At 42.6% G+C, this 68,684-nt stretch overlaps 2 protein-coding genes across 4 annotated transcripts in view; both read left to right on the top strand.

The window, feature by feature from the left end:
• The window catches only part of LOC138770461 (embryonic protein UVS.2-like), an 18,141-nt gene extending 2,353 nt beyond the window's left edge, over positions 1–15,788 (top strand). Inside the window, exons 2-13 of the mRNA XM_069949564.1 lie at positions 3,144–3,171; positions 5,453–5,512; positions 6,678–6,815; positions 6,961–7,078; positions 7,301–7,479; positions 8,312–8,393; positions 8,523–8,650; positions 8,733–8,848; positions 9,250–9,475; positions 10,485–10,603; positions 10,999–11,208; positions 15,079–15,788. Of these exons, the coding sequence (XP_069805665.1) occupies positions 3,144–3,171; positions 5,453–5,512; positions 6,678–6,815; positions 6,961–7,078; positions 7,301–7,479; positions 8,312–8,393; positions 8,523–8,650; positions 8,733–8,848; positions 9,250–9,475; positions 10,485–10,603; positions 10,999–11,208; positions 15,079–15,087 (1,413 nt within the window). The 3' untranslated portion in view covers positions 15,088–15,788. The remainder of the gene's footprint in view (positions 1–3,143; positions 3,172–5,452; positions 5,513–6,677; positions 6,816–6,960; positions 7,079–7,300; positions 7,480–8,311; positions 8,394–8,522; positions 8,651–8,732; positions 8,849–9,249; positions 9,476–10,484; positions 10,604–10,998; positions 11,209–15,078) is intronic.
• An 18,041-nt stretch (positions 15,789–33,829) lies between these two features.
• LOC138770277 (embryonic protein UVS.2-like) lies at positions 33,830–46,469 on the top strand. Of its 3 annotated transcripts, none has more exons than XM_069949240.1 (8): positions 33,830–33,917; positions 34,413–34,440; positions 35,089–35,216; positions 36,627–36,837; positions 36,945–37,010; positions 37,530–37,648; positions 42,480–42,690; positions 46,094–46,469. In XM_069949240.1, the coding sequence occupies exons 3-8, from the start codon at positions 35,175–35,177 to the stop codon at positions 46,096–46,098; spliced, it is 654 nt and encodes a 217-aa protein (XP_069805341.1). In that variant the 5' UTR covers positions 33,830–33,917; positions 34,413–34,440; positions 35,089–35,174; the 3' UTR covers positions 46,099–46,469. The 3 variants fall into 3 exon arrangements, with proteins under 3 accessions (XP_069805341.1, XP_069805339.1, XP_069805340.1); XM_069949238.1 differs by having other exon boundaries at positions 33,867–33,977; XM_069949239.1 differs by lacking the exon at positions 33,830–33,917 and adding an exon at positions 33,992–34,042.
• Positions 46,470–68,684: the final 22,215 nt, after the last annotated feature.

Raw genomic sequence — 68,684 nt, 5'->3', positions numbered from 1 at the left:
ACCCCAGATTGCCCGTAATCATGCCAGATTACATGTAACCCCCCAGATTGCACGCAACCACCGCAGGTTGCCTCTGACCACCGCACCTTGCCTCTGACCACCGCACGTCGCCTCTGACCACCGCACGTCGCCTCTGACCACCGCACGTCGCCTCTGACCACCGCACCTTGCCTCTGACCACCGCACGTCGCCTATGACCACCGCACATCGCCTATGACCACCGCACCTTGCATCTGACCACCGCACCTTGCCTCTGAACACTGCACCTTGCCTCTAACCACCCCAAATTGCCAGTGACCCCCTCTAGATTGCCCGTAACCACGCCAGATTACAGGTACCCACCTCAGATTACCTATTAGCACTTCAGTTTATCCGTAACCACAGCAGGTTGCCTGTAACCACCCCAGATTATCCGCAACCACCCCAGATTGTCCGTAACCACAGCAGGTTGCCTGTAACCATACCAGATTGTCTGTAACCACAGCAGGTTGTCCGTATTCACCCCACGTTGCCCATAACCACCCCAGGTTGCCTCTAACCACCCCAGGTTGCCTCTAACCACCCCAGGTTGCCTCTAACCACACCAGGTTGCTTGTAACCACCCCAGGTTGCCGTAACCACAGCAGGTTGCCTGTGACCACCCCATGTTGACCGTATCCACCCCAGACTGCCCGTAACCACCCCAGACAGCCCGTAACCACTTCAGACTGCCTGTAACCACCTCAGACTGCCCGTAACCACCTCTAGAATACCCGGAACCACCCCAGACTGTCTGTAACCACCCCACATTACCTGTAATCTAATTTTTTTTATTGTATTTTAGTAACTGCGCTATTCTAATAACTGTTACTAGCTGCGGTTTTGCTCCAGCAAATTGGCGCTCCTTTCCTTCTGAGCCCTGCTGTGTGCCCATACAGTGGTTTATGCCCACATATGGGGTACCGTTGTACTCAGGAGAACCTGTTCCTTGTGAAATTTTGAAATTTCAAACTAAACCAACATATTATTGGAAAAATTCAAGTTTTTCATTTTTACTGGCCAATTTTGAATACTTTCCTCTAATACCTGTGGGGCCAAAATGCTCATCCTACCCCAAGATGAATTCTTTGAGGGGTGTACTTTCCGAAATGGGGTGACTTTTGGGGGATTCTATTCTGTAGACACTACAGGGGCTCTGCAAACGCACCTGGTGCTCAGAAACTTCTTCAGAAAAATCTGCAGAGAAAATGCTAATTGGCGCTCCTTCCATTCTGAGCCCGGCTGTGTGCCCATACAGTGGTTTATGCCCACATATGGGGTACCGTTCTACTCAGGAGAACCTGCGTTACAGATTTTGGGGTGAATTTTCTCTCCTGTTCCTCGTGAAATTGAGAAATTTCAAACTAAAGGAACATATTATTGGAAAAATTCGAGTTTTTCATTTTTACTGTCTACTTTTGAATACTTTCCTCTAATACCTGTGGGGTCAAAATGCTCACCACACACCAAGATTAATTCTTTGAGGGGTGCACTTTCCAAAATGGGGTGACTTATGGCGAAATTTTACTCCGCTGGCACTACAGGGGCACTGCAAACCCACCTGGCGCTCAGAAACTTCTTCAGCAAAATCTGCATTGAAAAAGCTAATTGGCGCTCCTTCCCTTCTGAGCCCTGATGTGTGCCCATACAGTGGTTTATACCGACATATGAGGTACCTTTTTACTCAGGAGAACCTGCGTTACAAATTTTGGGGTACTTTTTTTCTCTTGTTCCTCGTGAAATTGAGAAATTTCAAACTAAACGAACATATTTTTGGAAAAATTCGAGTTTTTCATTTTTACTGTCTACTTTTGAATACTTTCCTCTAATACCTGTGGGGTCAAAATGCTCACCACACCCCAAAATGAATTCTTTGAGGGGTGCACTTTCCAAAATGGGGTGACTTATGGCGAGATTTTACTCCGCTGGCACTACAGGGGCTCTGCAAACACACCTGACGCTCAGAAACTTCTTCAGCAAAATCTGCATTGAAAAAGCTAATTGGCACTCCTTCCCTTCTGAGCCCCGCTGTGTGCCCATGCAGTGGTTTATGCTCACATATGAGGTACCGTTATACTCATGAGAACCTGCGTTACAAATTTTGGGGTACTTTTTTTTCTCTTGTTCCTCGTGAAATTGAAAAATTTCAAACTAAAGGAACATATTATTGGAAAAAATTTGAGTTTTTCATTTTTACTGTCTAATTTTGAATACTTTCCTCTAACACCTGTGGGGTCAAATTGCTCATCCTACCCCAAGATGAATTCTTTGAGGGGTGTACTTTCCAAAATGGGGTGACTTATGGGGTTTTTTTTCTCTGCTGACACTACAGGGGCACTGCAAATGCACCTGGTGCTCGGAAACTTCTTCAGCAAAATATGCAAAGGAAAAGCTTATTGGCGCTCCTTCCCTTCTGAGCCCCGCTGTGTGCCCATGCAGTGGTTTACACCCACATATGGGGTACCGTAGTACTCAAGAGAACATGTGTTACAAATTTTGGGGTGCTTTTTCTCTCATGTTCCTTTTGAAAATGAGAAACTTTAATCTAAATGTATATATTATTGGAAAATTTTTATTTTTCATTTTTTTACGGCCTAATGGTGAATACTTTCCTCCAGCCCCTGTAGGGTTAAAATGCTCATTATACCCCTAGATTAATTCTTTAAGGTGTCTAGTTTCCAAAATGGGGTCACTTATGGGGGTTTCCAGTATACAAACCTCCTAAATCAACTTAAAATAAGAACTGGTCCCTAAAAAAATCAGTTTTGGAAACTTTCACGAAAATGTGGTAATTTGCTGATACATTTCTAACCCCCGTAACACCCTAAAAAAGTAAAATATGTTTATGAAATAAAGCCAGAATAAAGAGGACATATTGGTAATGTGACTTAGTAACTAATTTATGTAATACAACTTTCTTTTTTTAGAAGCAGAGAATTTCAAAGTTCATAAAATGCTAATTTTTTAGCTTAAAGCATCACTGAGCTATAAGCGCATAAAGTGATACAGGTCAGATTTTGAAAAATGAGCCTGGTCAATATACAACATATTTTACATGTATACATCTGCTTCTTTTTTTACATTTACTGTAGTGTTAATATTGATTATCAATGTCTTTTCCACAGCGTTCTATGACTGGCTTAAAGGAATATGGTAAGATCTTCATATAAATATTTGGGCCACTCTTTGGTGGTTGTTACTCTTTTTTTTATTGATTTTTTGAGGCAGGACTCGGGCTGTCTCTACCTTCCTCACAGAACAGGAAGACAGCGGGTGTCAAATGTCGATGGTTCAGCCCGGTTCGCTCATTTCTAATAATAAATAAAAACTGTCTATGAACCTGAACCTTGGCTCAGTTTGCTCATCTCTATTTATCACACCCATAGTGTTATCACACATACAAAGGAAGATACACTGTAAAGCCATGACCAATAATATGTTTTTTTGTCCAGATTTTTGTCCTAGCAATGCTTGTAAATAGCATCATTTAAAGCTAAATCATAGCAGTAGAATCACATGTAGGCTGCCCAAGAGCCACATGAGGCCTTACAGCCTCTGGTAGAGGAGCACAGCCCCAGTTTATAATCACAGTATAGGTTATGTAATCCTAAAGAGGATGTACCATCAGGTACATCCTCTTTAATTTGACCCACCGATAGAACGCCGCCATCACAAGGAAGCCGGTGCTGTGGTCCGTTTTTCGATCCGCGGCCCGGCTCCCGTGTACGGCGCCGTTCTATGCATGTGGGAGGGAATTCCCTCCCCTCTATGACATCGCACCATTAGAATCAATGGAGCCGCGTCATAGAGGAGAGGGAATTCCCTCCCACCGGGGGCGGGCCGGCCGGCCTCGAGTGCTTGAGCACCAGCCCAGTACCCATGCATAGAACGGCGCCGCACACGGGAACCGGGCCGTGGATCAAAAAACAGACCGCGGCACCGTCTTCCCTGTGATGGCGCTGTTCTATTGGTGGGTCAAATTAAAGAGGATGTTCATGATGGTACATCCTCTTTAAGGAATAACATCTTTAGCATACAAATCTAGCTGGTCCATTATACTACAACATAGTTTGACCAAAGGAGTCTTTGCATACAACATAAGGCTATGTTCACTCAAGGTATATTTTTGTAAAACCTCGGCCGTTGTACAACGGCCTTGATTATTACGAAAATATACTGTTTGTTACCTTCCCATCTATGGGATCCCGGCCGGAGCGTATTCACATAGTATACGCTCCGGCCGGGATCCCTAGCGGCGCCGCAAACAACTGACATGTCAGTTTTCTGCGGCCGCTATTCAGTCAATAGCGGTTGCTAAAATTCATGTCAGTGTACACTGTGGAGTGAGCAGCTGCGGCCGCAAGCTCCATAGTGTGCTGTGGGGAGTTCTGATATGGGCGCGCACGGATGTGCTCGCATCAGAACTCTGCGGGGCTAAAGATCATCCGTTCAGAGAACGGCCGGTCTCTTACAGCATCTGCACATGGCCTAACATATTAAGCATACTCAGTCAGAGCTTTCTCTATAAATCCTTGAAATTGAATGTTTTCTTCTTTTCTTTACTCAACCAGAAAATGTGATAAACAAGATCAAGAAAATTAGCTCAGGGAAGGGTAAACCATGTCTAATGTAGAAGAATATTATATACTGTAATGGCTGTGAGAAAGTCAAGACTCATGATATAGAGCATATTAAAGAGGCTTTACAATTAATTATTTTTTTTTAATCTGATTAAATGTCTTCCAGCTGATAAGTACTTTAAAAATATTTGTAATAGAAGTAAATTACAAATCTCTGTCACTTTCTGGCGCCAGTTGATTTGAAAGAATTTTTGTGAACTACCCCTTTTAGTGAATATATAAAAATGATTTGGATAAACATACATGTATCATGATAAAATAGGTAAATGAATAAATATTATAAGGGCAAACTAGTTGTACCATGTGGTCTTTTTCTACAATAATCATCTAAGTTTTTTCTAACGATGTTCCTATTCTGGGTAATATATAGTAAACAGTTGACGACACAGGGCGAGCACTTTTTTTTAAAAAGTTTTAACTTTTTTTTAACCCTTTCACGACTTGGGGTCATTGATTCCTCAATGCCCAGGTCGTTTTAGGACATCAGCATGGGCTCCTCCTGCGCCTCATTTATCATGATTCAAATCATTTATCATGATCCAAATTTAGTACGCCGGGCTCAGGTAGGCAGGCACCTGGACGGCCGGATTCACTGAGAGGCACGCGCCTCTTAGTGAATCCTGCCGGGGAAAGGGGTGTATGGCCTAATATAAGACCGGCGTACTTGTACACCTGTCTTCATAAATCCCCCCTATGTGTTTATTATATAATTTGTGACAGAAATAATAACAGTAATAGTAGTACTAAACCTCTAAAAACAACAAAGATACATGATTTCTTAATTTAAGTTTCAGATATTAAGAATGCAGAAGAACCTCAAGGAATCTTAAGCAGGATAATCAAGGTCAACAAAGGTAGGAGATTATTATACCGGTACATAGAATTCATACATTACAATACATGACAAAATGAGTCTACTTCAGTTTATTCACAAAAATAAATAGTTTATTACATGAATTATTTTGTGATGATTCTTTGTAGTTACAGCCTTTATTATAGTCCAGAGAAATCATGACTCTGCTAGGTAATGTGGAAGTACTGTATGTAGTCAGATATACTGTTCAGGCTATATTTATACTTGGTATGTTTGTTTATGTCAGTATTTTGGTCAGTATTTGTAGCCAGTGTTACTAGTCTTCTATAAAATAGGGGAACTGATCCACTTTCACATTGCTGTGCTGTGTCTAGTGTCACAACCACAACCAGACCTTAAAGGGAATCTGCCCTCAGATTTATGTTGCCTTAAATGAGGGAAGAATGAACTAGTAAAATAAATGCTGAACATTGTGTATTACTTACACAATTCTGTTCAGCTGTTCCCCTAATATGCAGGAGAATAGGATTCTTGCTACATCCCTCCGCCCTGCCATCCAGCTACTGATTGACAGTTGACTGCCTATACACAGCATGGATAGATAACTGCCAATCAGCAGCTGGTGGGTGGAGTTTTCTGCATCTCATGAATATCTAGGACCACTGGACTCACGCACATAATGAAGAGAACAACTTGTCCATGCTATTTAGGAGGATATCTGCTAATTAGCTGCACAGAAAAATTTCAGTGATACATCATTCTGTTCAGCTACCCTGTTCTCTGTGTATGCTACCCTTAGCTAGGGCATAAACCTACTGTCTCTCTTTAACCACCAATAAATTATTACATAGACAATAAGCTGACAATGTTGGGAGCTTTCAGCTCTGAAGCCTGAACATTTCTAAATAAGGCTATGTTCACGCAACAATTTTCAATGGACGTTATTTGATACTCAAAATAAAGCTAGTTGTATATTTTCCCATGTACCGGCAATTGGAAAAAGACCAAGCCGTTGCCGATAGTGGGAATTGGGTGGAATTTCAAAGAGAGGACCGCACCACCAGCATCCCCACATTCGCTTTATGTAACAAAGTAGAGAACATATTACTACACCTGAAGACTGAAAACTTTTTGTAGAAACTCTCTGTATGAAGTTGCTTTTATTATATGTGAAGAACATTTAATAAATAACTATCTTTATGCAGAAAAAAAGCTGGCCCTACTTCAAGGTGACATATTGATTAAACCTGGACGCAGTGCTGTGAAATGTAACGGTTCATGCTTCTGGCCCAAGTCTGCAGATGGGATGGTCCTTCTTCCTTACTCTTTTGGCTCAAAGTATAGTAAGTTCTTATTGCTTAGTTGAATTTGATGGACAAGGGTATGCTCTCTCTCTTTCTCTCTCTGTCTCTCTCCCTCTGTATATGTAATGTAAAAAAAAAAAAAAACTGTTCCGCATTTATTATAAACATATTTTTTCATGACCAGATAATCAGGAAAACAACTTGTTTAAAACTTCCATGGACGAATATGAAGCACTTACCTGTGTGAGACTGGTACCTCGGACTACAGAAAAAGACTACCTCAATATTGTGTCTTCAAAGGGGTAGGTTGTACTATAAAAGGTGTACTCTGGTGAAAAAAATATTTTCAAATCAACTGATGTCATTTATAAAATTTGTAAATGACTTTGATTAAAAAAATCGCAATCTTTCAAGTAGTTTTGTAAAATTGTCATTTATCTGTAGAGGTTGCTATATGTTACTCAAATGGAGAAGATTTAAACTCCAACTGAAGCACTATTATAAAGTTGAAACTCTCTTTTTAGGTGTGTAGCATATGTGGGGCGATTAGGTGAAGGTCAGATGCTTGGAGTAGACTCTAATGGTTGTATGTATAGAGGAATTATACAACATGAAATAAACCATGCCCTGGGCTTCTACCATGAACACATGAGGAGTGACCGGGACGACTATGTCACAATTAGGTACCAGTATATTTCAGCAGGTAATACTCTCAACATGAACATATACTTAGTGTTTTTTTCTTTCCAAATTTTTTTTAATTTAATGTGTAAATACATAAAAATAAAAAATATTACAGAATCAGATAGAACAGTGCCAGAAGAGACTAGGGGGGACATTTATCAAAGTTAAATGGGGCTTACCCCAGGGAGAAGGCGCAGATTCCCCCCTTCCCCCTGGCATATGCCTGTCGTATCCCCCGCTCTCCCGATGGATGGGGTGGGGTCTTGGTGGGCAGGGCAAGGTGGGGAGGAGGCGCCGCCCATGTGCAGTGTTCAGACAAGTGATGAATAGGAGAAATCTTCCTGGGGGCATTCCTAGTGATAAGCAGGGCTGGGAGGAGGAACAGAGGGGTGGTACAGGCCTTAGGCACAGACACTTTGACGGTACAAGCGGTTTGCAGGGAAGCAGATTCTGGGTACAGAGCCGTTTTAAAAGCAATACAATTGAACAATTGCTTTCTCCTAATAACAGGCCCGGGATAGAAAAGTGTGAGGGGAGATAGATGGGGCAACAGCGGTCTAGTCCAAAGTATGAGAGATAGTAATGGTGAATTGTCTAAGTTTGGCCCAAGGGGACCATATTCATAAGACATATGTATGTGATCTATTTTTCCAGTAAACTCGTTCTTCACATCTATTAATCTGGTTAATTATTGGCTTACAAGTTTGAAGTCTAATTTCCAGTTTGTGACCAGAATTAACCATATACTGCAACTTTTAATGGTCTGAGAAGTTCATTGGGTAAAATGTTGTCCTACACATTTGATATTGTAGTTACATTATTTGGTCTATTAAAGCTGCCTTCTCTTATAGCTGACCGTGGAAACTTTAACAAAGCAGATAGCAATAATCTTGGTCTGGAGTATGACTACGGATCCGTGATGCATTATGACAAGTACGTTTTTTTGTGTTGTGAAAATCTAATGTGTGGTTACTATGGAAACCTCAAATATTCCTAAATTTTGAAACTATTGTCTTCTCACAATCTCATTTTCACCTTGTTTTTATCTTCTGTATCTGACAGGTACGAATTCACCAACACTACTGGACAACCCACCATTATGCCCAAACCTAACCCAAATGTTCCCATTGGACAAAGAGTTGGAATCAGCCCTCTAGATGTGGCTAAGATCAACCGTTTGTATCAATGTGGTAAGTTTGCGTAGATTTATCGGTTTCAAGAGCTTTTATCTAAGATTATAACATCTATACAATGATATAATTTTCCTTTTAGATGTCTGTGCAACTTTACTTAATGAAAAAAGCGGAATTCTGAAATCAGCCAACTACCCATCTGCCTACCCACATAATGCCAACTGTGTTTGGCTTATAAGAACACCATCAAATCAGGTAAAGCAACAAAGAAGCAGAATTACTGAGAAAGGAACTCTTGTCTTTAGTTCAGTTGTGGTTTGCAGCTAGGCTCCATTCACTTCAATGGATCTAAAGCCGCTATTACACGATCAGCTGAGATTGTACATGTCGGCTGATCGTTGTCTTCTAGTACACAAAATGATTATTGGCCACAATGGTCAGTATCGGCCGAATGCGGACGATAATCGCTTTATGTAGTAGGGCCTTAAGTTGCAAAATATACACCCAAAGTGGAAACAAGACTTCAGCTGTCTCTGAAAGAAAGTGGCCATCAGGTCATTGTAGCCTCTCTATATTTATCTAATAGAGTTGAAAACCTCTGGTGGACCATTCAACTGATTTTACATCTATTTGTTTTTTTTTTTAATGATTTCTAGGTTTCATTGAACTTTATTGCCTTTGACGTCCAGTCATCTCCTAATTGTACATCTGACTATATTAGGATTTATGATGGCCCCACTAAAAATTATCAAATGTTGTTGGACAGAACCTGTGGGACTGGGCTGATTCCTCCTATTATTGCATCTACTAACCAACTACTGGTTGAGTTTTCAAGTGATAGCAAGGATGCTGGTCTTGGTTTCAGAGCCTTATATGGCTCAGGTAAAGTATTACTTTTTATTTCCTCTATTATGTTTTAGTATATTGTTATACTGATAGTTTCAAATTTTTGTAATTGAACAGATTTTAAGAAATTATACTGATGACAAATCCTTGGTGGTTACTGTATATAGTTCTTTGATAAGTGTTATTTCGTACAGGACAGAGTTTTAAAGGGTAATGCTAGTTAAGGAAGATATAATCCTGTTCAATCCTCACCCATCTATTGCTTGTCATAGGTTTCTATTACATGAATTGTGCCATTTGTCTGCAGCACATCCCCACTCACACTTGCTGAAAATCCTCACTTCCTGGTTCAATTTGTCTTGACTCCTCTGTCCTCCCCCTCCCTTCTGAGACAAAGGTCACATGATCTGTGTCTATTCTGTTGCCAGCCAAGCTGTATCACCACATATATACCCCTTCCCACTACTGACATCACACAGTCATTACCTAGCCAAGGGCAAGGAAACAACAGCCCCTCCTGAGTAGTATAGGGGAAAGGACACACTGTTGTTTGATCAAAGTCTCTCTTTTTCTAATCTTTGTAAATAAATAGTTAAATAGTTACTGTATTTACTGTGCACAGCAGAAGCAGATTAAGCCAGTGGTGGGCTGAAACTACAAGACAGGGGCAGGTACCCGGCAGTTGGTTAAAAGGTGCAATGCATGTTGAGAGATGTAGTTTCCCGGCCGAGTGCCAAGATGTAAAATTGGTATCATTTATAAAGGTTTAAATCTGGGGCTAGGAGCCTGGTAAACATGCAGAAAAGGTGTCAAACAATCGGCGGGGGATCGGTGAGTGCACCTTTATACTTTTTGTGCTTTTTATTTTGGGGGGATAGCTTGAGTTCCCCTTTAAGGGTTTTAAGAGTGCTCCATGCACACATTTTATTGTACTAAAACTACTCTTACTAGATTTTATATTAGTTAGACCAAGACATACACAAAATAAACAATTGCAAGAGTTTTTTTTGTACTGTTTTCACTACATTAAAGATATCTCCTACAGTGAAATGTGGAGGAACATTCTATGCATCTAGAGCAACGTTTACTTCCCCTGGTTATCCCAATGCCTATGGGCCGAATTTGAATTGCGTCTACGAAATCAAAGCTCCTGCTGAAAAGAAGGTATGTTTTTTTTTTTTTTTAGTTTGTCAGTGTTTTAACTTAAAAATATACATTGTAGGACAATGCATCTATATATGGTATTTATTACACAGGAATTGTTCTGCAGTGTGTATTTTTTAGTACAAAACATCAGAGTTAAAACAGTGACAAACTTTAAAAACAGACTTTAAAAAAATAAAAATTAGAACAGAATTTTTTTAGGTTAACCAGGCACCCTCCCTGCTGAACAGGGGAGCTCCTGGTTAAATGCTTGAATCTCCTATTGATTTCAATGGGGTTTGTTACTCAAGGGAGCTCAAGATTCGCTCATCTCTACTCATTATTATTTGATATGTTACAAAGTAATGATATATACTGTATTATGATTTCTCTATCAATACTATGTGTTTTCACAGATTACCATGACCTTTAGTGATTTTAGTACAGAGGATGCTCCCTCCTGCTCATATGACTATGTAAAGATCCTGGATGGATCTACCACAATAGGTCAATTTTGTGGTGAATCCAAAATCGCTGATATTACCTCGACCACCAACAACGTGAAGCTGACTTTTGTTAGTGATGAATTATTTGAGAAGAAAGGGTTCAAGGCCTCGTATACATTCGTAAGTACACACCCGTCTATATATTCTTTACATATATAGCAATATATCAGACATAGCATTATAGGTGGACTGTGACAGAGCAATTAGTTTATAATTGTATTATGCAATACAAAGCATAACATCTGCTGTGACTAAAGATAAGCAAACATAAAAAAAAAAAAGAAAAAAGTTTGACTAGTTCACTGAACTTTTGTTTAGATAAAACTAATTCAGCCCAAATATGAACTTCACCATCACCAAGTACCACTAAAACTTAGTTCAACCACTAAAAGCCCGGTTCAACACTGTTAGGCCACAGAGGAGTCTACTTAAGTACTTTGGAGCTGTTTTGAGATAAATGGATGAGACCCGAAGGTAACGAACAGCTGTTTAACCCTGTCACGACCATGTGTCATTGATGCCTCAGTGCCCAAGTAGTTTTTTTTACTTCAGCTTATGGGATCATAAGCCCGAGGCTTCCAGTGTCCTTGGATACCATTGGGAATTTGCTAGCCCAGATGTTTACCAGACAGAGAAATCTCCCTTTGTAGAGGGAGATTCCCCTGTCTGAAGGCCTATAGATGCTGCGGTCGTGCTGACCGCAGTATCTATAGGGTTAACTGTCAGCACCGAAGCATGGCTCGGGTGCTGACAGTTGCGGCGGGTTCCCGGCTATCACTCACAGCCGGGACCCGCCACAGATGACACAGGCACAGCTTCTGTGCCTGTGTCATCCAGGGAACATTTAATTAGCATCACTGAAGCCTCGAGCATAGACTGCAGTGATTTTAATTTACTGTGCAGCGGTGGGAGGGAGTTATAGTATAGCATATTTCTTTTATATAATTACAGAAAGGGTCAAAAACACTTCCCTTTTGGTGGCAGATGCAATGTGTATAAAGCAATGTTTTTTTGTTTTTTTTAATGAATGGTCCAAAAAGTATTTGTTTTTGAGAATAGCGACCGGTTTTGTGCCTGGAAAGTGAAGTAGTAGTAGCAGCAGTGGTGGTGGTGGATTTATCTGTTATTCACTGCTCACTGGTCCTCTCAGAGATATTCTTCTAACTATTCTTCTAACACCTTTTATCTCTAAAATGGCTGCTGAAGCTATGTTTATGTGCTTGTATAGCATCGTATAAGCTATCTTCTGGTTTTCCAGAGGAGCTGTTTGCAAGGCATTATGGGTTACCCTTATACGTAATTATTAGAGATGAGCGAACCTTGATCATGCTCGAGTCCATCCGAACCCGAACATTCGGTATTTGATTAGCTGTGGCTGCTGAAGTTGGATAAAGCTCTAAGGTTGTCTGGAAAACATGGATACAGCCAATTACTATATCCATGATTTCCACATAGCCTTAGGGCTTTATCCAAGTTCAGCAGCCACCGCTAATCAAATGCCGAAAGCTCGGGTTTGGATGGACTCGAGCATGATCGAGGTTCGCTAATCTCTAGTAATTATGCTTATTTCTTCCCCTTGCTGCCATGAGGCAAACATAATTTCATTAGTTTTGAGTTTGCTCCAAGCCAATGCTTTAGCAGAGTTCATACCGTACCAAGTTAAGTTTGCTCATCTCTAGTTGTGATCTACTGCTAGGACCTCCAGCGATTACTAGTTATCTGGGAGATAATACAGCAATGTGTTTTCTCTTTCCTAACTTCCTTGAATTGGTTCTGTCATTTGCAATAAATATCAATTGTAGTAAATCTTACAGACATGTCAGAAGTTACGTATGTACTAAGTCTCACATTTAAGACCTGCTGCGATCGCGAATTATAGGTAAGTGTGTGGCTGTACTTTTACTCTCTGGTCAGCCACTTAATCTAACTGATAGCAGCATAAGGGAGCCTGATTCCTGCTATAACTTGGATCAGGCACTCAGCTATAACCTCCCTTGGCTATAACTCATACTCTCAGCAGCTCTCTAAACATATTGAAGGTTTCTAAAAATGACAATGTGGCTTTAAAGCGTAACTGTCATTTCAGGGTAATTTTTCTGAAAACATTAAATATCAATAGTACAAGAGATTTTAAGAAACTCTGTAATAGGTTTTATGTACTAAAAGAGTTTCCTTCTGTACTGAAAAAGCAATCTCCCAGCCTCCCCCCTCACATCAAATGAAGCAGGATTTCTGTCTCCATTATGTGGCTATGGAGAGGGGAGGGGATGTTAGGAGTGACTGAGCACTGAGCAGCCCTGCACAGCACAACCCTGCAATCTTCTCTCAGTAAGTTCATAGATAAGCACTGACCTTTCTGACACCTGAATTTAGCGTTTTAGGTGCCCAGAGAGTCTACAAACAGCTGACCTTCATGTCACCTCTTCCTGCTCCCTCATCTCCGTCGGCCCCTCCCCCCTCCATAGGCTTACAATGGAGAGAGCAGAGCCAGTCTTCACTGGCTTCTCTGTAATGAAGACGTGTTTGCCTGATAATGCACAGATAAGAAGTCAGGGGGGAGGCTGGGAGATTGCTTCTTGAGTACAGAAGGAGGCTTTTTTGGCTGATGAAACCTATTACAGAGTTTCTTAAAATCGCTTATACTACTGATTTCTGCAATAAAAAAAAAATCATGACGGTTACTCTTTAAGGACAAAGGCTGTTTCAATTTTTCATTCTTACCATCTAAGGGCAATAACTTTTTATTTAAATTTTTCTGCCAACATAGCCTTTAGTTGCTGTCATTTTTGCTATGTTTTATTGCTTCTTCTATCACCATATTCTGATACCCATAACTTTTTATTATTCAATATATGTAGCTGTGCTTCTTACTTTGCAGGATGAGTTGTATTTTTTTTTTTTTATCGGTACTCAGTTGGTGTGAATACAAGTTTTTGATCATTTTTTAGTCCCTGTTTTTTTGGATGATATAAAATCAGATAATCTGCTTTAGTTATTTTGACTTTTTTTTTTTAATTAATATACTAATGTTTATTATATTGAATGACTAACATTCTGTATTAATAACTCATAGTACCAGACAATTTTACATGGATTCATTCCTACTTGAAATGGTTTAAAAGACATGTATTACTAGTAGATCTGAGGCACAGCATTAGAGATGAGCAAATTTACAGTAACAAATCACTTTATTCCTATCTGCCTGCGGGTTTGAAGTCTGCTCCACTCTGCTTATTGACGTCCCTTCCTGGGTGCTGGGAAAAAAGATGGATCCAGTCGTGGGAAAATTCTCCCAGTTTCCCAGGACTGGATCTATGCTTACACAGCACCCAGGAAGGAACGTCAGGGAGCAGAGGAAGCAGACTTCAAAGCTCGCAGCCTGATGAGTAGACTGCAGATAGGAACGAAGAGATTTCTTTAGTCCCTACTGTAAATTCGCACATCTCTACACGCCAGTCATCACATTTTTTTTGACAGCTGACTTACTGCCTTTGTGGATGGAAAACCTACTTCTGAAAATGGTAAGTGTTGTTGAAAACCAATGGGGACACATTTAACAGTTGCAGCATGATTTCCATACCCCTTGGACTTATAGAAGGACAGAAAAGTGGGACCAAGCAAAAGTCTTGCAAGAAATTCATGCAATTTGTATTAAATATGAAAGCGAAAAACAAATGGTAGTAGACATGAGATGTCAATGGCCAATAGAAATAGACTTGTAGTAAGTAGCACAGGATGAATCAGACACAGCACCACCCACTGGCAACTTTTTGAACCAACATTTTCTTTAATAAATGGCAAGTACATCATCTTAAGGGACATTGTCCGATTTGTATCCCATTTGGAAAAGCAGTACACCCTTCAGTGCACGCTAAGTTAGGGAAGTTTAATTTTGTTGATCTTGTATATAGTTGATTGGGGCCTTATTGCATTTCCATAGAATTAGATATTTTTGGTTTTCTAATTGATTTTTCTGTCTCTTTCTTACAGCATAACTGAAGATCTGTACCCACAAGAAACAACTATAGTCTAAAGACTCATTCAGAAAAAAAACTTAGGTGCTGAAGATGAATTTATGCAATGTTTTGACCTTCTTATATTTTTTAGACCTTCAATCGGTTTCTTGGTTGGTTTCAATGAAATTGCATCATCTTTTATTATGTTATTAATTATTTAATTTAATAAATAAATAAATTGATTAATTTATTTAAATGCATAAATATGTGTGTGTCAATACATGCATGCAATACATGTCCGCCTGCATAGTTTCCTATAAAAGTTCAATTAAATCATTGTTTTATAGTGTGCATAATGCCTCGACTTTCTATCTCACTCTGAGAGCTGAAGTGTCCTACAATAATGCTGTCCTGTCTCGTTGTATGTGGTAATAGCTCTGTGATGCTTGAACTTATTCAAGTGATTCTGAAATAGTTTTTCATGACATATTGTACTTTATCATAGTGGTAAATTTTGAGTCTTTTATTGTAAAAATAAATCCACATTTTCATGAAAAATTTGAAAAATGTTCATTTATCAAAATTCAAAATTGCCTGTAGAACAAGAGAGTCATGCTACACAATTTATGAAAAATTCCCATTTACAATTTGTCTACTTAACCCCTTTAGGATCAGGCCTATTTTCGTTTTTGCGTTTTCGTTTTTTCCTCCTCATGTTTAAAAGCCCATAGCGTACAATACACCAAAAAATGTAATAAGAAACATATTTTCCTTATGGAAATCCATTCCCTCTACTCCACCACTCCTTTAAATTACTGGGGGGGGGGGGGGGGGGTAATGTATGTTATACAAGTGTCCATTTTATGAAATTGTTTAACCCTTAGAGGACCGGGCCAATTTCAATTATTGTGTTTTTGTTTTTTCCTCCTTGTGTTTAAAAGCCCATAGCAGTTGCATTTTTTCACCTACAGACCCACATGAGCCCTTATTTTTTGCGCCACTAATTGTACTTTACAATGACAGACTTAATTATTCCATAAAGTATGCTGTGAAACAGTGAAATTGAAAAAAAAAAAAAAAAAGGAATTTGTTTTCATTTTGGGGGGTTTCGTGTTTATGCCATTCGCCCCAAGTTAAAACTGATATGTTATATATGTTCCTAAAGTTGGTATGTTTACAACAATATGCAACTTAAATGACTGAAATAAAAAAATAAATAAATGTGTTTAAAATTGCTCTATTCCCAGAATATATCCTATTGTCAATGGGGCAACATGATCGGTTCTTTGTATCGGTACCTTGACTGCGTAAATGCAACTTTTTGATCACTTTTTATTACCAATTTATCTGGATCTGATGTGACAAAAAAAGGCGCAATTTTACACTTTGGCTGGTTTTTGCGCTTACGCCGTTTACCGTGTGAGATCAGCAATGTGATAATTGAATAGATCGGGCGATTACGCGCGCGGCGATACCAAATAAGTTTCTTTCTTTTTTTATTTTTAAAATGGAAAAAGGTGTGTGATTCAGACTTTTATTGGGGGGGGGGGAGGATATTTTTTAATTAATAAAAACACTCCCCCCCCCCCCTGTACACTGTAACTTTTATTCCCTCTGGGGGACTTTAAGTATTACTGCAGTGATCTCCCATAGAGATCACTGCAATATACCTCATACAGCAATGCTCGATCAGATCATTGCTGTATTAGTCTCGTCTGCAGCAGACCAGACACATTGATTGTTAAGCCGGAATCAGCGTCAGTGCAACTCACTGATGCAGAAGGGATCTCCCCTCTGGGATCGCATTGCGGGGGGGGGAGATCCCCCTACTAGACACCAGGGAAAGGGGGAAGCAATACATTTAAATGCAGCTGTCGGTTTTGACAGCTGCATTTAAATGTGTAATTACATAATTACAGATAGCACCTGGGATCGCAGCGGTTCAGAGAGGGGTCGCCGTGCGACCCCTCTCTGAACGCCCCCACCCACATCAGGATGTAGAGTTATGAGCTGATGTGAAAAGGGGGTTAATGTTGTTATTATTTGATAAATATCTTTTTACTTTTGTAGGATGTCAGAAGTCATAGATGTTTAGTAGCAAAAAATATAATTTTCCGGAAAATTTCCCAAATCAGTTTTATTAGGGACCAATTCAGTTTTAAAATGGATCTAAAAAGATGGGTTTAGATGGGTTACAGAAACAAATGCGAAGTGTAAAAGTTGCAATTATTTTGTTGCAATTTTTTTTATTATGATCCATTTTTTTCTGTAACAAAGTAGGTTATAACTGAAAAAAAATCAGTTTTTAGTAATATCCTATAAGTGGCTCTTGTGCTTTCTGTATCGCATGTAGGCCTCAGAAGTAAAAAAACAAACAAACAAAAAAAAAACCTTCTTGGATTTGGGGGCTTGCTTTTATTACAGTGTTTTTGAAGCACCATGTTTGATCTGCAACAGAGGTGTCAATATATAAAAAAAACACCCCTCTAAAGACCGCACTTTTGAAACTATAACCCTCAAGGAATCCATCTATTGATATCATGAGCCTTTAGACCCCCCAAGTGTTTAAGGAAAGTGTTTAGCATTATTCCAAGAAAATGGAATACGTAACTTTATTTAAAAATTTCACCCATTCACACGGGACAAAGGGATATATGTACCCCAAAATGTATAAAATAAAATACTGTTTAGATGCATGGAAGGGCTCAGAAGGAAAGGAGCGTCATTTATCTTTTATAGCACAGATTTTGCTGGAGGGTTTTTTTGTGCCATGCCGCAGGTGCAGAGCCCCCGTGGTACCAGCACAATGCAAACCGCCAGGACATGATGCCATTTTAGAAATCTTATTCATCTAGGCCATTATTAAGCATGGTTAGCCCACAGGTGCTTGGGTTTTTAGCACTGGGCCACATAAATGAAAAATATATTATTTTCCCCTAATGATACATAATAGCTCAAAATAAAAAAAAATAAAAAAAATTATGAGAATATGCACAAAACATTTGTTTAGTGATTAGTGAGGGTCTCATCCCCAAGACCCCATTAGTCAGACCTCCCCCCACACACACATGTATGACAGTATGATATGTCAGAAGGGACAGTTACCCTTTCAAAAGAAAACAAATATCTATCTATCTATCTATCTATATATATTTGTGTCACATTTTCATAAGTGACATCTTTTGGGTACCTAAAAAGTAAACTGGAAACTGCACTACAAAGCCGACATATCAGACCATACACCAAAGAAGCTACAAAGCATATGTCATAATGCAAAGGCACACCAAAAAAGAATAAACAAAATGTTTTATTAGAAAAATAATTATTAACCCTTTAAGCTTTTTACGTCAATGGCTCAGAATAGTGCAGCAGCGCCGGTAAGGCCTGCAGCCCCGTTCTCTGGGCTACCGGAGGACGTCTTGGAAGGGAACCTACAATAAGGCCCAATGACCCCCACACAGTGAGTGCTGGTGCTAGTCAAATAGTTACCAAAGTAAGTACTCTCAAACATGTACAAAAAATGCACATATATAAAAAAAATCTAAATGAAATGAGAGGCAAAGGCAATCAATTGTGGTCCTTGTGTCCTACACATGCCGTCTTGTCACAAAGATGTACACCTTGCTACTGTTATGTCGCAAACAATAGGGAGCCTATAGTCCAACTAGTAGATGCAACTCGGCACTACAGCTCCTGTGTCTGTAGTTACTACATAGACACACTAAATAAACGTCTGTGTGGTGCTCTATGATAAACAGGTTCTGTCCAAAATACTTATAGTGAGAAAAAGATCAGGCACTCACCCATCAACGTGTCAGTTTTCTTCTTTATTGTTCATAGAAAAATCATTAAAACGCAGGGAGAGGGCGCATGGCAAGCAGGTCTCAGCGACGCACGTTTCGTGTCAAACAAACACTTCCTCTAGCTGATGATTGACAGCATCAAGCTGCATCCCCTGTGGTATATACCCCACCCCTCCGTGACGTAAAAACACACAGTGAATACAACATACAACATTATAAAACCATTAAAGGAAGACGTGTAGCTCATTTTTATCATTTAGGCCAAGAGGACCTAAAGCTTCAAAGTAAGAAATCAGGTAGGCTTCTCTTTGTATCAATTTCTGATGCCTTTCCCCGCCGTCACTATTGACAGTAATTCTTTCCAAACCTGCAAAGCGCAACAGGTTACGATTGCCCTGATGCGCTTCTCTCATATGCGCTATCATTCTTGCAGACCCTTTACCTGTAACTAATGAGTGATAATAACTAATAAGGAGCCTATGCTTACTTGTCTTTGCCGTCTTCTCCGTTGTCCTCCTGCGGTGTCGCCAGTGTCCCCCATTGATCGCAGCACCTCCCCTTTTAAGACAAGCTGGTCTTGGGAGTGACAACCCGCTCAGCCAATCACTGGCTACAACACTGTCTCAGTCAGTGATTGGCTGGGCGGGCTGTAACGTCCAAGACAAGTTCATCTCGAAAGTGGAGGCACTAGCAACACCGAAGGAGGACGCCGGGGTAGGTAGGCATAGGCTCGTTATTGTTTCCTACATAACAGCAACAAGATATTAAAAGTTGCTTATGGCTATGTTCACACAACGTCAAAAATAAAGAAAAGGCATCCGATTTTCATATAAAAAAAAAACGTCAGTTTTTGCCGCGGTTTAACTGACTGCAATGGCAATGCATTGAAGTCAATGGGAAGACAGACGTGCAATGCACACAATGCATCGAATAACGGACGTCTTTGCCACGGGGGTCAAAATAATGAACATGATCATTATTTGCGGACGTCTTTTGCAAACTGTTTTTATTAGTAGTTCACGCAGTTATTCTTTTTCCACCATTCTTTCTCCGTTTTTACTGTTGGACTTTTCAATTAAGCCGCATCCAAAGGCCAATTAGTAAACCCAAACTAAAATAATGTGCAAACACCAGTCATTGCACTAAAGGGAGCACAGGCTGCTAAAAACATCCGTTTTAAACGGAGCTGAAAAACGTTGTGTGAACATAGCCTAATGCCGGACAACCTTTTTAAAAGTAATTGGTGTCTTGGAGAGCAGCTACATTTAGTAAAATGAAAAACCTGAACAGATTTGGCTAGCTTAGACATAAAGATTCGGATAATGTTAGTTCTGCTATGACCATTTTTTTTATGGGTGGGAGGGATGAAATGAACCCTTTCAGAACCAGGCTAATTTTCACCTTAAAGAGGAACTCCGGGTAGAGGTAAAAAAAAAATGAAACATCTGCAGAAGCATATAACAATACTTACCTATCTATCCCAGTTTTGAAACTACCAAAAATCCATTTGTTTTGGGGGGTTTTGTTCTGTTTTGTGTTTCTATATTTCCTGGTTGAGCAGATGTACTCAGTACTACAGGTTCCAGAATGCAATGCTTTCCCTCAGCTGTTCCATCACAGTCCCCCACCCTGCCTATTCCCGCCCAAAGCTGTTGCAGAACATCTAGGCTGTGTTCACACATTGCAGTTTCATTGTGTTACTGAATTATTTGCAGTACTTTATCATTTCATTGTGGTCCCACCCGCACAGCACGCTGTATTCTCTACCTGTACTGCTGATATTGGGATAAAGCAAAGAACTTTTTAAATAATTATTTTTTTCTTTTCCTTCCACGCACATATTATGATCAAGCATCTTTTATCTTTGAAGTCGATTCCCACAATAAGGACTTTATCCGATATTATCTTACATGGGATATACTGTTTATGCCTTGTTTTTTGTGCAGGTGGGATTGGCAGTGCCGGCTCTTATCCTCTCTGCTGTTTAGCATTATCTTATTGTGTTACTGCATCATTTTTGTGCAGATACTGCAGTACTGCAATGACACTCCAACATGTATGAACACAGCCCTAATTTCTCTGTAGACTTTTGCACAATCAGTTTTGCGAAACTGAAACACCTGCTTCTGGCCGGTCAGAGATGGTGAATCATGCCCTGCCCCCTCTCTGCATTATCAGCCTGTGCCTGGCAAACACACACAGTGTGAGACAGAGGCATGGAACATTTGTCTCCTAAGGGGGGAGAGCAGAAGGAGCCATATTTTTTCACTTCCTGGATTTCTATCAGCTACCAGTGTGGCAGAACCATACAGATACAGTAATACATTGTATAGACACATCTATATAACTTTTAAGGTACTTGTAATAGAAAACAAGTTTTTCTTATCAAGAGTTCCCCTTTAAGCACCAGGGTCCGTTTTTTTTAAATCGGACCCTCCTCACTTTATGTGGTTACAGCTCTGGGATGCTTTAACCTATCCAATTGATTCTGAAACTCTTTAGATATTAGTAACTGGCTGTAAAAGTTCAGTGATTTTTTTTCCCACATTTGACACACATGGAAGACCATGAAACTGATTGGGCATGTCGAATGAATTGTAGACCATCTCCATGGCTGTGCACATATACATTGGTAATAGGCATATCCCTGCCCCTGGCTCTGCTCTTAACCATTACAGTCATCTTTATTTCTACTTTGTGATTGGATAGATTTGTATGCTTTACTTGTATATATAGCTTACCTGACATGAAGTTTTGCGTTCATCAAGGGAAGAAGCAAATTCTTCCATCATTGCAGAGAAATCTCAACAACAAGTGTGAGAAGATGCACCTCCTGTTTGTTGCTTTAGGACATTTAGCCTCTGTTCCCATTACTGCGGATAAGATGGCAGACATGTGTCCACTTTAGATTGTTACAAAATCTTCTTGATTTGTTTTCATGTATTCTCTAAAATGCTAGTTTGGCGTGAGAGTGGCTAATATTTAACTCCTAGACGACCTAGGACGTACCGCTACGTCTTGGAAGTCTGTCCCCAGACGACCCTGGACGTACCAGTACGTCCTGAGCTGTGAAGCGCGCTCCGCAGCGGAGCGCGCTTCATAGCAGGTGGGGGCTGGCTGCAATCAGCAGCCGGCACCTCACCGTTAATGACATGCTGCAGCGATCGCGCTGCAGCGTGACATTAACTCCTTAAACGCCGCGGCATTTAAGTGTAAGTGACAGGGGTAGTCCCCTGTCACTTACCGATCGAGACCCCCACAGTCACCCTCGCAGTCACTGTTAAAACGGACCGCGGAAGGTCTCTCACCTGCGGTCCGATCGGCGCTCTGGTCACTGAGCCTGCACAGACAGGCTCAAAGAGCAGAGTGCCAATAACACTGATCAATGCTATGCCTATGGCATAGCAATGATCAGTGTGAGTAATAAAAGTAATGAATATACAAGTCCCCCAAAGGGACTTAAAATGTATAAAAAAAAAAAGTTAAAATCATTTACACACTACCCCAAAACCCCTCCCCCAATAAAAGTTGAAATCACCCCCATTTCCCATATATAAATAAAACATATAAAAGTAAATAAATAAACATATAATATACCGTAGGGTGCGTATTTGTCCGATCTATAAAAATATAACAAGCATCACTGCGAGCGGTGAATGGCGTAGACGAAAAGAGGGAAAAAAGCGTGCCGATTACCCATTTTATGTTACATTATATATAAAAAAAATAATAAAAAGTGATCAAAACGTCCGATCTTCACAAATATGGTATTATTAAAAACTTGAGTTCATGTCGGAAAAAAATGACACCCCATACAGCCCCATAGGTAAAAAAAAATAAAACCGTTATAAGCGTCGCAATAGGCCCATTTTATTAATATTCAATTGCCAAAAAAAGGATTTCATAAAAAAATATATATAACATTAGAGAATCTGTGTAACCTGCATATGGTTGTATTCAGGCTGACCTATAGAATAATAGTATCATGTCGCTGTTACCATATAGTGCATTACGTAGACACAGGAGCCCCCCAAACGTTACCATATTGCATTCTTTTTTACGATTTCACCAATTTATATCTTCATAAATAATATTTGTGGGATTCCATCATACATGTTATGGTAAAATGAAAGATGCCATTACAAAGTACAACTATTCCTTTAACAAACAAGCACTTACATGGCCTTGTAGATAGAAAACTGAAAGTGCTAGAGCTCTTAGAAGGGGAGGAGGAAAAAACTGGGTCATTTTGGGCCTGGTCCTCAAAGGGTTAAAGTGTCACTGTCGTTTTAATTTTTTTGCAGAAATCAATAGTACAGGTGATTTTAAGAAACTTTGTAATTGGGTTTATTAGCTGAAAAATGCATTTTTATCATGAAAAAGCAGTTTGATGCTATCCCCCCTGTCTTCATGTTTTTTATGGAAAGGGGAAGGGTGGAGGGAAATGAGGCACTAAACAGGACATCTAAGAGTTAATTTACAGCTACATCACCGAGCTATCTCCTCTGAAATCAGCACTGACCTCTCTGACCTCTGAATACCGGCTTTCACACAGCTCCTGCTGTGTAGTCCTTTGTTCTGTGCTCTCTTCTGGCTACTAATCCCCCTCCTCCCCCCTCCCCTCTCCGTAGAACAGACAGGACTCGACTGATGTATAAGAGTCAAGATTTACTGATAATGAGCAGTGAATGAGAGACAGGAGGTGGGGGGGGGGGGAGCTGGAAAAAAAGTCTTTTTGAATGCAGACAATGACATACTTGCCTAATAAACCCAATAAACCCAAAGTTTCTTAAAATCGCCTGAACTATTGATTTCTGGAAAAAAAAAATAATTACAGTGACAGTTTAAATTTAAATAAAATATACGTGAGGGCAGGTGACCTACAGATGGATATCACTTCAAACGTGCATAGCATGTACCTGTGCAGCCATGCAGCCATGCAAACATACAAGGTCTACATGCTATGCACGTTTGAAGTGATATCCATCTAGTGGTCACTTAGGTTCACATATGTGCCAAAGGGAAATCCTTGTATTGATCTGATCCACGGCAATTCTCCTGTACAGATCCTTTACACAACAGACACCCAACAGGCACAGGACACCCAAAACCGCAGCAAAAAAGAAGAGGCCCCCTTATTACCTAGAATTTAGAGGCTAAGGGAAAGCTCTCTTTCCTCCAATTTCCTCCAATTTGGTAAAGCCGTCCAGCGCGGCACAGGCTCTGCACAAGAAATCTGCAGGCTTCCAGCCGGTGTAGATCTGTACCATGATTTATGCCTGTGAGCGGGTGTAAATCATGGAAAATCAGGTGCAAGAGGAGGCCACGCTTTCCGCCTTGCTGCGGGGACTACACATGAAGTAGTGTTTGAATGTGGGGGTACACTGAATTGTCGGTATTAAATAATTAGATCTTTCAGAATAAGAGTAAGATCCCCTGTGGATAGGGGAAAAGTTATTTTTATTGCTGTAGAGATTAGGAAATGATTTGATATCTCAGTCTTTACTATACTTGCTTGTTGGCAAATAAAAGTAATTGTAATAAAGTTTCTCATTGCATCATATACCATACTGTGCTTGAATGTATGTGAAAAGGCATGAAAGTATGTGAATGATAAGTGATAATGTGAAGGTGTGTGGTAATTAGAGATGAGCGGAGCGGACACGTGTCCACGCTCTTCCAGTGTCTTCAGCCACCTCCAGTTCGCTCAGGAAATCACTGAGAGACAGCTCTGTGGCATGTGATTGCCTGAGAGCACTATAATTCTCGAGACACAAGAGTGACTGCCCGGTCAGCCAATGACTGTCAGCAGCACTGTTCCTTCTCAGTCAGTGATTGGCTGAGCAGAGAGTGATAGCCCACTTAGCCAATCACTGGCCGTGGCACTATCCCTCAGTCAGTGATTGTCTAAGCAGCCTTAGACCATATAAAGTACATCAGGGAAGCGCAGAAAGGTAAGTATAGATCTTTTAAAGTGACTCTGTACCCACAATCTGTCCCCCCAAACCACTTGTACCTTCAGATAGCTGCTTTCAATCCAAGATCTGTCCTGTGGTCCGTTCGTCAGGGGATGCAGTTATTGTCATAAAAACAACTTTTAATCCAGCAGCGCTGTGTCTAACGGCCGGGGCTTACATTTGTATATGCATTAGGCTGGCACCACCTCTCCATTCTTCCTCCCCACCCTCCTCATCATTAGGAATGATCCAGGAACATTTACTGCTGTTTGAGCTTTGCACAGGTGTATTAACGATCCAGCCCATGTTCATTATACACACAGGTGGGGAATAGGAAGCAATCTGCCTGGATCATTCCTAATCATGAGGAGAGTGGGGAGGAAGGACGGAGAGGTGGTGCCAGCCTAATGCATATACAAATGTAAGCCCCGGCCGTTAGACACAGCGCTGCAGGATTAAAAGTTGTTTTTAGCACAATAACTACATCCCCTGCCGAACGGACCCCAGGACAGATCTTGGATTAAAAGCAGCTATCCGAAGGTACAAGTGGTTTGGGGGGTCAGATTGTGGGTACAGAATCACTTTAAGGTTTGGTTTGCGAAGTTTGTGAATTCTGCATTAAAATTTGCTCATCTCTAGTGGTAATGTTTGACATGTGAGAGTATGTGCACACTAAGGAATTCTCACGGATAACTTGTAGCGGATTCCGCTGCTTGCCCCTGCACGCTTCCACTTCACTCTCCGCCCATCCCATATGATTCTGCTGAAAATAATCCTAACATTTTGCACAGACTGGGTGAGTCTCCCGAAACATGTTAACCATGTGCTTTTTATAATAAACTAATCTAATTTTATCTAATTATACATTGAAGAATTGGATTCTGTCAGAGGCAGTGTTGGGTTTTTTATGCCTCCAACTTTTTGTTTTTACCTTTTATTATTGTGCTATATACAGGCCCCTCCAGGGATCTTCAGCTTTTGCAGCCCCTGACCACTTGCATGTTTCTCCAGTCAGGAACCTAACCAGGACTCATATCCCAGTAGGGTTGATATGCAACTAACCCAAGAGGCCTTAAGGTGAGCATACTATGTTTCACTCTAGTATATCCAACCCTACGGTATCACACAAGGCGCCAATGCCCTTGTTTTCTCTCCTCTCCTTTCCCTAGGATGTCCCTTGTACAAATTGTACATCTTACTACTTACTACAGCTATTTCCGGTTGTGAGACCAGAAATCAATGAGTTACACTGCCTGTCACGCTGCTTAGTCATACAAATAAATAAGGTCACGCTAAGACTGCAATACAGACCCCTTAGTCACAGAAAATCCATCCTGGATGGATTTTCTGTGAGAGTGGCTTACCCCCAGCCTTAGGTAAGTATGACTTTACTGAAACTATAAAGGGTCAGTGATGTGTTTTTTTTCACATTTAACACACCTGTAATTAATATTTTGAAATTATGTCAGTGCACTGTACTGAAGTTAACAATCCCTACGGTTGGGCAGAAAATGGACCCTGTATTAGATTACTCTAGGTTTAGTAATATGTTAATTGTTTCATACCTAATACAATAACCTAGGTCGCCCCGGATCATCACGCAAGGAACCAATAGTAAATAACACGATTATAACCTTAACTGCTGTGAGAATCCAAAATTATTAAAACTTAACTTTTATTTACATATTTAAGAGTGTGAATATTAAGTGATTAAAATATCACTAGAGGTGTAAAGGGAATTCTAAGTTCGGAAATAATTATTTATTTAATGCTGCAGCGCGGGACTGTTCTGCTAATACAACCTCGCTATTATATTAGTCGGCCAATAAGTGGCACCGAGAGTCAGTGTAACTCAGAGAATCATAATTCCTCTGATCAGAATGTCAGCCAAGATAGCAATGTCTATATTATTGGCTGACTATCTCAGGTAAGGAGGGATCAGAACAGACACATGGATTGATGAATGCCGCTTTCAAAATGGATGATCCAGAGCGTATTTAAACCTCTTAGTAGATCAAGCTCATGCGGCCATCAGTCCCTGTCTGTACATCCTATGTTTATTCAAAACCCTGGAAAATGGGATATAGTTTATGCCGATATCCGAGAATTCGCACTAGGCAATATAATATACCCGGATTCGGACTATTATCCCTATCCAGTGGTAAATCAAGAGGGTCACAAGTAGCGGATCATCTGCCAACAACCTGACACCAGGTGCCTTCAGGGCACAGACAGCCCGTATATGTTATGTCAGGAGTGGCTCCGCAAATCAGTGTGAACCTTCTATACACCTCCTAATTAGGTAAATATTCGATTGTAGTTATTGTTCAGAGGAAGCTAGAGATGTTATAATCTAGCGATCAGTGACTGTCATCATTAAATCTAAATTTTTGACATCAGTCATTCAGCTATTCTAGTCCGAGTCACTCTCGCTCTCATCACAATACTATAATGGTTGCATAGCATTAACTGACTGTCTCCTAAATGTTTCAGCTCTTAGTGGCAGCAATTAGCAACGAAATGTTGCCCGGCGGGGCCAGCGGGGCTCCGCCGAGTTGCAAAATTCCGAACCACAGTGAATACTATTCGTTAGCCCTAATAAACACCTCTAGTAAATTAAAACAAACACCCAGATCCCACCACCAATTGTTTCATACCTCCCATTTTTTGCTGGGAGGAAAGAGGGACAGTCACGGCAATGTGCCACGCCTCTATCGCCACGCCCTCATAGCCGCATCACCTATTACCATTATATGAGAAACAAATATTATCACCACATCTTCACCACATAGTGACATATACCCCCATACCATTACTACACAAAATCCACTATACCAAGAGCAATACTCTCCCTCAGCGTTGACCATATAGCAGTAGATTATGGGGACGTCTTCTCTTGTTGGATACTTTCGGGTTTCTTTGCCATCATGCACGGCCATCTTGAAAACCTCTCCGGCCATCTCTAAGACAAACATTTTAGGCTCCTCTCCCCAGTATCATCCTCATCTGCTTCCCAGTAACTCTCTGTGCCCCATATGGTACAGATCCCTCAGTGCCTCCATATCTCATAGTAGTAACCCCCTCCCCCTAGTTTATCCCACTGTAGTACCCCCCTTCCCATAGGTCCCACTGTAGTAGACCCCCATCTCCCTACAGTAGATCCCACTGTAGTAACCCCAATCTTGCTATACCAGGTCCCACTGTAGTAACCACTCCTTATCATAGGTCCCACTGTAGTAACCCCCATCTCACTATAGAAGGGCCCACTGTAGTAACCCCCCATCATAGGTCCCACTGTAGTAGCCCCCATCTCCCTTTTAGAAGGTCCCACTGTAGTAGCCCCCATCTCCCTATAGTAGGTCCCACTGTAGTTGCCCTCATCTCCCTATAGTAGGTCCCACTGTAGTAGCCCCCATCTTCCTATGGTAGGTCCCACTGTAATAGCCCCCATCTCCTTATAGTAGGTCCCACTGTAGTAGCCCCCATCTCCCTATAGTAGGTCCCACTGTAGTAGCCCCCATCTCCCTATGGTAGGTCCCACTGTAGTAGCCCCCATCTCCCTATAGTAGGTCCCACTGTAGTAGCCCCAATCTCCCTATAGTCGGTCCCACTGTAGTAGCCCCCATCTCCCTATGGTAGGTCTCACTGTAATAGCCCCCATCTCCCTATAGCAGGTCCCACTGTAGTAGCCCCCATTTCTCTATAGTAGGTCCCACTGTAGTAGCCCCAAACTCCCTATAGTAGGTCTACTGTAGTAGCCTCCATCTCCCTATAGTAGATCCCACTGTAGTAGCCCCCATCTCCCTATAGTAGGTCCCACTGTAGTAGCCCCCATCTCCTCTCCTGTAGGCAAGTCAGCATACAGTCACCATGGCTCCAGCTGGCTGTTTATTTTCTCCAGGCTGCTGCTGAGGTCACAGTTCAGGGAAAAGGAAGAGAGGAGCAGGCAGTCAGACACACAGCTCAGCTCCCTGCCCCCGAAGCTCTCTGCTCCAGCCCCGGCGCCTGCTTTCATCTTCGCTCCTGCCTGTTCCTGACCTGTGACATCACCAGCAGCAAAGAGGGAGGGAGAAAATGGGTGCAGCCTAGTGGCAGCCCATACATGACTGGGTGGGCAGTAAGGGGTTAACTTGTACAAGGGGAGTAGGAGATAAGGTCACTGGGAGTTCAAAGGATGGTGGTTTAGTGTGAGGTAAGCAATAGGTGAGGTAAGTATAGCTTGGGGGAGGGGATTATCTAGGACAAGTTTTACTCAGGAAGGGGAGGGATTACCTCATTCTTCACTGTGACAGGACCTGAGACGCCCGCCCTAATGATACATGGTCGGTGGGTGTTTGGCTCTGACTGAGGTGGTTATCGGAGGGCCCTGTGAAGGAATGGGGAACCCCCGTATGTATCTGGCAATTATTTGGGGTACGGAATGTGGATACCGCTTAGGCGGGGTGATGTGGGGAGTGGCAGTACGTGACAGATTTGTCAGCCCTGAGTTGTTGCGGAGCGACTGGGGATTATGGATACGGGTTATTATTGTTAATTATTTTATATATTTTATATGTAATATGTTTATTACAGAGTTGGTATATATTTGATATCCCTGTTATTTAATAAAGAGGCTGCTATGGTCATTATTTCCAATGTTACATAGTGTTTGGTGTTTCATTACAAGGGGATTGGTATGGGGGGAGGGGAAGGTTGGTTGGGTTATTATTCCCTTGCCCCGTAATCTGCAATACCCGGGTCATGTAGACAAGCAGGAGAGATGAGACAGAGTGCAGGTACCACGGGGCTGGAGCAGGGAGCTTCCGGGGCAGGAAGCTGAGGCAGTCGCAGTTGTAGTGTGAACGGGGCCTTACTTACTATTATTGACCATAGAGAAAGCCTGATCCACTTCACTCTACTAGGTACTGTACTACCAGACCCAGATACCCTGTAAGACTCCCATTACACTGGATAGTGGTTCACTACGAGTATTACAAAGGGAGACTCCATAAATTTCACTAATCTCCATTGTAACAGCAGGGACCCATCTCTGGACGTCAGCCATTTTAAGAGATCTTCAGTATAAAGGGACAGTTTAAGTTAAAGGGGTTGTCCACTGAAAATCTTTTTCTTTCAAATCAACTGGTGTGAGAAAGTTATTTAGATTTGTAATTTATTTCTATAAAAAAATCTCACGTCTTCCCATATTTGTTAGCTGCTGCATGTCATGCTGGAAATGTTGTTTTATTTTCAATCTGAAACGCTGCTCTCTGCTGACATCTCTGGTTGAGACAGGAACTGTCCAGAGCAGGAGAGGTTTTCTATGTGCATTCATAAAAAACCGAGACAGAGTTCCTGTCTCGGCCACAGATGTCAGCAGAGAGCACTGTGTCAGACTGAAAATAAAACATTTCCTGCAGGACATACAGCAGCTAATAAATATGGGAAGACTGGAGATTTTTTATTAGAAGTAAATTACAAATCTATATAACTTTCTGACACCAGTTGATTTGAAAGAAAAAGATTTTCGCTGGATAACCCCATTGAATAGTGGCCGCAGAGAACCTGTCAGTTCACACAATGGAGCGCACAACAGCAAATTGGGATGCGGGCGCGCAAGGATGTGCCCACATCCAGGGCCGTATTTACCACTAGGCACCCGTGGTCCGGTGCCTAGGGCAGCATCTTGCAGGGGGGCAGCACCAGGGAGCAGGGGGACAGAAAAAACTAATTTTTTTGTTTTTATTTTTTTAGTTTCCCTCCTCCCGTTCAGACTTACCAGTAAATCTGGTGTCTTTTCCAGGGGGGTGGGGAGTATGGTGGTATTGGTCAGGTCTGGTATCGCCAATAGGTGCGTGAAGATGGGGCGTCTTCAGGTTTAGTGCCTAGGGCAGCAGCAGCTGTTAATACAACCCTGCCCACATCCCAATTCATCGGAAGTGAAGATCATCCGGCCGGTACTGCAGTGTGACTGCGGGTCAAAGAACAGCCAGCGTCTTATGAAGTGGGAACATGGCCTTAGTAAGTGTACTCACTGTATATACTAACAGCAGCTCCCTGTGTACCTCATAGAGCTAAAATCAGTCTCCCCTCCTCCAGGCTATGCTGCCCTGCTCTAGTGAGTCTGTCCATAAGATGGCCGACATGGAGGAGCATGTGACTATGTCACACCTGTCAGTGTCCCCCACTAAGCCTGTATTTGCTACTGGAGAATACTGGAGCTGTGGAATGGTCAATGCTCCTCCATGTCAGCCATCATTAGGACAGACTCACCACAGAGCAGGACAGCACAGCCTGAAGGGGGTAGGGGAGTCTGATATTAGCTCTATGAGGTACACGGGGAGATGCTGTCAGTATATACAGTGAGTACACTTACTAATACTGTACACTGAACTATTTTCCTATAAAGTGGCCAACCCCTTTAACCTCTGTGGCAGTGTGTACCTCATGAAGGGAGAGAGTTATTACCACTCGGCCTGTGACAGGATATTGCAGTTATTCAGCGTGACCTCTATCCTCCCAGAGTTCCTATCACTCCAGTCTGCTACATCAGTAGACCATGAAACGACCATTGGAGATGTCAAATGAATTGTAGAACATGTCCATGGCTGTCATCATGTGGTCTCATATACATTTACATCTGTGACAGCCATATATCTGCCCAGACTCTTTATTTTAACCATTACAGACATCTTTATTTCTGCTTTGTGATTGGATGGATTTCTATCCTTTACATGTATATATAGCTTATCTGACACGCACCATCTAGGAAAGCAGCGAGTCCTTCCATATATTGTAGAGATATCACAACAACATGGGGGAAAATATTTACCTCCTGCTCCTCTTTTTTGCATCTGGACCTGTAGCAGGCGTGCCTCTGTCCCCGTCACTGCAGGTAAGATATAATATGTATATTATAGCATTTTTTTATATTATAACTTTTTTTTATAACATTATTAGAATACTCTGTGCACTATTTTGGAGGAGATTTATCAAACTGGTGTAAAGTAGAATTGTCTTAGTTGCCCCTAGCAATTAATCCCATTCCACCTTTTATTCCTCACAGATTCTTTAAAAAATTAAAGGTGGAATCTGATTGGTTGCTAGGGGCAACTAAGACAATGCTACTTTACACCTGTTTGATAACTGTCCCCCCAATGTATTTAACATGTTTATTATTTACGGCTGTAGATCGCGCTACATTTTTGTGTACACTAAAAAAATAAAAACGTGTTTTTTTTGTTTTTTTTTCACAATGGAAGTAATTGGAAAAAAGGGCAAAACGGGATGCCCGCAAATTTTTTGTAAAAACGAATGAGAAAAAAAAGAAGATTGAAAAAACGTAGTGTGAACCGAGCGTTATATTAAAAAAAATCACAGCAGCTGATGAGTAGCTGAATTTTGTGCCTACGGGCCCTGTTTTTTTTTACATGTAATATCTACATATACTGCGACCCCTGCTGGACACTTCAGGTATAGACCCAGGTTGTGGCGTCACATTTTTAAACTACTAAATTGAGGGAAATAGAATTATATGTGCATTTCCTATAATTAGTGTACATCTAACTGTGATTAGGAAATAACATATAAAAAACAGATTTTGGCCAGAGTTCTCCTTTAACCCTTTAAGGACCGGGGCAATTTTGATTTTTGCGATTTTGTTTTTTCCTCCTTGTGCATAAAAGGCCATAGCAGTTGCATTTTTTCACCTAGAAACCAACATAAGCCCTTATTTTTTGCGCCACTAATTGTACTTTGCAATGACAGGCTGAATTTTTGCATAAAGTACACTGCAAAAGCAGTAAAAAATTCAATGCGTGGTGAAATTGAAAAAAAACCCACATTTTGTGTTTTTAGTGGATATGTGTTTTTACACCGTTCGTCCTGGGGTAAAACTGACTTGTTATATATGTTCCACAAGTCGTTACGATTAAAACGATATGTAACATGTATAACTTTTCTTGTATCTGATGGCCTGTAAAAAATTAAAACCATTGTTTGCAAATATACGTTCCTTAAAATCGCTCCATTCCCAGGCTTATAACACTTTTATCCTTTGGTTTATGGTGCTGTGTCAGGTGTAATTTTTTGCGCCATGACATTTTCTTTCTATTGGTACCTTGATTGCGCATATACGACTTTTTGATCGCTTTTTATTAACATTTTTCTGGATTTGATGCGACCAAAAATGCGCAATTTTGCACTTTGGGATTTTTTAGCGCTTACGCAGTTTACTATACGAGATCAGGAATGTGATTAATTAATAGATTGGGCGATTACGCACGCGGCGATAGCACACGTTTGTTTATTTATTTATTTATTTACTTTTATTAATAACCTGGGAAAAGGGGGGTGATTCAGACTTTTACACTTATACACTTATACTTATACTTTTACACATATACTAGAAGCCTCCCTAGGGGACTTCTAGTATAAGTGCTTTGATCTCTCATAGAGATCTCTGCAGCATAGATATGCTACAGAGATCCATGAGATAGGCACTCGTTTACTTCCGGCTGCTGCAGCCGGAAGTAAACGAGTGCCGAGTCGGGGACGGCGCCATCTTGGAGTGGTCGCCCAGCCGGCTTCAGAAACGGAGATCGCTCCTCCGGGACAACGTCCCGGAGGAGCGATCTCCCCACTAGACACCAGGGATGACGCTGCAAACGTCATTAGCGGGCAGGGCGATCGGACCGTGCCCGCTAATACCTGCGGTCCCGGGCTACGAGCGGCACCCGGGATCGCCACGGTCCAGAGCGCGGCCGCAGCGCGGCCCCGCTCTGAACGTCCTTACCGACCGCAGGGCGTAAATATACGCCCGCGGTCGTTAAGGGGTTAATGACATACACCTTACTGACTGACACCTTACTGACTGATTTACACACATTGGGGGAGATTTATCAAACTGGTGTAAAGGAGAACTGGCTCAGTCTCCCCTAGCAACCAATCAGATTCCACCTTTCGTTCCTCACAGACTCTTTGGAAAATGAAAGGTGGAATCTGATTGGTTGCTAGGGGCAACTGAGCCAGTTTCACTTTACACCATGTTTGATAAATCTCCCCCACAGTCTTCTTCCTCTTCCTCTCTGCCCCGCTGATCTCTAAACTGTAGGACCTTCCGGTCATGTGATCAGGTCCTTCATCCTGTTCTCTCCGATGTCCTTCATCCTGTTCTCTCCGCAGGACCCTCACAGGTCCTGCTCTGTCTCCTGTGTCTTCCCATGTTCAGCCCCTCACCCTGTGTGCCTGACAAATAAAGGTTCTTTAGAGTAAAAGCAATCCCCTTTTCTCCTAATCTAAACTATAAATCCCAGCATGATAGTCTTTCTAGACCTGCCGGGACTTGTAGTTTTGTTTAGGCCATGTTCACACAGTGTATTTTTGTACGCATAAAATGCCTATCTAACAGGTGAAAAATAAGTAACCGCCCTTTATTAGTTTATCTGTACTTGTTTGTGCTTATTGTTCTTAATCTATGATTTTTATTTTTTTACTTTGTGAGTTTTTCATGGGACATACAATAGTCCTCTAAGAACCAATTACTATTGCATGTTGAGGGACCACTGTATATTTGTTTCTGTTATCAATATACTAAGGTTCTACTAATGTTACAAATGTCTCTTCCCCAGCTTTCTATACCTGGTTTGAATGAATATGGTAAGAGCGCTCATATTGCATCTTTGCCTATTATATAGTGTCTAGATCTTAGATCTTTCTTTATTTTTTAAAACTGTCTCTGAATATGAATGGACATTTAATTGACAATCTGAGTTCCGGCAGTCAACCATGCTGTGCTTGAGTGGTGGGGAGGAGGGCGGAGGTAGTGTGACTACAAGCCGCTGGAGCTCCGCCCCTATGACTACTGGGAGTGAGGACTAGGATGAATAATTTTAAAATGCTGTATCACAGCAAACTTATGGACACAGCCTCTAAATGTGACAGCTAAAAGGCACTGAGGAGGAATTAGATAGCATAAGGCAGCTGTAAGTTTTTGTAGTTACTACACAGAGTAATTTTCTGTAGCTAAGAAACAAAATGGTGGAAAGTTTTAAGCATATGTCAGAGCAGATACAAAAAAATATAGGTAAGAATCTGCCAAGCTAACAACTTTGAGCTTTGTACTGGGAATTCACTCTCTAGCTATAATGACGGCGGTTCAGAGAGATAGCTGTCATTTATCCGTTCTGGGAACATAGCCTAAATGTGTTCCATATGAGGAATGTAACCATCAGCATTTAAAATATATTTTAAAAGATTTTTTAATATATTCTATATGCATTTTATACATGATTTACTATATTTAAGCTACCACAGAGCAATGCGGAGGAACATTCGATACACCCGAAGGAACCTTCACTTCTCCCGACTATCCCAATGCCTATGGCCCAAATATGAACTGCGTCTACACAATCATGGCTCCTGTTGGTGTACGGGTAAGGTTTTCTTTTTCTTAGACTCTCTACAGATTCCACAAATCGTTTTATATTTCTATTTGACTTTAAATCCTGGAAATATGTACAATATATCATTATCTATCTATCAATCTATCTATCTCCTATCTATCTATCTATCTATCTATCTATCTATCTATCTCCTATCTATCTATCTCCTATCTATCTATCTATCTATCTATCTATCTATCTATCTATCTATCTATCTCCTATCTATCTATCTATCTATCTATCTCCCTCCCTCCCTCCCTCCTTCCCTCCTATCTATATCTTTCTATCTAGGCTCAATGAGCAGATCGCCTATCACACTGATCAATGCTATGCCTATGCATGCAATGCTATGAAGTCCAAAGGGACTTCAAATGTGTGTAAAAAAAGCTAAAAACACCAATACACTACCCCAAAGCCCCTCCCCCAATAAAAGTTTAAATCATCCCCCTTTTCCATTATATAAATAAAACATATAAAAATAAATAAACATATAATATACTGTAGCGTGCGTAATTGTCCGATCTATTAAAATATAACAAGCATCATTGCGAACGGCGAACAGCGTACACGAAAAGAGGGAAAAAATGCGTGGATTACCGATTTGATGTTACATTATATATATAAAAAAAAAATAATAAAAAGTGATCAAAACGTCTGATCTTCACAAATATGGTATTAATAAAAACAAGAGATCATGGCGGAAAAAATGACACCCCATACAGCCCCGTAGGTGAAAAAATAAAACTGTTATAAACGTCACAAAAGGCCCATTTTATTAATAACTAATTGCCAAAAAATAAGGATTTTATTAAAAAATATATATATATACCATTAGAGAATCTGTGTAACCTGCATATGGTTGTGTTCGGACTGACCTATAGAATAATGGTATCATGTCCCTTTTACCATATAGTGCATTACGTAGACACAGGAACCCCCCAAATGTTACCATATTGCATTCTCTTTTACGATTTCACCTATTTATATCTTCATAAATAATATATTTGGGATTCCGTCATACATGTTATGGTAAAATGAAAGACGCCATTACACAGTACAACTATTCCTGAAAAAAAAACAAGCTATTACATGGCCTGTAGATAGAAAACTGAGAGTGCTAGAGCTCTTAGAAGGGGAGGAGGGAAAAACGAAAACACTAAGATCAAAATTTGTGCGGTCCACTGGGTCATTTTGGGCCTGGTCCTCAAAGGGTTAAGGGGTTGAAGGAGTGATAAGAGGCTTCGCTCATTGTACTCGTTATTTAATTTTAAAAAAGCTGATTCGGGAAATATTTTTGTGGTGTGCTTTCTAGGTGTCTAGCTCGAATAATAAGTGCAGTAAATTCTAGAAAATTGTGAATACACTACCCAAAATATCCTCTGTTGTTTCCAATCTTTACAGATTATTCTGACCATCGGTGATTTTCATACAGAGGACGGTCGTTTTTGCCAAAATGACTTTTTAAACATTCAGGATGGGTCTACCAGAATTGGTCCATTCTGCGGTGATGATATTATCCCTGTCATTACCTCTAATACCAATTTCCTTCAGTTGACCGTTGTAAGCGATGAATCTGTTCAGGCCAAAGGGTTTGAGGCCTCCTATACATTTGGTGAGTACGACCGCCTCATCTTTATACTTTCTTTGCATACATATGGTCCAATTCGGAGCTCCAGGCATTGCAATTCTGACTAGGTTTTGTTATTCTTTTTTTCTTAGTCCCAGATGTTAAGGATGCAAAAAAACATGACGCAAACCTCGGGAAGAGAATTATTTCCAACACAGGTAAGAGATGACTCTTAAAGGGGTACTCCAGGCCAGGGGGTATTTTTGAGGATCGCCGGGGAGCGGCAGGAAATTGAAGCCGGGGGTCACTTACTTCCACCGTTCCAGCTGCCGCATGAGACGTGATGAGACGTGACATTACATCTAATGCGGCAGCTCTGACCAGGAAGCGGCCGTGGGACGGTCACCGGCGCTGGAACAGGGGACGTAAGTGACCTCTGGCTTCAATTTCCTGCCCCTCCCTGGCAATCCTCAAAAATACGCCACGGCCCGGAGTACCCCTTTAATGTTTATCACTACATACACAGTGACATTATTATGACCAATAGCTAATATCCCCAGTAACCGCTAAGTGCAGCATGGACAGTAGATAGATGGGCTGGGAGTAACTCAATAAGGTCCTCATAGGAGGAGATGTGTCAGACAATAGAAATGTATCCCCACTTTCGGAAAGAACATTAAAAAAAATTGTATATGCATTTTGTATGAGACTCTCTACATTAAAGCTATGTACGACAGAACGATGCGGAGGAACATTTCATACATCCGAAGGAACCTTCACTTCGCCCAACTATCCCAATGCTTATGGCCCAAATCTGAACTGCGTCTACACAATCACGGCTCCTGTTGATATGAGGGTAAGGATTTCTTATTCTAAGTTAGTCTACATATTCCAAAAAGTATTTAAGATTTCTACCTGTGATCAGTTCCTGGAAATATGTCTAATATAGCATTGTTTATCTATCTATCTATCTATCTATCTATCTATCTATCTATCTATCTATCTCCTATCTATCTATCTATCTATCTATCTATCTATCTATCTCCTATCTATCTATCTATCTATCTATCTATCTATCTATCTATCTCCTATCTATCTATCTATCTATCTATCTATCTATCTATCTATCTCCTATCTATCTATCTCCTATCTATCTATATATCTATCTATCTATCTATCTATCTATCTATCTATCTATCTATCTATCTATCTATCTATCTATCTCTCCTATCTATCTATCTATCTATCTATCTATCTATCTATCTATCTATCTCCTATCTATCTATCTATCTATCTATCTATCTATCTATCTATCTAAATGTAGTAAAGTAATGTTTGGTCAGTGGTCTCTGACCTGAATCTACTGGCACCCGCTACTACCTTCAGGCAAAGTGCTGCTGGAATTTTTTTATTTGGATCTATCTATCTATCTTTAAATAGTAAATGCAGCACTCATAGATAAGGCTATGTTCACACAACGTATGTTTTCATAAAAGTCCGGCCGTTGTTGCTTTCCCATACGTTGCCTTGCCTTCTATGGGATCCCAGATCCGGTCTCAAGCTCCATAGTGTGCAGTGGTGAGTTCTGATGCGGGCGCACACTGATGCGCCCGCATCAGAACTCTGCGGGCCGAAAGATCATCTGGCCTCCCTATCTATCTATCTATCTATCTATCTATCTATCTATCTATCTATCTATCTTCATCATTTCCGTCCCTCTGTGATAGTAATAATAATATGATGGACATTTATTATTAGATTTGTACTTTTTCAGCCGTAACCCCTGCTCACCTGATGGGTATGCGTGGGTCGGGTCCGGAGGAGGAGTGGGGTCCTCACCTGATTTACCATGACTTGCTAGCAGGCAAAAATCATGGCAGAAATCTAAACCTGCACCTGACACTTAACACTTCTTAGTAAATATTGCAGGGGGGATGGGAGCGGGACGTAATTTAAGACCAGCGGAATAAATGCCCCCCTATGTGTTTGTATAGCGCCAACATATTATATATTATATACATATATTTGTATAGCGCCACATCACTTTACAAATTTTGAGGATGAATGCAAAATTAAAACCAGACATTATAGAGGAACTGACAGGGGCGTAGCTAATGTCTCTTGGGCCCTGGTGCAAGAGGTCAACTTGGGCCCCCCCCCCTTACCACATACTGACTAACACAACCGCTGCTACTGAATAAAATCCTCTGTACATAGACCAATATCACCTCATCCAGTCATATAGAGGTGGCCCCAGCTCTACACAGGCTCTATACACCATATACATTACAGTGCAAATATATCAGGTGACTCACAGGGGACGTCTTCTCTGATCGGAGTTCTTCCCTTTTCATCTTCTCCATCTGCCCAGGGCCATTATGAGAACTTTTTGGAGCCACGAATCCACAGAATCTGCCAGACAAACATATTAGGCTCCTCACACTGACACCATCCTCATCTCTCTACACACTGCACATCTGTATTGGCCCCTTTACACCCTCATTTAGTGGGTAGCCTGACTCTATGTGACTCCCTTATAGTACATATCCCCCTATTGTATACACCCCCTGTGTAGTCCACCTTATAGATGGCCCCCCAATGTTTCCCCCTTATAGATGGCCCCCTGTGTTGTCCCTATTATAGATGCCCCCCATGTTATCCCCCATATAGATTGCCCCCATGTTATCAACCATATAGATGCCCCCCATTTTATCCCCCTTACAGATGCCCCCCATGTTGTCCCCTCCTCCTGCCCCTCCATCATCATACTACAACCACCTCCACCATAATACTACTACCCCTTCATCCTCCTGCCCTTTCATCATCATACCACTTCACCCCTCATCATCCTCTTGTTCCATCATCATCATACCACTACATCCTCATCATCCTCTTGTTCCTTCATCATCATACCACTACACCCCTCATCATCCTCTTGTTTCATCATCATACCACTACACCCCCATCATCCTCTTGTTCCATCATCATCATCATCATCATCATCATCATACCACTACATCCTCATCATCTTCTTGTTCCATCATCATACCACTACACCCCTCATCATCCTCTTGTTCCTTCATAATCCTCGTGTTCCTTCATCATCATACCACTACACCCCTCATCATCCTCTTGTTTCATCATCATACCACTACACCCCCATCATCCTCTTGTTCCATCATCATCATCATCATCATACCACTACATCCTCATCATCTTCTTGTTCCATCATCATACCACTACACCCCTCATCATCCTCTTGTTCCTTCATAATCCTCTTGTTCCTTCATCATCATACCACTACACCCATCATCATCCTCTTGTTTCATCATCATACCACTACACCCCCCATCATCCTCTTGTTCCATCATCATCATCATCATACCACTACATCCTCATCATCTTCTTGTTACATCATTATACCACTACACCCCCCATCATCCTCTTGTTCCATCATCATCATCATACCACTACATCCTCATCATCCTCTTGTTCCTTCATCATCATACCACTACACCCCTCATCATCCTCTTGTTCCATCATCATGCCACTACACCCCCCATCATCCTCTTGTTCCATCATCATCATCATCATCATCATCATACCACTACATTCCCATCATCCTCTTGTTCCATCATCATACCACTACATCCCCATCATCCTCGTTCCATCATCATCATACCACTACACCCCTCATCATCCTCTTGTTCCATCATCATACCACTACATCCCCATCATCCTCGTTCCATCATCATCATACCACTACATCCTCATCATCTTCTTGTTCCATCATCATACCACTACACCCCATCATCCTCTTGTTCCATCATCATACCACTACACCCCTCATCATCCTCTTGTTCCATCATCATACCACTACACCCCTCATCCTCCTCTTGTTCCATCATCATCATACCACTACATTCCCATCATCCTCTTGTTCCATCATCATCATACCACTACACCCCATCATCCTCTTGTTCCTTCATCATCATCATCATACCACTACACCCCTCATCTTCCTCTTGTTCCATCATCATCATCATACTACTACACCCCCATCATCCTCTTGTTCCTTCATCATCATACCACTACACCCCATCATCCTCTTGTTCCTTCATCATCATCATACCACTACACCCCTCATCTTCCTCTTGTTCCATCATCATCATCATACTACTACACCCCCATCATCCTCTTGTTCCTTCATCATCATCATACCACTACATCCTCATCATCCTCTTGTTCCTTCATCATCATACCGCTACACCCCTCATCATCCTCTTGTTCCATCATCATACTACTACACCCCCATCATCCTCTTGTCCCTTCATCATCATACCACTACACCCCATCATCCTCTTGTTCCATCATCATCATCATCATCATCATCATCATCATCATCATACCACTACACCCCCATCATCCTCTTGTTCCTTCATCATCATCATCATCATCATCATCATACCACTACACCCCATCATCCTCTTGTTCCTTCATCATCATAATCATCATCATACCACTACACCCCTCATCATCCTCTTGTTCCTTCATCATCATCATACCACTACACCCCTCATCTTCCTCTTGTTCCATCATCATCATCATACCACTACATCCTCATCATCCTCTTGTTCCTTCATCATCATACCACTACACCCCTCATCATTCTCTTGTTCCATCATCATCATACCACTACACCCCATCATTCTCTTGTTCCATCATCATCATACCACTACACCCCATCATCCTCTTGTTCCATCATCATACCACTACACCCTCATCATCCTCTTGTTCCATCATCATACCACTACACCCCTCATCATCCTCTTGTTCCATCATCATACCACTACATCCCCATCATCCTCTTGTTCCATCATCATACCACTACACCCCCATCATCCCCTTAAAAACAAAAAAATCTATACTCACCTGCATGATTTCTGTAGCCCCCAGGTCACACGCGCTGGCGGGCTTCTCCCGGTGGGAGGCGGGGCTTAGCGCGGAGGGGGAGGAGCTTCGCGGGACCTGTTTTTTTCTTAACGCGATGCTCCCTGCGCTGGAAGTACTTCCCCCCCCGCCGCACACAGAGCTCCCTGGGGGCCGCAAGACAGCCGGGGGCCCGTGCCTCTTGTGATCGCAAGCAAAACATTGCTTGCGGTCACAAGAGGGAGTGGGAGGCGGGCAGTGCAGTGGTAAGGGGGGGGGGGCTCGCGGGCCCCCCCTTGGTAGCGGCCCGGTCGCGGCGGCGACCCCTGCGACCGCGGTCGCTACGCCACTGGGAACTGAATATTCAATGGAGAGGGAAGATAAAAGGATAACATAAAAGAGGGAAGATAAAAGGATAAGACATAGAATGGGGGGGGGGGGGTAACATATTAGGAATAACCTGGTTGTCACTGGAGCGCATTTCAAAAAACTTGAAAGCTGAACAATTCTCTTATCTCCATTGATCCGTGATGTTGAAGATGAGATGTTAGATGTTACAGTTGTCAAGACCAAAATGGATCAGAAGAACAATAAGCGGCTTCACTCATTTTACTCTTTTCTTAGTAAAAAAGCAGATTCGGGAAATGTTTTTTCAGGCGCACCTTCTGGGTGTCCCACTAATATAATAGCTGCAGTAAATTCTAGAAAATAGTAAATTCACCACCCAAAATATCCTCGGTTGTTTCTGTTGTTTACAGATTATTCTGACCATCAGTGATTTTCACATGGAGGACGGACGTTTCTGCCTATATGACTATTTAAAGATCCAGGATGGGTCTACCGGAATCGGGTCATTCTGCGGTGATGAAATTATGTCTGTCATTACCTCTACCACCAATTCCCTGAAGCTGACTTTTGTTAGCGACGAATCGGTTCAGGCAACAGGGTTTGAGGCCTCCTATACATTTGGTAAGTCTTACAGACTCAACTTTGTACCATATGTTTCTCAGATATAGATATGAGCTAGAGAGTAGCGAGCATGTGTGTTCAAGCTCACTATTCACTCGAGGGGTTGTTCACTATAGATAGCCAGCTTAGAAGGATAACGTAACAATAGACAGATGAAACAATCCAACTGCTCGAACCCCCGACAGTCAATAATGAGCTATTATAAAGCTTGTCAAATAGCAGTATGGTCTACTAGTTTAGATATCCCAGACATGGCAATTCTATGTATTATTATTATAGTGCTTGAAAAGCACTATATTGTAATCCGTATTCTTCTTCTTCTTCCGTTTCTTCTTCTTCTTCCAGCCATTTTTCTGCGCGTAATACAGCCTGAACCGCTTTGTGCACACACTCCATTCAAACTGCGTTTCGAAGCCCTCGGCGGTGTGTGGTGTGCTATCTATTTTTCGTTTCGATCGGATTTGTCGTTTTTAAGAAATTTACGTTTAAAGACCCCAAATTTCCCATAGAAAATAATGGCCCATTGCAAATAATGGCCACACTCTAACCGCTGACAGCCAATCACAGCACATATGCAAATAGCTGAGATATAGCAGCCAATAGGAACTCTAAGGTCTCATCATGTAATGTATCACACCATCCACAGTCACATGTCCACTATTGGCCAATAGAAGATGTAATATATGGAAGGTCCTTAACGATTTTGTCTCACTGACATGAGTAAGATTGTCATGGTAACCGAGCAATGATCTTTACCATTATAAGTACTCAGATCGCTCTTAAAGGGACCTAGGTCGCCCTTAAAGGAACGCAAGTCACTCTTAAAGGGACCCAAGTCTCTCTTAAAGGGACGGGAGCCATGTCGCTCTTAAAGGGACCCAAGTCATTCTTAAAGGTACCCAAGTCGCTCTTAAAGTGGCGGGACCCAAGTCGCTCTTAAAGGGACGGGACCCAAGTCGCTCTTAAAAAGTCCTATGTAGCTCTTAAAGGGATCCAAGTCGCTCTTAAAGAAACGGGACCCAAGTTGCTCTTAAACGGACGGGACGCATGTTGCTCTTAAAAGGGACCCATGTTGCTAGGGCGATCTGGGTCCCTTTAAGAGCGGCCCGGGTCCCTTTAAGAGCGACCTGGGTCCCTTTTAAGAGCGACCTGGGTCCTTTTAAGAGCAAAATATGTCCCTTTAAGAGCGACCTGGGTCCCTTTAAGAGCGAAATATGTCCCTTTAAGAGCAAAATTGGTCCCTTTAAGAGCAAAATTGGTCCCTTTAAGAGTGAAATTGGTCCCTTTAAGAGCGACCTGGGTCCCTTTAAGAGCGAAATATGTCCCTTAGAGCGAAATATGTCCCTTTAAGAGCGACCTTGGTCCCTTTAAGAGCGAAATATGTCCCTTTAAGAGCAAAATGGGTCCTTTTAAGAGCAACCTGGGTCCCTTTAAGAGCAACCTGGGTTCCTTTAAGAGCGAAATGGGTCCCTTTAAGAGCGACCTGGGTCCCTTTAAGAGCGAAATGGGTCCCTTTAAGAGCGAAATGGGTCCCTTTTAGAGCGACCTGGGTCCCTTTAAGAGCAAAATATGTCCCTTTAAGAGCGAAATATATCCCTTTAAGAGCAAAATGCGTCCCTTTAAGAGCGACCTGGGTCCCTTTAAGAGCAAAATGGGTCCCTTTAAGCTTGAAATTGGTCCCTTTAAGAGTGAAATTAGTCCCTTTAAGAGCGACCTGGGTCCCTTTAAGAGCGACCTGGGTCCCTTTAAGAGCAAAATATGTCCCTTTAAGAGCGAAATTGGTCCCTTTAAGAGTGAAATTGGTCCCTGTAAGAGCGACCTAGGTCCCTTTAAGATCGAAATATGTCCCTTTAAGAGCAAAATGGGTCCCTTTAAGAGCGACCTTGGTCCCTTTAAGAGCGTCCAGGGTCCCTTTAAGAGCGTCCAGGGTCTCTTTAAGAGCGTCCAGGGTCCTTTTAAGAGCGACCTGGGTCCCTTTAAGAGCGACTTGGGTCCCTTTAAGAGCGAAATTGGTCCCTTTAAGAGCGACCTGGGTCCCTTTAAGAGCAAAATATGTCCCTTTAAGAGTGAAATATGTCCCTTTAAGAGCAAAATATGTCCCTTTAAGAGCAAAATATGTCCCTTTAAGAGCAAAATGGGTCCTTTTAAGAGCGACCTGGGTCCCTTTAAGAGTGAAATGGGTCCCTTTAAACGTGAAATTGGTTCTTTCAAGAGCGAAATGGGTCCCTTTAAGAGCGAAATGGGTCCCTTTAAGCGTGAAATTGGTCCTTTTAAGAGTGAAATTGGTCCATGTAAGAGCGACCTAGGTCCCTTTAAGATCGAAATATGTCCCTTTTAAGAGCAAAATGGGTCCCTTTAAGAGCGACCTTGGTCCCTTTAAGAGCGAAATGGGTCCCTTTAAGAGCGTCCAGGGTCCCTTTAAGAGCCTCCAGGGTCCCTTTAAGAGCGACCTGGGTCCCTTTAAGAGCGAAATATGTCCCTTTAAGAGTGAAATGGGTCCCTTTAAGAGCGAAATAGGTCCCTTTAAGATCTAAATAAGTCCCTTTAAAAGCTAAATAAGTCCCTTTAAGAGCGACCTGGGGCCCTTTAAGAGTGACCTGGGTCCCTTCAAGAGCAACCTGGGGCCCTTTAAGAGCGAAATATGTCCCTTTAAGAGTGACCTGGGTCCTCTTAGAGCAACCTGGGGCTCTTTAAGAGCGAAATATGTACCTTTAAGAGCGAAATATGTACCTTTAAGAGCAAAATGGGTCCCTTTAAGTGCGACCTGGGTCCCTTTAAGAGCCACCTGGTTCCCTTTAAGAGCCACTTGGGTCCCTTTAAGTGCAACGGGGGCCCTTTAAGAGCGACCTGGGTCCCTTTTAGAGTGAAATGGGTCTCATTAAGAGCGACCTGGGTCCCTTTAAGAGCGACCTGGGTACCTTTAAGAGCGACCTGAGTCCCTTTAAGAGCGACCTAGGTACCTTTAAGAGTGACCTTGGTCCCTTTAAGAGCGAAGGGACCCACGTTGCTCTTAAAGCGACCCAGGTCGCTCCTAAAGGGACCCATGTCGCTCTTAAAGGGACGGGAGCCAAGTTGCTCTTAAAGGGATGGGACCCAAGTCGCTCTTAAAGGGACGGCACCCAGGATTAAAGTTAAATGGAAGTCACTGGTAAAGGGGCGCTCTTTTCAAGCACTATGTATTTCCCTGGAAATGCAAATCTAGTTATTATTATTATTTTTTTTTTTTTTTTTACTTATTATATGTTTTATACTTTAATTTTGTACTTACATTTTTAGATCCATTTTGATCTTGTTGTCACTTTGTAACTTGTACACTACAGTTTCAATCAAAATTATTTTTTATTATATTATTATTTCTATAGAATTGGTTGGTTTTGTAATACCTTTTTCTGTTTCTTTACAGAATAAGTGAAGGTGCCCACACACCAGAAACAACTGCACTCTCACACTCCATTCAGGAAATTACTTATCATTACTGAAGATAACTTGACTTTTTTATTTTTATTTTAGAAAGTTGCATTTTAAAAAAGGAGAGGATTCAGCAGACAGGTGACAACTTTAGTGTATAAAAGGACACACTTCAGTGTGTCAGTTTACACACCAACATGCCCTTAATCATACCATGTACAAATTGCATCTAAGGGCCCTATTACACTGGACAATTATCGTTCGCATAATCGCTAACAATTAACGATCTCAAACGACCACTATTGCGAAAGACCTGAAAACGTTCACTCATTTTCATGGAACGATAATCGTTACTTATGATCGTATTTGCAATAGTTTTTTCTTCGCTATTTCTACGCTATTGCATTCGTATCTACTGCAAACGACCGAACGATGTCTTATTCAATGCGAACGATTTGTGAACGAGCAACGATAAAAATAGGTCCAGATCTTATTAAGCGATCAACGATTTCTCGTTCGGTCGTTAATCGTTAACTGCTTTTCAACCGAACGATTATCCTTTAGATTCAAATGATTTAACGATAATCTGAACGATAATCGTCCGGTGGAATAGGGCCCTAAACTTAAATACCCTCCAGGGAGAGTCACATGATTATGGGCTCCTCCTTCCGGAAACATGGAAAACCAAACCAAAAAAAGTGGACATTGATAAAGTCGAGGCCAATACTAATTATTATGGCAAATACAGTTGTTTTTGTGTAAAGTACATATTTATTGTATAATGTGAACATACATAATAAAGTATATTCACATATAAAAAGTATGTGTACTGTAAAACATGAACAGTGGAGATGAGCAGATTACAGTAGGAATGAAGGGAATCACTTTGTTCCTATCTGCATTTTGCTCATCAAGCTTTGAAGTCAGCTCCGCTCTGTGCTGCTTCTCCCCGGGTGCTGGAAAAAGATGGATCCAGTCCTGGGAAACTGGGAAAAGTTTCCCAGGACTGGATCCATCTTTTCCCAGCACCCAGGGAGGATCGGCAGGAAGCAGAGCTGACTTCAAAGCCCACAGCCTGATGAGCAGACTGCAGATAGAAACAAAGTGATTTGCTTCATTCCTACTGTAATTCTGCTCATCTCTAATGAACAGAGTATAATTTATTTATATTTGTTGTTCCTTGCGAGAGTTTATATCTAGCAGAGTTCTAGTTACCAAAATGAACATCAGAAGAATTCCCTGTCAAGTAATTTGCGTCTATGGTCGGCTTCCCTTTTGGGTATAAATACTTCTTCAAAGCTCACTACTACAGTCATGGCCAAAAGTTTTGAGAATGATACAAATATTAATTTCTACAAAGTCTACTGCTTCAGTTTTTAAAATGGCAATTTGCATATACTCCAGAATGTTATAAAGAGTGATCAGCTTAACAGCAATTACTTGCAAAGTCAATATTTGCCTAGAAAATGAACTTCATCCCCCAAAACACATTTCAACATCATTGCAGCCCTGCCTTAAAAGGACCAGCTAACACCGTTTCAGTGATTGCGCCATTAACACAGGTGTGGGTGTTGATGAGGACAGGGCTGGAGATTAATCTGTCATGATCAAGTAAGAATGACACCACTAGACACTTTAAAAGGAGGCTGGTGCTTGGCATCATTGTTTCTCTTCTGTTAACCATGGTTATCTCTAAAGAAACAAGTGCAGTCATCATTGCACTACACAAAAATGGCCTAACAGGGAGAGTATAGCAGCTAGAAAGAGTTCACCTCAGTCAACAATCTATCACATCATCAAGAACTTCAAGGAGAGAGGTTCCATTCAGGGCCGTTTCTTGTGCCGGGCGGGCCGGGCGACAGCACGGGGCGCCGGCAGCTAGAGGGCGCTGCCCCTGGGGACCTGACACTGCTGGCTTGGATAGTGTGCCCCGCGCCCCGCACTCCCGGCCCGGCCGCCCACACATGCCGCCCTACACTGCGCTCTGAGCGCCATTCCCCTGCTCAGGGTGCCCCCTGCCTGCATCCTGACTGCAGCCCCCCCACCCCTGCACATCACCTTCACAGGCCGCTCCGCATCCCGTCTGTACCGCCGCCGCTGCAAGTATTCCCGCCCCTGCACTCAGCTCAGCTTACATTACATCCAGGCTGCCGCCTGCCATTCCCTGGCCTGGACGTGATCGCCCCCTCCAGCAGGCGCCGGAGGTTGGAGGCTCCGTCCCTGCGGTGTCAGGAGAGAAGACCTGGAGACAGAGGGACCCGCACCATGCCAGGATTAGGTGAGTATGCTGGGCAATGGGGCACTATTACCATGGGGACAGCACATGGGACATTTTTACAATGGGGACAGCACATGGGACAGTATTACAATGGGGACAGTACATGGGACAGTATTACAATGGGAACAGCACAGGAGGACAGTATTACAATGGGGACAGCACAGGAGGACAGTATTACAATGGGGACAGCACATGGGGCAGTATTACAATGGGGACAGCACATGGGACAGTATTACAATGGGGACAGCACATGGGACAGTATTACAATGGGAACAGCACAGGAGGACAGTATTACAATGAGGACAGCACAGGAGGACAGTATTACAATGGGGACAGCACATGGGACAGTATTACAATGGGGACAGCACATAGGACAGTATTACAATGGGGACAGCACATGGGACAGTATTACAATGGGGACAGCACAGGAGGACAGTATTACAATGGGGACAGCACATGGGACAGTATTACAATGGGGACAGCACAGGAGGACAGTATTACAATGGGGACAGCACATGGGACAGTATTACAATGGGGACAGCACAGGAGGACAGTATTACAATGGGGACAGCACATGGGACAGTATTACAATGGGGACAGCACATGAGGACAGTATTACAATGGGGACAGCACAGGAGGACAGTATTACAATGGGGACAGCACAGGAGGACAGTATTACAATGGGGACAGCACATGGGGCAGTATTACAATGGGGACAGCACATGGGACAGTAATACAATGGGGACAGCACAGGAGAACAGTATTACAATGGGGACAGCACAGGAGGACAGTATTACAAGGATGACAGCACAGGGGACAGTATTACAATGGGGACAGAGCACATGGGACAGTATTACAATGGGGACAGCACAGGAGGACAGTATTACAATGGGGACAGAGCACAGGGGACAGTATTACAATGGGGACAGCACATGGGGCAGTATTACAATTGGGACAGCACAGGAGGACAGTATTACAATGGGGACAGCAAAGGAGGACAGTATTACAATGGGGACAGCACAGGGGGACAGTATTACAATGAGGACAGTATTACAATAGGGACAGCACAGGAGGACAGTATTACAATGGGGACAGCACAGGGGGACAGCGTTACAATGAGGACAGCACAGGGGACAGTATTACAATGGGGACAGAGCACAGGGGACAGTATTACAATGGGGACAGCACAGGGGGACAGTATTACAATGAGGACAGCACATGGGACAGTATTACAATGGGGACAGCACAGGAGGACAGTATTACAATGGGGACAGTATTACAATGGGGACAGAGCACAGGGGACAGTATTACAATGGGGACAGCACATGGGACAGTATTACAATGGGGACAGCACAGGACGACAGTATTACAATGGGGACAGCACAGGGGGACAGTATTACAATGGGGACAGTATTGCAATGGGGACAGCACATGGGACAGTATTACAATGGGGACAGCACAGGAGGACAGTATTACAATGGGGACAGCACATGGGACAGTATTACAATGGGGACAGCACAGGAGGACAGTATTACAATGGGGACAGCACATGGGACAGTATTACAATGGGGACAGCACATGAGGACAGTATTACAATGGGGACAGCACAGGAGGACAGTATTACAATGGGGACAGCACATGAGGACAGTATTACAATGGGGACAGCACAGGAGGACAGTATTACAATGGGGACAGCACAGGAGGACAGTATTACAATGGGGACAGCACATGGGGCAGTATTACAATGGGGACAGCACATGGGACAGTAATACAATGGGGACAGCACAGGAGAACAGTATTACAATGGGGACAGCACAGGAGGACAGTATTACAAGGATGACAGCACAGGGGACAGTATTACAATGGGGACAGAGCACATGGGACAGTATTACAATGGGGACAGCACAGGAGGACAGTATTACAATGGGGACAGAGCACAGGGGACAGTATTACAATGGGGACAGCACATGGGGCAGTATTACAATTGGGACAGCACAGGAGGACAGTATTACAATGGGGACAGCAAAGGAGGACAGTATTACAATGGGGACAGCACAGGGGGACAGTATTACAATGAGGACAGTATTACAATGGGGACAGCACAGGAGGGCAGTATTACAATGGGGGACAGCACAGGGGGACAGCGTTACAATGAGGACAGCACAGGGGACAGTATTACAATGGGGACAGAGCACAGGGGACAGTATTACAATGGGGACAGCACAGAGGGACAGTATTACAATGAGGACAGCACATGGGACAGTATTACAATGGGGACAGCACAGGAGGACAGTATTACAATGGGGACAGTATTACAATGGGGACAGAGCACAGGGGACAGTATTACAATGGGGACAGCACATGGGACAGTATTACAATGGGGACAGCACAGGAGGACAGTATTACAATGGGGACAGCAAAGGAGGACAGTATTACAATGGGGACAGCACAGGGGGACAGTATTACAATGGGGACAGTATTGCAATGGGGACAGCACAGGGGGACAGTATTACAATGGGGACAGCACAGGAGGACAGTATTACAATGGGGACAGCACAGGGGGACAGCGTTACAATGAGGACAGCACAGGAGGACAGTATTACAAGGATGACAGCACAGGGGACAGTATTACAATGGGGACAGAGCACATGGGACAGTATTACAATGGGGACAGCACAGGAGGACAGTATTACAATGGGGACAGAGCACTGGGAACAGAGCACATGGGGATAGTATTATAATGGGGGCAAAGCACCGGGGGCATTATTACTATGGGGACAGTATTACAATGGGGACAGAGCACAGGGGGACAGTATTACCATGGAGACAGAGCACGGGGCATTATTACTATGGGAACAGTGTTACTATGGGGACAGAGCATGGGGGACAATATTACTATGGGGACAGAGCACAGGGGGGCAGTATTACTATGGGGACAGTATTACTTTAAGAACAGAGCACAGGGGGGCGGTATTACTGTATGGAGGGCAGAGCAGTAACATTATTCCTATATTGGAGCACAGCATGGGGCATTATTCCTATATGGGGGCACAAGTGGGGATCCTACATACAGGAGGCAACCCACATGCCTACCGACTTTACTGCACATGACCCAAAAATGTGTAAGGAAGTTGTTGTAAAAGTGTGGAACCTAAGATGTTTGTCTGGCAGGTTCAGAAGAAAAGAATTGTAGCTGGAAGAAATCATCATGGAGGTCTAGGCCGGATGGAGAGGAAAAGGAAAGTGACGCCTCAGATCAAAGAAGACGTCACCTGTGAGTCACTGAATGACTTTTGAAAGGTTGGGTAACACTGCTCTGTGTGATAATACACACACTGTTTTTTTATAACAACAATCTGATCCAACATCACTCGGATATCATAAGGGGGGGGGGGGGGGGGGGCGCTTCTGTCAAGATTCTCCCTGTAGTCCAAATTACCTAGAAACTGCCCTGGTTCCATTGTTGCCAAAAATGCTCCAGGGAGCCCAAGAAAGACCAAACACCAGGACCATTTGTTAAAAGTGTTTCAGCTGCGGGATCGGGCTACCAGCAGTGCAGAGCTTGCTCAGGAATGGCAGCAGGCAGGTGTGAGTGCATCTGCACGCACGGTGAGGCGGAGACTCTTGGAGCAAGGCCTGGTCTCAAGGAGGGCAGCAAAGAAGCCACTTCTCTCCAGAAAAAACATCAGGGACAGACTGATATTCTGAAAAAGGTACAGGGAGTGGACTGCTGAGGACTGGGGTAAAGTCATTTTCTCTGATGAATCCCTTTTTCGATTGTTTGGGACATCTAGAAAAAAGGCTTATTCGGAGAAGACGAGGTGAGCGCTACCACCAGTCTTGTCTCATGCCAACTGTAAAGCATCCTGAAACCATTCATGTGTGGGGTTGCTTCTCAGCCAAGGGAATCAGCTTTCTCACAGCCTTGTCTAAAAACACAGCCATGAATAAAGAATGGTACCAGAATGTCCTCCAAGAGCAACTTCTCCCAGAATGTCCTCCAAGAGCAACTTCTCCCAACCGTCCAAGAGCAGTTTGGCGATCAACAATGCCTTTCCCAGCATGATGGAGCACTTTTGCCATAAAGCAAAAGTTATACAGTAACTAAATGGCTCAGGGAACAAAACATAGAGATTTTGGTTCCATGGCCTGGAAACTCCCCAGATCTTAATCCCATTGAGAACTTGTGGTCAATCATCAAGAGACGGGTGGACAAACAAAAACCAACAAATTCTGACAAAATGCAAGAATTTATGGTGCAAGAATGGACTGCTATCAGTCAGGATTTGGTCCAGAAGGTGATTGAGAGCAGCCAGGGAGAATTGCAGAGGTCCTGAAGAAGAAGGGTCAACACTGCAAATATTGACTTGCTGCATTAACTCATTCTAACTGTCAGTATAATCTTTTGTTACTCATAATATGATTGCAATTATATTTCTGTATGTGATAAAAACATCTGATAAACACACATAAAAACCAGAGGGCAACAGATCATGAGAAAATATAATATTTGTGTCATTCTCAAAACTTTTGGCCATGACTGTACTAGGGAATCTGGGAAACTGTTCTAAAATGTCGGGATGGAATGGACACATTCACTGTATCATTTCTCATGTCTGAAATGTGTCGCATAATCCTGATTTTCAATGGTACAGTACAGCCAGCATACTGGATTTTACATATTCTACAGGTTGTTACTGTAGATTCAAAACCACCTCTGGCTTTTATGTAGAGGAAACAAAAGGAGAGAGGGGCGCCTCCTGGTGCAATAACATGGTGGGCTAGTGTGTCTATTCCAGTGATAGATGGATGCACTTACCTTGTGGAATTGTGGCACAACTCTACTGTAGGTATATGATGTCACTCAGACAAGGACCGCAGATATCCCTCGGGTTGCAGCCACCGACGGTGGGAGTGGAAGTGTATCTCAAAAGAGATCACAGGAACCAAAGGAAAACCCGTAGGAGGGTCAGCGCAGGTAGACGTCCAGGAGACCAGCAAAGTCACAGTTGGAGCATCACACAGAGATGTGACTCAATTGTTCTTGTTTTTTTTTAACGTTTCAGTCTGTCTATTAAATCACAGACCTTTATCAAGAAACTTGATAAATCATAGTCCTCATAGTCCACAATAGTTTATAGGATCCCTTCCCACGTACTTAAAGGGGTTATCTAGCTAAAATCCTTTACTTTCATTTCAACTGATGTCAGAAAGTTATATAGATTTCTAATTTACTTCAAATAACAAAACTTAAGTCTTCCCATACTTATAATCTGCTGTATGTCATGCAGGAAGTGTTGTTTTATTTTCAGTCTGACTCTCTGCTGACATCTCAGGTCGAGACAGAAATCCTCATAGAAAAACCTCCTGTTCCTGTCTCGGCCAGAGATGTCAGCAGAGAGCACTGTAATTTAATAGAAGTAAATTACTAATTTATATAACTTTCTGACACCAGTTGATATGAAAAAAAAGTACATTACGTAGGACATTATGGGGACCCCCCCCCCCAAGTTATCCAATTTTACCCCATAAATAATATTTTGGGGTTCAGTCATATATTTTATGGTAGATTCAAAGGTGCCATAACAAAGTACACTTGTTCCTGAGAAAAACAAGCCCTGGCCCTGTTGTTAAAGAAATAAAAGTGCTATAGCTTTTAGAAGGAGGAAAGAATAAAAATGCGCAAAATGAAAATTGGCCTGGTTATTTAGGCCCTTTTGGGTTGTGTCATGAAGGGGCTGATAGCAGCTGGTCCTCCAAGAAGTGAGCTCTGCTCCTGAGGTCACTTCCCAGAGCCCTGGACTTTCTGGTGTACCGGTAAATCATTGGTCCTTAAGTGACAGACTTCCATGACATGACATGATAGACTCCCATGACTAAAATACTAACACACTGACTGACCCTTTTGGTTATATACTCCTTAATCCCATCTGGTAAGGTCTTCTCTATGTGAATTACTGGCTATGTTTTCACTGTTGGGAGTTTGTTCCTTTACCTTTTCTTCTCCAACTGGCCCCCAGTTGTCGTCAAGGGCCAACATGTTAGGCTCCTTCCCCCAGCACATTCTACGTCTCTATTTTAATACCTCACCTGTATGGTTTCACACAGTAATAGTGACCATTTTGTGCCTAAATATTATAGTAATATCCCTCTACCACTAAATTAGTTGTTATGCCCCCATATAGTTGTTAGGTCCCTCTACATACCTCACATAGTAGTTAAGCTGACACACTGTCCTTCATATGGTTGTTATGCTGCCCTATGTGCTTCCACCATATGCCTCCTTTTTAGGCCCATTTATTAGTATTTCCCTTACACTGTGGCCCTCAGAGAGTTGTTTGTCCCCTCTATGTGCCCCCATGTAGCAACTAGAACCTTCCATGTGCATACACACTGCCCCCATATGATTGTTATGCCCCTCTATGTGCCTCCCCCAGGAGCCTCCATATAGTTGTTTCAAACCAACAACCAAAAAGTGCCCTAAGGTGACCACAATTGGTCACTATTGACCTCCATCAATTAAAGAACCATTATTCTATGGGACCATACTGATAAATCTTAATTTGTTGTGTACAGAAAAAAAAAAAGTTAGATAAAAATGAAGGGGACAGTAAGTGTATATAGCCGTGGGGCGGGAGTTTTTACTGTTAGATGCTTTGAATATCCTTGATAGAAGTTACTGTATTTATAGTTGTTACACTTTCTCAAATTCTGTGTAATCAGAAGCCTATGGAAGCTCTATTAACCCTTGTTGGCTCACTGCCCGGACCCTATGTTGACATTGTGTAACACTGTAAAAAATTACCTCATTTATTGCTATTTGTAAGCCAGAAACCACTGGCATTACTTTATACAGTCTGTGCCTCAGTTATCATATAGTGTGCAACCGGCATCCGGCTAGACGTATGGTTTGACTTAATATTCCTTTAAAAAGTGGTGTCAGGGGAAGGAAAGAATGGCTTCTCTTCCCATATACATTGGTGCCTTGGATTATGAGCATAATTCGTTCCGGGACAGCGCTTGTAATCCAAATCCACTCTCAAACCAAAGCAAATTTTCCCATAAGAAATCATTGAAATTCAGAAAATTGGTTTCACCCCCCCAAAATAATGATTTTTTTTTTTATTCTGAATAACATGTAGAACAGATGAAACAAACATTTGTAAGCAACTAAATATGTGATATTATAAGTTACTGTACAGTATAGCAATAAGCATGTGGAGTATAATGTATAGTAATCGCATAAGAATGAAAAAACAGAAGCAGTTTGTAGATACAGGATGGAACTGCAGATCCCCATAATGCAGGAGCGTAGTACAACAGGCTAGAATAGAGAAGCAGGGCTGCTGTCAGAGGTCTATGTGGTCACATGACAGCAATGGGAAGGGGGGGTGTTCAGCATGGACCAATCAGGACTGACAGAGACTGCAGGGAGTATTAAAGAATGAGCAGGGCAGATGTGGGCACATACATGCAGCACTCTATGTCCGGGGAAAGAGGGGTTACAGCTATGGAGAGATTACCTCCACAGTCCTGTCCCCTGATGTAAGCCCCAGCCTAAAGTGGATCTGCTATGATTTGGAAGGTGAGGGAGACTTCCTGGGTCAGAGTACAGTGCTGTAGGCCCCGCTATGCAGACCATGTCCCTCCTTCACTCCCCCCTCCCACCCAGTACAGGGAGCTCTTAAACCAAAGCAATGCTCTTAATCCAAGTCACAATTTGGAAAAACTGTGAGCTCTTTTTGCAAAACGCTCTCAATCCAAGTTATTCTTAAATCAAGGTACCACTGTATATAGTAAGCTCTAATCACCTCTCATATGGTTGTAAACAGAGTGGGTTAGATAGAAAAATTAAAGGGCAACTCTGTCGATTTCCGTTTTTTTTTTTTAATCAACTGGTGTCTGAAAGCGCCATAGATTAGTAATTTACTTCTTTTAAAAATTTTCAAGTCTTCCAGTACTTATCAGTTGCAGTATGTCATAGACATAGATATGCAGGACATTCAGCAGCTGATATGTATTGGAAGATTAGATTTTTTTTTATACAGGTATATTAAAAATCTCTGACACCTTCTGTCGCTAGTTGATTTGAAAGAATTTTTGTTTTTGCTGGAGTTTGTCTTTAGGACTCCTGGCTGGGATATACTATATATATATATATATATATATATATATATATATATATATATATATATATATATATATACGTGTGTGTGTGTGTGTCTGTGTGTATGTGTGTGTGTGTGTGTGTGTGTGTGTGTGTGTGTGTAGTACGCTACAGAGATGTTGACCTACTGATGAGCACAGAGTACTAGGAGCTGTGAATAGTAATAATTCTACCATAGGAGAGCGCTGTGAGTAATATCATACTATACCATAGGAGAGTGCTGAGCTACCTACTGTATGAGTCAGGGGCATAGCTAGGATTCATGGGGCCCCATAGCAAAAAACTATATGGGGCCCCCTGAATCCTGTACGTCCCACACAGGGGGGCTATATACTACAGAGGGAAAGCGTACAGGGGGCTATATACTACTGGGGGAGAGCGCGCAGAAGGGCTATATACTACAGGGGGAAAGCGCACAGGGAGGCTATATACTACTGGGGGAGAGCACACAGGGGGGCTATATACTACAGGGGGAGAGCCTACAGGGGGGCTATATACTACTGGGGTAGAGCACACAGGGGGACTTGATACTAGTGGGAGAGAGCGCACAGGGGGGCTATATACTACTGGGGGAGAGCACAGGGGGGCTATATACTACTGGGGGAGAGCACATAGGGGGGCTATATACTACAGGGGGAGCACACAGGGGGGGCGATGTACCACAGGGGTAGAGTGCACAGGGGAGGCTATATACTACTGGGGGAGAGCTCACAGGGGGGCTATATGCTACTGGGGAGCAACAGGCGGGGCTATATACTACAGGGTGAGCTCACAGGGGGGCTATATACTACTGGGGAAGAGCGCACAGGGGGGCTATATACTACAGGGGGAGAGCGCACAGGGGGGCTATATACTACAGGGGGAGAGCGCACAGGGGGCTATATACTACTGGGTGAGTGTGCACAGGGGGCTATATACTACTGGGGGAGAAAAAGGGGGGCTATATACTACTAGGGCAGTCACCCCCTTTGTACCTTTCAAAGGGCTCGGTAAGAGAGAAAAAATTTCAGTTTTCCCACTAATAAGCAGCTATTCTGTATATAAATAGTTGAGCAACTTTTGTGAAAAGTAACAAAACACGTTTTCTACTGATGTTCAGCTCAGACCTTCACCTGACAATAGACCCCGGTAAGTGGACCTTCACTAAAAGTTGTTGAGTACCCCTGTACTATAACATAGGAGAGCGCTGAAATACCTACTGTATGAGTACCACATACTGTGAGTAATAATATACTTTACCATAGGAGATCGCTGAGATACCTACTGTATGAGTACCACATACTGTAAGTAATATCATACTATACCATAGAAGAGCGCTGAGATACCTACTGTATGAGTTCCACATACAGTACTGTGAATAATAACATACTATACCATAGGAGAGCGCTGAGATACCTACTGTATGAGTACCACATACTGTGAGTAATATCATACTATACCATAGAAGAGCGCTGAGATACCTACTGTATGAGTTCCACATACAGTACTGTGAGTAATAATATACTTTACCATAGGAGATCGCTGAGATACCTACTGTATGAGTACCACATACTGTGAGTAATATCATACTATACCATAGAAGAGCGCTGAGATACCTACTGTATGAGTTCCACATACAGTACTGTGAGTAATATCATACTATATTTGATTCAGCTAGACACCACAAACCACAAAGAAAGGAATTTGCAATTATAATATCCATGAGTAGTATTGCCCGAGGACTCTGGCTGATTAATAGCCATGTGTAGCTAAAGCAGAATTACGCAACTAAGTAAATTAGACAATTTGTCACAGTGTTACACAATTTTCCTTTTTTTCAGTGTTATACAATGTGAACATAGAAACCGGGCAGTGAGCCAGCAAGGAGTAATAAATAGGGATGAGCGAACATGCTCGACGAGCTTGGTACTCGTTTGAGTATTAGGGTACACGATGGTACTCGTTATTTGGACGAGCATCTCACGATACTTGAGGAAATGGCATAATCCTTTTGGGCGCAATTTCTCAGCCAATCAACATGCAGGAGACTCTTTGGTACATCCTGCGATCACGTGGGACCCATACTTGTCGATAGCAGCGATTGGTTGGCCAGATCAGATTACCCTGCCATATAAAAATCTTCACTTCACACATGTGGGGCATGGATAGTGATAGTCCCCCTTTACATTTTGGGTCACGACCTCTTTATTTATGAGCCGTTGTAGGACTTGATGACACAGAGCCATGATTAAGGGCGAGTGAGCCCGAAACGCGTCGGCAATTTTAAACATTATCAAATAAAATCATATTTTAGAGAGCTGGAGAAAATCTATTTGTCTTTCTTCCAGATCAGATTACCCTGCCATATAAAAATCTTGGCCGCCGACGCTCGGCTCACATGCATGCTGGAAGAGAATAGGCACAGAGCTGCTGCTGGTCAGGGAGAGCATTAGGGAGGGAATTAGCGTTCCAGTAGGCAGGGATACTATATACAGAACCCAACAGCCCTTGTAAGGGCTTAAAGAGTCACTGTCGTGAATTTTTTTTTTTTGCAGAAATCAATAGCAGGGCTGTGGAGTCGGAGTCGTAGTGTCGGAGTTGGAGCTAGTTTAGGCTGGAGTCGGAAAAAAAAAGTAACGACAGCTTTAAAAAAAATCTTTAAAAATGTTGAATTGAATTTTGATAAGAATTTTACAAGTTTTGCTCATGAATATATATTAGGAGCAACATTCGAATAGGACCCTCGCCCTATTACATAAGGGTGGTCATGGAAAAGTTGTTGGTCACTATTTGGCAGTTTGTTTCTGAGCTGGAAGAGTCCGTTGTGTGGGGGGAGATCTGTGCTGTTCTCTTCCTGGATGCGGGATGACTGTATATGAGCAGCAGTGTAATATGAAGATATCCTGTGTAATATAGAGGAGGAGGAGAAGACATAAGTAGTGCAGCAGTAACCTCTGTCCTCAGTGTGGTGTTTTCTCTCTGGGAGAAGATTGTGTGTTTTTCTTCAGTGTTCTATGGCTGCAGCTGTGTGTGTGTGTGCGTGCTATGGCTGCAGTAGGCTGTGTGTGTGCTATGACTGCAGCAGGCTTTGTGTGTGTGCTATGGCTGCAGCAGGCTGTGTGTATGTGTGCTATGGCTGCAGCAAGCTGTGTGTGTGTGTGCACACTATGGCTGCAGCAGGCTGTGTGCATGTGTGCTATGGCCGCAGCAGGCTGTGTGTGTGTGTGTGTGTGGTGTGCGCTTTGGCTTCAGCAAGCTGTGTGTGTGTGCTATGGCTGCTGCAGGCTGTGTGTGTGCTATGGCTGGAGCAGGCTGTGTGTGTGTGCTATAGCTGCAGCAGGCTGTGTGGGTATGTGTATGCTATGGCTGCAGCAGGCTGTGTTGGTGTGTGTGTGTGTGCGTGCTATTGCGTGCCCCCAAAGTGACCTTTTATATAAAAAAATAGGTAGTGGAATTCAGCTCACCTCCCCGTGTGTCCATTAGGGTCTCGGCATATGCAGGAGGGTGCGCGGTTCCTGGCGGTGGCTGTCCGTCGGTAGGTAAATGGTTTGTGAATAGTAAGGTTCCGGCACTCCAAAAATAGGTTAAAAATCCAAAATTTATAAAATCATTTTAAAATTCAGCTGAGCGTGTCATGCTGTGTGGCCAGGTAGACTGACGCGTTTCGCGCATGCGCGCTTAGTCATAGTCTGGTGGTAATATTAGATGAAGGAATACGCTGCGTAGCACGGAGAGGATGCACCTTACGGGACGATTTATCCCCCAGCACCTTACCTACATTGAAAACCCACTATGAACATAAGAGAAAAACACAAAGGAAATTTCAAATGTGGTTTACCTCGGTGCAATATGTGCAGATATTGCAAAAATACCAAGGAATATACCAACAGCACTCACACGAAAAAATACAGTATTATGGATTTTATTAATTGCGAAAAGGACCACGTAATTTATATAATAGAGTGTGAAGCGTGTGATTTAAAATATGTCGGCTGTACGATAAGAAAATTAAAAAAGAGAATCAATGAACATATAACCGACATCAGAAAAAACTCCAACTCATGCTGCTCAGGCGCAGCAAAACATTTCATAGATGTACATAATGGGGACATTTCACACTTCACCTTCTATGGAATCAAGCATATAGCTGCACCCCAAAGGGGAGGCAACAGACAGGAACTACTTCACAACAAGGAAGCCGAAAATATTTTCAGATTGGACACAAGAACTCCTCTTGGACTCAATTACAAAAATGACCTTTTATACCATTGTATAAATTAATTTTTCTTTAATTATTCATACATTACCATCTCTCTTCATTTTGTAATATGGGCATATTGGAATTTATATGGGTACATTGGAATGTTATAGTTTACATTTTTCATCCACTTTTTCATTCCTTCCATATATATGGCTTTGCATATGCATCGTTTTCAATAATTTTAAACCAGAGTTACATATTTCTTATATATATATATATATATACGTTCACATATCCATTCATTCATTCATCCATTTTTTCTGCACATCATGATTTTGCATTCACTTAGCTATTCATGTTATGCAGTATCAAATGTATCCTCTGTTTATATAAATATATCTACATTCACTCACATTCACACATTTTTGTCCATTCAATAGAGTGTTACATTCCCTTTCTGTCTATATTTATGTACATTGCCAACATATTTTACGAGTTAGCATCCAGGGCAGTGTTCACATTATGCGGTTTGGTCATCCAATATATGATAGAATTTTACATTTTAATTCATGAACAAGGGACCAGGCCGCTATCAGTATAAGCACGCCCCAGTGTGAACTATATTCTATCACACCCTACACCCTATCCTCTTATCCTCTTCACTATACTGCAATTGTGGATATATCCAAACTACAACATAACGTTCAGCAAACCCACAATTTGTAGTGTGAACTAGTTGCCATACTGACTGGGCAGTGCACAAACAGAAGCTGATTACTGATTGCACACATTCATCCCACCTGCATATACCTGCATTGGGAGAAATCTTATTGGCCTTTACTTGTTTTTATACCATTGGTTGCACACTGACCACCAGACTATGACTAAGCGCGCATGCGCGAAACGCGTCAGTCTACCTGGCCACACAGCATGACACGCTCAGCTGAATTTTAAAATGATTTAATAAATTTTAGATTTTTAACCTATTTTTGGAGTGCTGGAACCTTACTATTCACAAACCATTGACCTTTTATATCACTGTGTGACCCCTCTCTATATCACTATGTGTGACCTCTCTCTATATCATTATGTGTGACTTCTCTATATCACTATGTGTGACCCCGTTCTATATCACTTTGTGTGACCCCCTGTATATCACTATGGCTGACCTCTATATCACAGGTATCTCGCATTGTTAGCAGTGTTTCTTTAAGTATGGTGAATATTTAGTTAGAAACATAGAAGACTGTCATCAGGAAAAGACCACCTTCTCCATCTAGTTGTGAGTAGTTCAGGACATGGAGGCTGGAGACTGGCTGACTCCTCTGCACACACAGGAGAAGCTGCTTTATATACAGTATTCCTTTATTCACTCAGAAGTCGCCCCAGGATCATGTAGGACATTAGGGAGAAGCTGCTGAGCCAGTGTGATAAATAACTCCCCTGGTATCTGACCGGCCATTTATGAAGGAGCAGGTGTCGGAGTCGGGAGTCGGGATCGGTCCTGATAAAATTCAGGAGTCGGAGTTGGAGTTGGACCTGCGGGTTATCGACTCCACAGCCCTGATCAATAGTCCAGGTGATTTTAAGAAACTTTGTAATTCGGTTTATTAGCCGAAAAATTTATTTTTATAATGAAAAAGCAGTTTGAAGCTCTCCCCCTGTTTTCATTGTTTTTCTATGGAGAAAGGGAAATAAAACACCAAAACACTCACTGGCTATCTTCTCTGACAGTCAACACTGACCTCTTTAACCTCTGAATATGCTGTCACCCAGCTCCTGTGTAATCCTTTGTTCTCAGCCCTCTGCTGCCGGCTAACTCCCTCCACCCTCCTCCCCCCTCCCCTCTCTATAGAACAGACAGGTTGTGTCTGATACAACAAGTCACGATTTCCTGATTTTTTGCAGTGGCTGACAGAATGGAGAGGAGAGGGTAACCTGGGAAAAGTCTTTTTAAATTCAGATAATGGCATATTAAAAAACCCAATTACAAAGTTTCTTAAAATCGCCTAGACTATTGATTTCTGCAAAAAAAAAAAAAAAAAATTTATATATATATATATATATATATATATATATATATATTTATTTATTTCACGACAGTGAAATACTAATACTAGTGTGACCACCAGTATATTTTCTTATTTCTGTATTTCTCAGTGAAGGCATATCCAAGCTCACTGTTAATTTCCCTGTGTGAGAGGGTGTCATACACCAAATAGCTGCAGCCACCAACAGATTGTATACGACAGCCTCGAAAAAATTAGTGTGACCACCAGTATATTTTCTTATTTCTCAATTTCTTAGTGAAGGCATATCCAAGCTCTCTGCTAATTGCCCTGTGTAAGAGTCTGAGTAAGAGTCTTGGCTTGATGTGATCTTTAGTGCAGCTATCTCAGTCTTGACTGTGCAGTGTCCATAAAATGGTGAACCCCAGGGGTAAGGGTCGAGGATGAGGGCATGGGCATGGGGTTCCAAGCGATGCAGTGGGCAGAGGCCGTGGTTCAGGGCATGGTGACACAGCAGCACCCGTTGAGGAGGGAGTGGTGGCACACCGCAGACATTAACTCATTAGCTTCTCGCAACTTACGGAGGAATTTAAGAAAGAGATGGTGGATGAGGATGAGGTAACTGACCCGAGCTGGGTGGATAAGCCTAGTTAAGACAGTGCTTCTGAGGGGGAGGCAAGTTTAGTCACAGGACTGGTTGGAAGAGGAAGAGGGGTGGGCAGATTGAGAAACAGGGCCAGAGCAAGTAGATCAGATTAAACACCTGTTTCACAGAGTCAAACTCCCGTGGCCATGTCTAGATGTTCGCAAGTCTGGAGGTTCTTGAAAGAAAGTGCAGATGACCGACGAACTGTAATGTGCAACCTGTGCCACACCAGGATCAGCAGGGGAGCCACCACTACCAGCCTAACCACTACCAGCATGCACAGGCATATAAGTGCTAAACACCCCACTCAGTGCAACCAAGGCCATTCAGTGACTGTAAGTCACACCCCTGCTCCTTCCCCTGTGTCACCTGCTGGCTCTGTTAGTCCCCCCACCCAGGCATGAGCGCCTCCCACCCTACACCCACCCCTTCACCTCCACTATGCTCCACACCCTCCAGCAAGGTGTCTGTTAGGATTGGGACAGGGAGACACAAGGACAGGTGAGCCCTGAAGCTAGCACCCACCCCGCTGTCCCTACCTCCTTGCCTCAGATGCTCTAAAATAGCAAACGGACAACTGGACGGCAGTCCCTAGGCTGGCTGAGTAAAACACAGACCAATACAAGACAGACAAAACACAATAAGGAGAAGTCAGAAGTCCAAGTCAAATACCAAACGGGCAGAACAGTACAAAATCGTGTCCAAAGGGGTAGTCAAAGGGTTAATAGCAGAAGTCAGGTAACCAGGAATCATATACAGACTAAAGGCTAGGTCAAGTAACTCTAGGGTGAACCAGGTACTATCGCAGGCGAGGAATGAGAGCTCAGGGCTGATACTTATGGAGCCTGGAGTCTCAGCCCCAGACTTGATTGGGGCTGAGGCTCCAGGTCCTGCCCAGATACAGACATCTAACTGGTGAGTCAGCTGTCAGTCAATAATTAGTGAACACACACAACACCTAAGCTGATCAGCCAGGGGAGTGAAACCCTGGCCTCTGCTACAACACAGAACAGCAGAGCAGAGTTAGTGAAAAACATATGGCTGCTATAGACGCCGAGCCGAACGCCCCGCCAGAGTCCTAACAGAACCCTCCCCCTGAGGAGGGGCCTCCGGACCCTCACGAAGACCTCCAGGCTTTTCAGGATACGAAAGATGAAAACTTTTTATTAAATCAGGGGCATGAAGATCTCGTGATGTTACCCATGTACGCTCCTCCGGGCCATACCCCTTCCAATGTACCAGATACTGTATGGTCCTACGAATTCTTCTTGAGTTAAGAATCCTTTCAATCTCGTACTCCAATTCACCTTGGACCACAACTGGAAGGGGAGGAGGACAAGCAACTGCTGGAGGAGTGTACTTCTTAAGGAGGCTCTTGTGGAATACAGGATGAATTTTTAATGATCGAGGTAACTGTAACTTAAATGACACAGGGTTAATAATTTCAGCAATGGGGAATGGACCAATATACCGGGGTGCAAATTTGGAGGACAACCATACTTTCTCATCCACCACATACTGGGGACCAGGACGGCGTCTACGGTTGGCATATTGGATATGTTTCTGTTGGGATACGGTTAGAGTCGCAAGACTCTCCGCCCAAACTGTGCACAGTTTTTGTGTAAGTTCTTTGACTGAAGTGAATTGAAACTCTTGATTAGGAACTGCTGAAAACCGGGGATGATAACCATAGTTACAATAGAAGGGGGTTAGTTGTGTGGACGTATTAACGTGGTTGTTCAAAGCAAATTCTGCCATAGGTAAATACTCAAACCATGCATTTTGATTATCAGATATGTAACACCTTAAGTACTGTTCAAGAGACTGATTAGTACGTTCTGTTTGTCCATTGGTTTCTGGATGGAATGCAGAAGAAAATGACAATGATATATTCAACAACTCACAAAATGCCCTGCAGAATTTTGATACAAATTGCACCCCTTGGTCTGAAACAATATTGGTAGGGATTCCGTGCAGACGGAGGATGTGACGTACAAACAGTTTTGCCAGGGATTGGCAGTGGGAATTTTTTTTCAAGGCTATCAGGTGACACATCTTGCTAAATCGGTCTACTACCACCCAGATTACGGTCTTTCCCCGTTAGAGAGGAAGGTCCGTGACAAAGTCCATCGAAAGATGGGACCATGGATGACAAGGCAACGGAAGGGGCTGCAGCAGACCTTCAGGCAAAGACCGTGGGGTTTTGGGTCATACACATGTCTCACAGGACTTTACGTATTCCCTTACGTCTCTCTGCCATGAAGGCCACCAGCATGAACGAGACAACAGATAACCTGTCCCAGCTATGCCAGGATGACCAGCCAGTGAAGACGCATGAACCTCTTTCAACACTGCTAATCTAAGGTTTACAGGAACGAACAGCTTATCAGGAGGTACATCAGCTGGCGCATTATTTTGAGATCTCAAAATTTCGTTTTTTAAGTTAACGGACATACTGGCCAACACAATGCCTGGGGGTAGGATGTTTTCAGGCTCTACCTCAGGCATATTATCAACACCAAAGCTCCTGGATAAGGCGTCTGCCTTAATATTCTTGGATCCCGGACGGTACGTAACAATAAAATTGAAACGGGTAAAAAACAATGCCCAACGGGCTTGGCACGGATTTAACCTTTTAGCTTTATCCAGGTATAACAGGTTCTTATGATCTGTCAAAACTATAACCTGGTGTCTAGCTCCCTCCAGGAAATGCCTCCACTCCTCGAAGGCCCATTTGATGGCCAAAAGTTCCCGATTACCAATGTCGTAATTAGCCTCGAAGTGGAGAATCTCCTGGAGAAGTAAGCCACAGGTCTCAAATTGGTATAAGGTTCCCTGCCCTGAGAGAGTACCGCTCCTACACCGGACTCTGAGGCATCAACCTCAACCACAAATGGAAGCTCTAAATCAGGATGAACCAAGACGGGGGCAGTAGAAAAACTCTTTTTCAACTGAGTAAACGCCTGTTCGGCCTCATTAGACCAAGAGGTTGGGTCCGCCCCTTTTTTCGTAACTTCAGTCAATGTTTTGACAACTAATGAGAAATTGCAAATAAATTTTCTATAGAAATTTGTGAAGCCTAGAAACCTTTGGACCTCTTTCAAGGTAGTAGGTTTTGCCCACTCCAGTACTGCGGACACCTTTTTGGGATCCATTTGTACTGAATAAGGGGTAAGAATGTACCCAAGGAACCCAACCTCTTTTACTCCAAAAAGACATTTGGAGAACTTAGCACACAAAGAATTTTTCCTAAGCCTGGATAACACCTCACGTACATGTCTCTGGTGGGACGGCCAGTCTGGTGAGTAAATGAGGATGTCATCCAGGTATATCACGACGAATTGACCAAACAGATCACGAAATATGTCATTTATGAACCTTTGGAACACAGCAGGAGCATTACTGAGCCCAAAGGGCATCACCAGATATTCAAAGTGACCCTCGGGAGTGTTAAAAGCTGTTTTCCATTCATCGCCTTCCCGGATCCGAATCAAGTTATATGCCCCCGGAAGGTCAATTTTGGAGAACCAACGGGCACCTACAACTTGGTTTAAAAGTTTCGGGATTAGGGGAAGGGGATGCTGGTCCTTATCGGTTATTTTATTAAGTTCTCTGTAATCTATACAAGGACGTAACCCGCCATCCTTCTTCTCCACAAAGAAGAAGCCAGCACCCATAGGAGACACTGATGGGTGGATGTGACCCTTCCTCAAACTATCCTGTATGTATTGCCGCATCGACTCTCGTTTCGGGGGAGACAGGTTAAAAATTCGACCCTTAGGAAACCTGGCCCCGGACACAAGATCAATAGCACAATCATACGGACGGTGAGGAGGCAAGGCGTCAGCAACCGCCTCATCAAAAACATCACAAAAGTCCTCAATGAACTCAGGAAGAGCCAACATATCAGAAGCTGAACACAAGGACGGATAAATTTGAGTCAAATGCAACTCACAAGAATTACCCCACTTGATCAATTCTGAGGTTCTTCAACTAAAGACAGGATTGTGGAGTCGTAACCATGGTAACCCAAGAATTACATCTGCAGCTAGTTTGTCCATAACAAAAAAGGAAATTTGTTCATGGTGGAGACAGCCAACCCCCATAGACACCTCAGGGGTACGGAACCTGATGTTACCCCCACTTAAAGGGGCAGAGTTGGCACCTGAAACAGAGAATGGGTAACAAAGCGGAATCAACTTTAATCCTAAGGACACAGCAACAGACATACGAATAAGACTCAGGGCTGCGCCTGAGTCCACCATGGCCTGACAGGAAAAAATAACATCACTAGAAAACAATTTAATGGGCAGTAAAAGCTTATCATAAATTTTTGGAGGTACCTGTGTGCCTGGGTGACCCTCCAGATCATCACCCAGGCACTGCCGTTTTCCCGGATGTTGATTAGGCCTAGACGGGCACTCTCGGACGAAGTGACCATGTTTTCCGCAGTACAGACACAGCAAATTGTCCAATCGATGTTTCCTGCGGGTGGCAGCAGAGGTTGACCCCAATACCATAGGTTCCTCTGATAACGAGGTAGGAGAAGGAACTGTAACAAATCTAGGGGAGGTTACCTTGCTACCAACCAAGTGACTCTGACAAGGAACACTAGATGTCACCCCTTGCTTCTCCCACTTTCTCTCTCTAAGTCGTCTGTCAATGGAGATGGCTAAGGTCATCATGTCACTTAGAGAGTCAGGAGAGGGATAACTGACCATAGCATCTTTAATATTATCAGACAATCCCTGACGGTAAAAGGTTTTTAAAGGTGCATCTGCCCACCCAGTCACCACACTCCACTGCCTAAACTCAGCCGAGTAGTCCTCAGCGGTGCGGTTACCTTGCTGGATGGACAACAAGTGAGCCTCGGCCAGGGCAGCATGATTAGGGTCATCATAGATCTGTCCTAGGGAGGAAAAAAAGGACTGGACTGAACTCCATTCTGGAGCTTCAACTAGTAATGACAAGGCCCAATCCTGGGGAGGCCCCTGGAGAAGGGACACAATCATTGCCACCCTCTCTGCTTCTCCAGAGAATGAATTAAACCAGAAATAAAGGTTACATGATTCTTTAAATGTTCTGAATTTCTCAGGATTACCGTTAAAACGGTCAGACATGAGCATTTTAAGTCTAGTGGTCTGAACCGGTACTGCAACTTTGGCAGGTGTCGCAGTCGTCTGGGTGATGGCCTGAGTGAGGGAATCCACTCGGTCTGCCAGTTGAGTTACCACACCTGCAATACCGCTTATCCGGTTCACAAGTTCTTCTAAACGGTCAGCGACTGACGGCTCAGCAGACATGGT

The sequence above is a fragment of the Dendropsophus ebraccatus genome, chromosome 13 (assembly GCF_027789765.1).
Source record: "Dendropsophus ebraccatus isolate aDenEbr1 chromosome 13, aDenEbr1.pat, whole genome shotgun sequence".
Classification (NCBI taxonomy): domain Eukaryota; kingdom Metazoa; phylum Chordata; class Amphibia; order Anura; family Hylidae; genus Dendropsophus; species Dendropsophus ebraccatus.
Note: the sequence above shows the minus strand (reverse complement) of the source record. Positions and strands in the feature narration are given on the sequence as shown.

What these genes read in the sequence shown, in the direction of transcription:
- LOC138770277 (XM_069949240.1), top strand. Translation starts at nt 35,175, where the DNA reads ATGAACTGCGTCTACACAATCATGGCTCCTGTTGGTGTACGG. An exon ending in GAGAATTATTTCCAACACAG is followed by an intron (nt 37,011 to 37,529) that starts GTAAGAGATGAC and finishes TATGTACGACAG; the next exon opens with AACGATGCGGAGGAACATTT. An exon ending in CGGCTCCTGTTGATATGAGG is followed by an intron (nt 37,649 to 42,479) that starts GTAAGGATTTCT and finishes TGTTGTTTACAG; the next exon opens with ATTATTCTGACCATCAGTGA.